Genomic DNA, 72089 nt, shown 5'->3' on the forward strand with positions numbered 1-72089 from the left:
TTTGTCATGTATGCAGGACGCCAAACAAGGATTTGTTCCAGAGTGCAATTCAGCAGAACCTGGAGAAGCATGAAGAGAATTTCTTTGGAGCTCATTTAGCTGACACTATAGATATGGCAACTGGATGTGCTGGAAAAGCTGGAAATCTACCCGAGCCGGTACCTGCTCTCACTAAATCTCAGAAAACAGACAGTTATTCAGTCTAGTTGAAGATGAGTCTGTCCCTGAACTGACAACTCTATGAAACTGTCTGCTCACATCAGTCTTTAACAATCTTGCTCATTGTAAACTTCAAGACAATGATTGCTAACATGCTCCGGACAATACCTTCTATCCATGTAATTATAGTTGAATTGCTCAGGTCCGTGCAATCTTCCCCAAAAACATGTTCCCCCTTTGAAAATGCTGTAATAACTCATTTCCTGTCAAATTTAAACTGGTAACTAGACCACTCTGATGCTAAATTAAATTGTCTCATCCAGCTGAACCGATAAAAGAAAAAAAAAGGCTGCATATTTTTAGTGTTGAACGCTTCACTGGCATTGAATCTGCTGCAGCAACCCACTTTTTCTGTAGCCATCTTAGTTTCTCACTAGTGGTCTAATCCAAAATACCTTGAAATAAATGGGCTTTAAGTCAGAGCCTTAATTCACACACACTAGTGTATTTTGTATTAGGAGTGTCTTATTTTCCTGTCTGAAGCCGAGGAATAAATTTGCCTTCACCAGTTTAAATATACTGTATAACAACACACATTTCTAACTGAAAAGCCATATTTGAAATAAAAAGTGAAACATTCTATTTCAACCTTATTGAAATGCTTCATTTAATTTTTTTTCTAAATGAAATTTTGTGAAAATAGGCACATTCCAGAAGAATGTTTCAACTTCAACAATATCGTGATTTCTGATGGTAAAAACTTTCCACTGGAAAATTTTCAACCATATCTACTGATAAGTCAGAGAAATGATGTGAAATATTGTCAGACAAGAGGGAAAGATCCTTGTATCAGATTTTCACCTTTCAATAGGCATAGTTTGTAAGTAGTTTCTTTTTTTATTCCTTTCTATACCTTTATGTAATTAAATTTGAGATGTGCCTTGAAACTGCTGTATTCAACAAAGCTTCAAGAGATGAATCCAGGAGGCACAATTAACATAAGAAAATAAGAACATAAGATCTTAATTCTGCAGACAATTTCCAGGGAAGTTTAAACAAAATTTCCCTGTACTATGTTTACAGTCCTCATGTGTTCTTTTTCCATGTACATTCTAAGAAACAATTTTACAAGCAGGAATGTTCACGGATACCCTGAATTTTAAATAAATATTGGAGATACTTGGAAAAATTGATTTCTAGTTTTCCAAAAGTGGGAATTTGCAGAAGAACAGTAATTCTCAGAGTTACATGTGGCATGTGAGTACAATCAGAACTAACAGTACCTTACATACTTGTTTTATTTTACTATCATGAGTAGTCTCATTAATTTCAGTGGACCTACTCACCAAAGTAAAGTTAAGCACCTGCATAAAGGGTTGCAGGATGAGGATATAATGCACCTGAAAATAGCAATTTCAAGTATTTCATATTGCCAGACCACAAATTATTTGCAGAACATAATTATTTAAAGCTATTCTCCAAATAATTAATACATTTAAGAGAATAATGATCTGCATATAAGCAGTATTAAAAAAAAGAGAGAGAAAAAGCTTTGAATAAAAATGTTACAAAATATTCATCCAACCCTAAAAATACCTGACTGGCATACTCTCTTGAAATTAAAGCCCTGCAATAGCACAGTGATGAGAACAATAACAAATCAACAGAATAGTACGGAATACAAGTGTCAAGTGTCTGGAATGGCTCATGAGCATGGAGTATCGCCTTCAGGGCAGACAGAGAAGAAGCAGGGCACAAACCTGGGAGGAGCATAATAATACTGCTCAGGCATGCAGGGGTGTCATCAGGAAGGCCAAAGCACAACTGGAGTTGCAGCTGGCAAGGGATGTGAAGGGTAACAAGAAGGGTTTCTACAGGTATGTGAGCAACAAGAAGGTGGTCAGGAAAAGTGTAGGCCTCTTACTGAATGGGGGAGGCAACCTAGTGACAGAGGATGTGTAAAAAGCTGAAGTACTCAATGCTTTTTTTTGCCTCGGTCTTCACAGACAAGGTCAGCTCCCAGACTGCTGCACCGGGCAACACAGTATTGGGAGGAGGTGAGCAGCCCTCAGTGGTGAAAGAAGAGGTTCAGGACTATTTAGAAAAGTTGGACGTGCACAAGTGCATGGGGCCAGATCTAATGCATCCGAGGGTGCTGAGGGAGTTGGCTGATATGATTGCAGAGCCATTGGCCATTATCTTTGAAAACTCGTGATTGTGGGAAGTCCCAGACAATTGGGAAAACACAAATGTAGTGCCCATCTTTAAAAAAGGGGAAGAAGGAGAATCTGAAGAACTACAGGCCAGTCAGCCTCACCTCAGTCCCTGTAAAAATCATGGATCAGGTCCTTAAGGAATCAATTCTGAAGCACTTGGAGGAGAGGAAGTGATCAGGAACAGTCAGCATGGATTCACCAAGGGCAAGTCATGCCTGACCAATCTGATTTCCTTCTAGGATGAGATAACTGCCTCTGTGGATATGCGGAAAGCGATGGACGTGTTATTCCTTGACTTTAGCAAAGTTTTTGATACAGTCTCCCACAGTATTCTTGCCAGCAACTTAAAGAAGTATGGGCTGGATGAATGGACGGTAAGGTGGATAAATCGTTGGGCTCAATGGATAGTGATCAATGGCTTGATGTCTAGTTGGCAGCCGGAATCAAGTGGAGTGTCCCAGGGATTGGTCCTTGGGCCAGTTTTGTTCAACATCATTATTAATGATCTGGAGGATGGCGAGGACTGCACCCTCAGCAAGTTCACAGATGACACTAAGTTGGGGGGAGAGGTAGATACACTGGAGTGTAGGATAGGGTCCAGAGTGACCTAGACAAATTGGAGGATGGGGCCAGAAGAAACCTGAGGGGTTCAACAAGGACAAGTGCAGAGTCCTGCACTTAGGAAGGAAGAATCACATGCACTGCTATAAGCTGGAGACCGACTGGCTAAGCGGAAGTGCTGCAGAAAAGGGCCTGGGAATTACAGTGAAAGAGAAGCTGGATATGAGTCGGCAGTGTGCCCTTGTTGCCAAGAAGACTAATGGCATATTGGGCTGCACTTATTTGTCCCCTTCAACTGAGTGTTGAGAGCCACTATAGTTGGTGCAGAATAGCAGTCATGAGTGAAAGAAGAAAACGCCCCTCTGGGGCAGCATTCAGAAAAAGAAAGCAAGCAAAGGAAGCTTTTCTATCTAAGCAGAAAGGATCTCTCCTGAAATACATAGACACAAATGTTCACGGTGAGCCTTCCAGCCCCACTGAGGATATGAGTGGCGAGGAGATGCCTGATCTTCCAGTTAGTCAGAGTGCAGGTGACCTGGCAGCTACTGCAGCATCCATATCTCAAATGGATGTAACCATGCACATTCCTGAAGAAAAGTGTAGATCAGAGAAGAGTGTGGTGGAGGCACAAGAAACAGCCGCTGCTGAGTTTAGTTCCTTAAGTCTAGTGATCCAGGACTGTGGACTCACGTGAGCAGTAGCCTGAGGGACTTCCTTGTACTGAATGGGCCACAGCAAGTGAAAAAATTCATGTTCCCCAAAAACAGTGAAAATAGAAGTTTCCATCCAACGCATTACTGGTGTGAAATCCCCAGTGGTGACAAAGTGGAGGGGCCATGGCTTATGCACTCAAAAACCCAGAATGTTGCATACTGTTTTTGTTGCAAACTCTACCAGTCTAATGTTCCAGCCACATTGGGTTCTACAGGAACAAAGGACTGGAAAAATCTGGCTAGAAATCTGGCATGCCATGAGAAGGCAGCAAATCACCAGAGAGCATTTCATAGGTGGAAAGAGCTTGAGATGAGACCAGGGGCGGCTCCAGACCCCAGCGCGCCAAGCAGGCGCGTGGGGCGGCATTGTCTCGGCAGGGCGGCATTTGGCTCCGGAGGACCTTCCGCAGTCATGCCTGTGGGAGGTCCACCGGAGCCCCGGGAGGAGCGGACCTGCCGCAGGCATGACTGCGGCGGGTCCTCTCTTCCCACGGCTCCGCTTGAGCTCCCGCAGGCATGACTGCGGAAGGTCCGCCGGAGCCGGGACCAGCGCACCCGCCGCAGACACTTCTTGCCCGGCCACGGGACCGGGGAAGGGCGGCGAGCGCGCTGCCCTGCTTGGGGCGGTGTAATTTCTAGAGCCGCCCCTGGATGAGACTAAGGTTAAAGGCCACCACAGAACATCAGCATCAAGAGTAGATTGCATTAGAGTCCCTTTACTGGCAAAATGTTCTGAAAAGGCTCATTGCCATTGTGAGAATGCTTGCTACCCAAAACCTAGCACTGTGTGGCACTTCAGATCAGCTGTATGTGCCAAACAGTGGAAACTTCCTTAAAATTGTGGAGCTGATGGCTGAGTTTGATGCTGTACTCCAGGAGCATCTAAGAAGAGTCATCACCCAAGAAATGTACACACACCACTACCTTGGAAAAAAACAATTCAAAATTAGATCATACAGTTACTGGCAACAAAATTCAAACAGAATATTGTGGCGGATCTGAAGTCAGCAAGGTATTACTCTGTTATTCTGGACTGCACACCTGACATCAATCATATGGACCAAATGACTTGAATGGTGCGTTTTGTAACAACAACAACAGAACCTAGTGAAAATGTCCCTGCAATGGTGACTGTCAGAACATTTTCTAGAATGTATTGACATTGATGATACTACAGGAGCTGGTGTGACAAATGTGCGTCTTAAAATGCTGGAAGATACAGGAATTGTGATAGCTGACATGAGAGGTCAGGGCTATGATAATGGAACCTTTTGGGAAAGGAGGAGCCTGTACAGGAAGAGTGGGCTCCACCTAAACCAAACAGAACCAGATTTCTGGCATGTAAAACTAAAAGGTTGTAGAGGAGTTTTTAAACTAAAAGCTGGCGGAAAGTAGCGAAGTGTGAAGGAGCTCTCAGTTTGGACAGGCACATCACTTAGAGGAGGATTTAATTAAAGGGGTACTCTTTAGCCTACTAAAGAAATTAGGATACAAGTTGATAGAGTACAGGGAGGAACTGAAGAGAAATAGTCAAACAAAAAAGAATCCCATTGAATTACATCATATAAAGGCAGAAAACTAAATATTGACAGACTTTATAAGTGCTTGTATAAATGCTAGAAGTCCAAATACTAAGATGGGTGAACTAAAGTATCTGGTATTAAATGAGGATATTGACTTAATAGGCATCACAGAAACTTGGTGGAATAATGACAATGAATGGGACACAGTAATACTATGGCACAAAATGCATGCTTGAATAAATGAAATGAATGCTTGAATAAGAAGAGTATAGCAGTAGCCACTGATGGCCCTATCTCCCACGAACTTATCAGTATTCTTTGGGACTTCACAACATCTCATGTCCAGGATGGTAACAGTGACTGTGAAATGCTGAGGGAGATCAGAGAGGCTACAAAAACAGAAAACCCAACAATAATGAGGGATTTCAATTATGCCCATATTGACTGGGGACATGTCACCTCGGGACCGGATGCAGAGATAAAGTTTCTTGACACCTTAAATGACTGCTTCTTGGAGCAGCTGGTCCTGGAACCCGCAAGAGGAGAGGCAATTCTTGATTTAGTCCTAGGTGACGCACAGGATCTGGTTCAAGAAGTGAATATAGATGAACCACTTGGTAATACTGACCATAATGTAATTAAATTTAACAGCCTTTTGGGGAGGGAAATTCTGAAGAAATCCACCACAGTAGCATTTAACTTCAAAAGGGGAACTACACAAAGCTGAGGCGGCTAATTAAATGGCTATTAAAAGGAGCAGATACAAAAGTGAAATGCCTGCAGGCTGCATATCATTAAAAACAAAACAAAACACTGTAATATATGCTTGAAATGTGTATACCGAAAATAAATAATAATAAAATAATAATAATAAACAGTAAGAGGAGCAATAAATAAATAATAATGTCACCATAGCTAAACAGAGTAAAGGAGACAGAGACAAAAAGACATCCTTTAAATTAAAAGTCAAATTCTACTGAGGAAAATGGAAAGGAGTATGAACTCTGGCAAGTCAAGTGTAAAAGTATAATTAGGCAGACTGAAAAAAATTGGAAGAGTAACTAGCAAAAGACACAAAAACTAATAGCCATCTTTCTTTTAAGTAAAAAGAATGAGGAGTACTTGTCGCACCTAAGGTATCCAAGGTGCCACAAGGACTCCTTGTTCTTTTTGCTGATACAGACTCACATGGCTGCTACTCTGAAACCTTTCAAGTGCATCAGAAAATCAATGGGGCCACTGGACAATCGAGGTACTAAAAGATAACTCATGGAAGACATGGTTGTTGCCGAGAAGTTAAAAGAATTCTTAGCATCAGTCTTCACTGCGGAGGATGTGAGGGAGATTCCCACACCTGAGCCATTATTTTTAGGTGAGAACTCTGAGGAACTGTCCCAGATTGAGGTGTCATTAGAGGAGGTTTTGGAACAAATTGATAAAACAAACAGTAATAAGTCACCAGGACCAGATGACATTCATCCAAGAGTTCTGAAGGAACTCGGATATGAAATTGCAGAACCACTAACTGTGGCATGTAACTTATCATTTAAATCAGCCTCTGTCCCAGATGACTGGAGGATAGCTAATGTGACACCCATTTTTTAAATGTGGCAATCCTAGCAAGTAAGCCTAACTTCAGTACCAAGCAAATTGATTAAAACAATAGTAAAGAACAGAATTATCAGACACATTGCTGTACATGATAGATGAACACAGGGAAGAGTCAATCCTGTTTTGTACAGGGAAATAATTCATCACCAATCAATTATTTGAGTGTGTTCGCAAACATAGACAGGGGTTATCCAGTGGTTACAGTGCATTTGGACTTTCAGAAAGCCTGCGATAAGGTCGCTCGCCAAAGTGCTCTTAAATAAGGTAAGCTGTCATGGGATAAGAGGGAAGGTCCTCTCATGGATCAGTGACTGGGTAAAAGACAGAAAACAAAAGGCTAGGATAAACGGTCCAATTTCACAGTGGAGAGAGGTAAACAACAGGGTCCCCCAATGGTACTTACTTGGACCAGTGATACTCAACATACTCATTAACGATCTGGAAAAAGGGGTAAACAGTGAGGTGGCCAAGTTTGCAGATAATACAAAATTACTCAAGACAGTAAAGTCCAAAGGTGACTGTGAAGAGTTACAATGGGATCTCACAAAACTGAGTGATTCATCAAGAAAATGGCAAATGAAATTCAAAGTTGATAAAATTGAAAAGTAACACACATTGGAAAACAATCCCAATTATACATACAAAATAATTCAGTCTAAATTAGCTGGTACCACAAAGAAAGATCTTGAAGTCATCAGGGATAGCTCTCTAAAAACTGCTCAATATGCAGCAGACATCAAAAAAACAAACAGAATATTAAGAAGCATTAGGAAAGGAATAGATGATAAGATAGAAAATATGCCACTATATAAATCTATTGTATGCCCACACCTTCAATACTGTGTTCAGTTCTGGTCATCCCATCTCAAAAAAGATATCTTAGAATTGGGAAAAGTACAGAGAAGGGTAACCAAAATGATTAGGAGTCTGGAACAACTTCCGCATGAGGAGGGATTAAGGAGACTGGGACTGTTCAGGTTGGAAACGATATGACTGAGGGGCGACATGATGGAGGTCTATAAAATTATGACTTGTGTGGAGAAAGAACAGGGAAGTGTTATTTACCCCTTCACTGAACATATGAACCAGGGGTCACCCAATAAAATGAATAGGCAGCAGGTTCAAAACATACATAAGGAAAAATATCTTCACACTATGCACAGTCACCCTGTGGAATTTGTTGCTGGGGATGTTGTGAATTTCCAAAGAACAGTTGGTTCAAAAAAAGAATTAGATAAGTTGACAGAGGACAGGGACATCAGTGGCTATTAATCAAGGTGGTCAGGGATGCAAACCCCTGCTGTTGCTGTCCCTAAACCTCCAACTGCTAAAAGCTGGGAGTGAACATTAAGGGACAGATCACTTGATGAATTGCCCTGTTCTGTTTGCTCCCTCTGAAGCATCTGACACCTGCCATTGTTGGAAGACAGGATACTGGGCTAGCTGGACCATTGATCTGACCCACTGTGCTTCCACTTTAATTGAATTGTCTCATTAGAACTAACCCTCCGCTTGTTAAGGCAACTCCTATCTTTTCATGTACTGTGTATATATATCCGTCTACTGTATGTTCCACTCCAGGCATCTATGAAGTGGGTTTTAGCCCACCAAAGCTTATGCCCAAATAAATGTGTTAGCCTCTAAGGTGCCACAAGTACTCCTAGTTGTTTGTGCTTCTTATGATGTGTATAGGTCGGTATTTCCATTAAGATGAGTAGATCTGTTCATATTTGTCATGCTAAACAGTACAAAGTTTCTATTGAGTTCAGCCGGCTGTTGGATTGGGCCCAAACCTTTTGGGGGTGGAGTAGGGCGGGATGGGGAATATTTCCATACCAAAGAGGTTGCACAGATACAGTTACAAGAGCGTGACACACTTTTGCCATTTTCAGGGAGTGGTCCCATGATGAGTTAATGCAATAGTTCTATCTGTGGTTATTTGTTGGCCTGTGCTTTTTACAGATTCTCAGTTGGTGTAAAACAGTGTCACTCTGCTGATGTCGCTAGATCAGTGCTAATTTACACCAAGTGCTGAGGGTCTGGTACACAAGACATTTCACATTTGTTCACTATTTTCATAGAAATCACCTGTTTACATGAGGTGAGCCCTTAGCAGTTCCGTCCGAGTCAGAACTGCTACCCAGGCAGGCTGGGATCAGAGGCAGGACCTTCACCTGGTGAACTGTGTCCCAGAGACCAGAGAGACCGGTGAAAGCAACGCTGAACAAAAACCAAAAAACCCCATAAAGACTAGAACCACACACACTGATCCCCATACTGATTGGCATTAAAATATAGTAAAAAATCAAACAAATCTGAATATACTTGGTGACCAAACCAGAACGTTAACTCGTGTGGTTGTTTGTCTGGGTTCAGGGCCAGCCGCATGGCAGCCTGAATCAGGTTTCCAGTAGGCACAGAGGACGATGAGAGAAACGTTGCAGTAGAGTCTGTTGCAGGCTAAGTTCAGCAAAGTCAAAAGCAGCAGAATCTCCCTGTGATTATTCCCTTTAATAAGGTGGGAACGGTGACACTGGAACATGCTGTGAGCATGTGGGTATGTTTCACCTCCCACGTTAGGACTGTGTCACAAAGAACCTCCCTTAGGAGGTGTTATTGCTCTAGCCCTTAACCTGCAGAAAGTAATCGTGTGGAGAGCAGCCAGGCAAGCCACTGCATTTTCTGAGCCCAGGGCGGGAGCTGCCTGGCTTCCAGAACATGGCCCTTTGGTACTTGCCTATGGCAAACCCAGGGGGACACACGTACAGCCTCTGAGCTGACCTGCCAATATGTCATTACCAAGACGCTCCCAGAGGAGTTCTGCTTCCTTGTCTTCATCCTCGATTTCACATCCTGCCCCACCCACATCAAGGCTGCCAGCTACCGCTCCCCAGCATGCACCTTGGTTGTGATGTCACAACTAGAATAGCCACCATCCAAAAGCCAGCAGCTAGCACGCATGGACTGCAGAGCCCTCCTGGCCCCACCCTGCAATGAGAGTCCAGACTGCGTTGTGTCTGCCAGCCCGGTGCTTCTGCTGGGCCCCACAGAGCACTGGAAATTGTGGAAAAACAACATTGCTTGCCTCATAACCTAAGTCGTGCAGAACGCAATGCCATCCACAGCCTCAGAAACCATCCTGACATTATAATCAAAGAGGCTGATAAAGGAGGTGCTGTTGTCATCATGAACAGGTCTGACTACCAAAAGGAGGCCGCCAGACAACTCTCCAACACCAAATTCTACAGGCCACTTCCCTCAGATCCCACTGAGGAATACACTAAGGAACTGAACCATCTACTCAGGACACTCCCTACACTAACACCGGAACAAATCAACATACCCTGCCCACATATCTACACCAGCAACACCATCACAGGACCTAACCAGATCAGCCACACCATCACCGGTTCATTCACCTGCACGTTCACCAATGTAATATATGCCATCATATGCCAGCAATGCCCTTCTGCTATGTACATCGGCCAAACTGGACAGTCTCTAAGGAAAAGGATAAATGGACACAAATCAGATATTAGGAATGGCAATATACAAAAACCTGTAGGAGAACACTTCAACCTCCCTGGCCACACAATAGCAGATCTTAAGGTGGCCAGCAAAAAACTTCAGGACCAGACTTCAAAGAGAAACTGCTGAGCTCCAGTTCATCTGCAAATTTGACACCATCAGCTCAGGATTAAACAAAGACTGTGAATGGCTTGCCAATTACAGAACCAGTTTCTCCTCCCTTGGTTTTCACACCTCAACTGCTAGAACAGGGCCTCATCCTCCCTGATTGAACTAACCTCGTTATCTCTAGCTTGCTTCTTGCTTGCATATATAAACCTGCCCCTGGAAATTTCCACCACTTGCATCCGAAGAAGTGGGTATTCACCCACGAAAGCTCATGCTGCAAAACGTCTGTTAGTCTATAAGGTGCCACAGGATTCTCTGAGAGTTGCCAACACTCAGTACTTCAGAGGAAGGTACCAGAAACCCCCTCACTGGCAGTGAAATAGCTACCTGCAGGTTTTCCTCTCACCTCAGGAAATGAGCAACAGGGTTGTACCTTGAAGCAGGAGTGTGGATTATAGTTATTAATGTATATCTCGATCATTTCTTTATTTTGGGTTCCTACAATCTACCCCGGGCTATAGGCATCTCTGACATAGGTTCTAAAAATGCAATAGAATGTGCGTGTTGAGGATGCACCTATACTTACAGGTTGAATCTTGCTAGCCTTTGCTCTCCAGCCTTCAGCTCCTTGCCCTGCGGATAGTGCAGAGAGGTGGCCATTGCTGAATGAGTTGGGGATTATTGTCAGGTTTTTAAATGAGGATGGTTTTGGAACAAACAGAAATTGCTCCAAACTCCAGACCAACCTTTCCACTGTGAGAGCTGTGCTCTCATTTCTGATAGTCACAGGCTGCGGGGACTCAACACACCTCCACTCACGTGAATCTCTCCTGGAGGTTGGTCTTCTAAGCCTGAGACCAGAGGCAAAACCATGGCCACCTTAGCTCCTGCTGGGCTCATGTTACCTGAGTACCAATCTCAATAAGCTGTGCCAACACAGCATTTGCAGTCAGCCCACGTGCCATGGTAGTGGAGACAGGAGCGCATGCTGCAGCCGTCATCAGACCATAGCTGATGGAATTCATGAGAGTGACCATCTGTGCTGTAAACAAGAGCGGAAGGAGAATCTATGCTCACTACTGCATCCTGAGATGAAGCCAATAGTGAGCCCAGAAGTGCAGATCAATGACAGCAGCTGCTGTTCTAGTAGTTAACAGCCTGTTTCCAACTAGCTGCCCCAAACCAGTATCCCCAGCAATCCTGGATCTCACCTGGCTGACCCTCAGAGCCCCCAGTCAGCAATGATTTGCTGTCCCTTGGCTTCCATTAGCAGGTGCTGAGCTGGGAACCCAAGCAGCAGGCTGCCGAACAGAACGCATTGGGCATAACAAAATACAAGTCCCCGGACAAACAAGCCAATCCCTCTATGACACACGGGAGACTCTTCGTGTGCCATCTGCACACCAGGTGCTAGGCAGGCCATCCATGCACTGCCACTCATAGAAAAACATGCATCCCCCACGCTGCCCAGCAGGCACTGTCCTGCTCCTTCCTCGCCTGGCCATAATGGGCAGGTGTTCCCAGCTGGCTGCTCTGCTGCAGAAGCAAGCGATCAGGTCACCACCCAATACTCCCCCTCTCTCATGGGAGTTCACAGGGACACTGTGAACGAACTCAGGCCAAGCCCAGGTTGCTCAGACCAAGGCCTAAAACACACTGTCTTGGTGCAGCCCTCCCTTAGCACCAAGGTGCTGCCTAGGGATAAGCACCGACACACATCAGGCTTCTCTGCCCAGAGCCCTGGAAAGAAACAATGTCCTGCTTCTTCGGAGCTGCTGGGCTTTTTAGGCACTGAGGAGAATGTGATGCTCCAGTGACAAGGGCCCCATCAAACTGAGGGACAGACTGACCCTAATGTAAGAGCCTGAAAACAGCCTGTTGAATACTTGCTCTGCAAAAGTAAAGCCAGGTTTCCATTTCCCGGCTGCACTCCGGTGCCCCAGAGAAGGGAATGGGGGTCAGGCAGATCTCTGAAGAACAACCCAGGTGGCTCAGCTCCCTACAGCAAACCAGCCAGGATCCCACGCCACCCACGGGGTGAGGGAAACACGTGAACAAACGCATGCACCCACCTGGCTACTACGGCTGCAGTCCAGCAAATGAACACACCAGCAGCATGATGTCAGCATAACAAAGCTCCCAGGGCAAAATCAACCTCAACCCTGACAACCCACAGCGTGGGGAGCATCTGGTCAGTTACCTCTCCCCCGAGGTAGCTAGCTCTCAGCTAAATGCCCAAACCACTGGGCTATAGGACAGGCTGATGCAGGGTTTGCTTGTTGAAGCTGTTCCACTGAGTATAAATAATTCAATATTAATTGAGTCACAGAAGGAGGGAGAATAACTCTGTCCTTCAGGAGATAGGAGTGGCACCTGAAAAGGGGCAGAAAGTTCAAACACTTTCTTCCTAGCAAGCAGAGGAGGGAATTGAACCAGGGTCTGTTAGCAGCTGACATGAGCCATGGGGAATACCAGCCCCTCCCACAGCTGTTTTGTGTAGTTAGGTGTGTACTGAATACAACCAGTGGATCAGGCCCTGCAGGCAAGAGGGATGTTACCCTGCCTATCTTCATCTGGTCTGAGGGTTGCACAGGGGCATCGGTGTGTGTCAGATGCAGCAACGTGGGGAGCTGGGGGGCAAGGAACCTTTGCAGCAAAAATGTTAGCAGCAGCTGAGTGGGGGTTTGGTGGATTGCAGGAGCACCTACGTCCCTTTGTCCATCAAGCCCTAACTCCTTTCAATCACTCTCACCCCGGCAAGATTCAAATTGGTCATCTGCAAAATAAATAGTCCATTACCCAGCCCCTGAGCCACCCAGCCCCAGTAGCAAATACGTGTGTTGCTGTGCTTGGCTGTATAATCTCCAGTCAGCTTCTGACAGGGAGAGAGTGAGGATCACAACTATATGCCATTGGTGCAGAGGTAAAATACCTGCTAATGAAGTCACTGTGTGTGGATGCAGCTGCAGTGAATAATGTAATTCCACCAGGACATTATAAGAGGGATGTATGCTCAGGGCAGTCTCTCTTAGTTCTGGCTGAGGGATAAAGCCTTCCAGGGGGAAAGAGAAACTGTTAACTAGAGGACAATGTGGTAGCCCAAAGCCAGTCTTTGATTGATTTAACATGGGCTGGAGGAAGCTTTCCTGGAACTACTGAGAGCCGCTCTTTTCTGTTCAGCACTTGGGCTACTGGGTCCCTAGTATCCCTACCTTAGATAATGTGTCAGACTGTAGCTAGCCAGATAAATAGTTTCTATCTCTCCTGCCTGATTCATGCAGATTAATTTATGTGGACAGCCAGCTCTAGCTATTTCTAACAGAAGAAATATCTCACACACAAGGAGACATAAAATGTCCTAAACTATATTAGTGAATGTAGCCTCTCACATTCAGAATGATTCATGAGTTGTAATCCAAACTGCAGGTTAAAGATACTTTAGAGTGTCTTTTATATATTTACTGCAAAGTATAATCACCAATATAAACAGCACTTAACTAAAAATATCCTTGTTTATGCTCTTTGATAATGAATTAGAGTAGGCTGCATTATTTAAATAGAATCACTCCCATAAGTACCAGGAATACAAGCTGCCATTCTGGCACTAGTGTGTGTCATTAAACACACATTCCTTTAAAAACCCACCCATACAATTGGCTCTGGAGTCATTCTGCAGGGGAGGTTGCTGCTTGCCTGAGTTTATGAGGTGACAGCTGTTTGACTAACAGATGTCTGCGCTGGAGTGATGGGGGCGGGTGCGCTTTCATTCTGATGAAGCACACACTCCTAAAAGGAACTTATTCAGATGTTTAAATAGAATTAACCACATAATTATTTTAAAGGTTTTAAGGCTTTACTCAATGAGCCACCCACTCTATTAACGTGAAACAAGCCAATGCCAGATGAACATGTGATAACAGCATTAGTTGCTGCTTAGGAGATCTATGCTTAGGAGCATAATCAGAACATCTGTTCTCTAGGCCGGGAAGGGTGGCACAGACTTAGCTCCTGTGCGCCTCAGTGGGTGTTGCAGGAGCTCTGGATGTATCAGGATCCCACCCCTAAATACCTACTCTGTGGAAAGAGACAGAGCATCTGGAGTCAGCCTGTGTGTGTGCACGCATCCGCCTGGATTTACTGCCCAACTGTGATGCAGACAAGGCCTCAGCTGCCATAAAGAAATTTCCTGATGTTTCGCCACAATTAAGGTGAAGCTTAGAATTGTTCTGAACTATGAAAGAGATTCCCCACATGCACAGCTCTGATGACATCATCTGCTGCTGCCGTAGATCTGTGTGTGAGATGCCAGCAAGATCTAGTCATAATAAACCTGTGAAAGTGCAGACTCCTGCTTCGCAGCCACAAGTGGTGCCAGGGGCTGTTTCCCAAAGGGTAAGTCAATATCGAAAGGGAACAAGAAGTTGGTGAAGTGAAAGGCTGTACCTGCAGCTCTGCTTTAGTGTCAGCTGCTGATAAAGGTGTGAAGACAAAGGTTCCACACAGGGGCGGCTCCAGGTCCCAGCACGCCAAGCGCATGCTTGGGGCGGCATGCCGTGGGGGGCGATCTGCCGGTCGCCGGGAGGGCGGCAGGCGGCTCCGGTGGACCTCCCACCTGCGGGACCAGCGGACCCTCCACAGGCACATCTGTGGGAGGTCCACCGGAGCTGTGGGACCGGCAGAGCGCCCCCTGCAGCATGCCGCCGTGCTTGGGGCGGCGAAATGGCTAGAGCCGCCCCTGGTTCCACAGTATATAGGGATAGCAGAGTTTAAAAAACAACATGTCCTCCAGTTAACAAAGGAAAGAGTGGATAATAATGTTGAAGAAATGGAATATAAGCTGATAATTATATTGTTTCATTTAACACCGTAGGTGGAGGTTGGTTCTGATAGTACACTGAACTATACTAGACACTGGCTGTAGGGCAGAGTCCCAGTAACACAGCGCAGGGAGTCTGCCTGTTGAGTTGGGAAGTGTTAAGCCCTACTTAAAAAAAAGCTTCAAATCCCTTTGCAAGGTAAAGAGAGAGAAGCCAGAGCCGTAAAGCAAACAAAGGGATTGGGAAGTATATTTAACTTCTCAGCAGGTGAAAACTAAACTACACATTTTCTTCTGAGTGCTTTATAGGCTCAGATTCTCAGTATAATCTACAACCTAAATACACAGAAAATATACAGAAGGAAGGGTCAGGAGGTAGGTGCTAAATTTAAGATCATGGGTCAGAGTTTTCGCTGTAAATCAGCATGTTTTCATTCCCCATTCCAGTTCTATATTACCACAGGTCTATGGGGTAATATGGAGGTACTCAGAGATAAAACTTGAATTTCTTGTGACTTTCTATAGGTAGAAAACCCTTGTCTACTGGCTTCTTCAAATAGCCTTTTATGTGCCTCTTTTAAATGGACTTTTCTGCTCTGTTAGCAACATTTTAAGGGAAAGTTTTTGTTGCTTTTATTCCAAGTTGCTAGACCTCACAGACAACTCATCTCCAATTTGGCAGATCTGCAAGAATGTAATAACTTTCATTTCATAAATATTTTCACGTGAAGAATGGTGCTGTGTCCGTGAATATTTCACCATTTCTGGAAGTGAACAGCACTTTTAGGAATGTGAAAAGTGAAATTTCACCTCCGTCAAAAAAAAAATTGCCACTAGGTAAAACTTGATTTTCATAGATACATTTAATCATTCTCAGCAGAAAGAGCTTTTAGAAGCAAGATGGCGTATTTCCACTGGCAGAAATTGCCTTTCATAAGTGAAAAGAGGTTCAAAGCATTTTTGTGCCCCAAATCAGCTGAGATTTCCCTACAGCTGTGCCAGCAATGAGAATGTGTTAATTCAGTAAATGTAGGTTATGTGCATGTCCATGGAGTGAAAGGAGCAAAGCGCGTCCCTTCTCTCTGCTTTGTGGTTCTCAGCAGATTGGCATTGTTCGCAGGCTATAAATAACCTGTGGCATTGCCAACCTGCTTGGTGGATTGTAGATAAATCAGAGGGATGGTGTTTTGGTTTAGGCACAGAACTGGGCCTCGGGAGATCTGGGTTTAATACAAGTACTGACAAAGACTTCCTGTGTGACCAGAGGCCACTCACTAACCCTCAACTCCCATCAGTTAAATGGGATAATCATTCTACTGAGATTGTAGACTTGTAGGAGCTATTTTTCATTATATGTATGTCCAGCACCCAGGGCAAGGGGTTTGCAATCTTGATTGGTCCTTCTAGGTGCTACCTCAATATAAACAACGAGGAGTCCTTGTGGCACTTTAGAGACTAACAAATTTATTTAAGCATAAGCTTTTGTGGGCTAGAATCCACTTCATCAGATGCATGAAGTGAAAAATACAGGAGCAGGTATAAATACATGAAAGGATGTGGGTTGCTTTACCAAGTGTGAGGTCAGTCTAATGAGAACTTAATTTACAGCAGGATACCAAGGAAGGAAAAATCTCTTCTGAAGTGGTAAGAGAGTGGCCCATTACAGACAGTTGACAAGAAGGTGTGAGTAACAGTAGGGAGACATTAGTATTGGGGAAATTAAGTTTAGGTTTTGTAATGACCCAACCACTCCCAGTCTTTATTCAGGCCTAATCTGATGGTATCTAGTTTGCAAATTAAGTCCAGTTCCAGAAAGGGCCCACTTGCAGTGTGCTCTGAGATTGATGAGATAATGAGTTATTGAGAGGTGGTTTTAGTGCAACAGGAATTACTTTTTAGCACAGGTGCTTCTGTAATAATGGTGGGTTGAAGGTGTCTTTATTTGATAGATTATGCAAAGAGTCCTGTGGCACCTTATAGACTAACAGACGTTTTGCAGCATGAGCTTTCATGGGTGAATACCCACTGCTTGCATCCGAAGAAGTGGGTATTCACCCACGAAAGCTCATGCTGCAAAACGTCTGTTAGTCTATAAGGTGCCACAGGACTCTTTGCTGCTTCTACAGAACCAAACTAACACGGCTACCCCTCTGATACTTGATAGATTATGCAAACTGAGATACATAAAATAAACTCCTGGGTAGATCACTTATGGGAAAGGAACATTCTTGGCTTTAAAACGTAGTATCCCTTGCAGAGAGTTTCTTTGAGTTAGTTGGGAGTGAACTGAGCTTCACGTACATATCTCCAGTCTTGCATTCCTGATTTAGTCCTAAGTGGAGCAGGGGCCCTGCTCCAAGAGGTGATATAGCTGAACTGCTCAGTAATAACAACCATAAAGTAAATAAATGTAACATCCCTGCAGGGGGAAATACCAAATAAACCCACCTCAGCAGCATTTAACTTCAAAAAGGGGAACTACACAAAAATGAGGAAGCTCTTTCAATGGAAATTAAGAGGAACAGTCACAAGAGTGAAACACCTGTAAGCTGCATGGAAACTAGTTTTTAAAAAGCCATAATAGGAGCTCAAAGCAAATATACACCCCAAATAAAGTAAGTCAGAGAACCAGCCAAAAATGCCACCATGGCTAAACAGCAGAGTAAACAGGGGAGTTAAATGTAAAATGCATCCTTAAAAATTTGGAAGGCAAATCCTACCGAGTAAAATAGAAAGGAACATACATTCTGACAAGTCAAGTGTAAAAGTATAATGGGGAAGGTCCAAATAAATAAATTGAAGAGCAACTAGCAAAAGACACAAAAACTAACAGCACTTTTTTCAGAAGCAGGAACCTGTCAAACAATAAGTGGGGCCGTTGTTTGGAAGCACTCAAGGAAGACAAGGCCATTGCAGAGAAGCTAAATGAATTATTTGCATCAGACTTCACTGCAGAGGATGTGAAGGAGATTCTCCCACCTGAGCCAGTCTTTTTAGGTGACTGATCTGAGGAACTGTCCCAGATTGAGGTGTCATTAGAGGAGGTTTTATGAAATTGCAGAATTACAGTCTGGGGTATGTAACCTTGCATTTAAATCAGCCTATGTACCAGATGACTTGAGCATAGCCAATATAATGCCAATTTAAAAAAAAAAGTTTCCAGAGATGAGCCTGCTACTTACAGGCTGATAAACCTAACTTCTGCATGAGGCAAATTGGGTGAAGCTACTGTAAGGAACAAAATTATCAGACGCATAGATGAACATGATGTGCTGGGAAAGAGTCAACATGGCTTTTGTAAAGGAAAATCATGCCTCACCAAACTATCTGAGGGAGTCAATAAGTGTGGACAAGGGTGATCCAGTTGCTATAGTGTATTGGACTTTCAGAAAGCCTTTGACAAGTCCCTCACCAAAGGCTCTTAAACAAAATAGGCAGTGATGGGATCAGTGGGAAGTTATCTCATGGAACCGTAACTGGTTAAAAGAGAGGAAACAAAGGGTAGGAATAAATGGTCAATTTTCAGAGTGGAGAGGTAAATAGCAGGATCTCCCAAGGATTAGTACTGGGACTTCTGCTGTTCAACATGTTCATAAGTGATGTGGCAAAGTTTGCAGATAATACAACATTACTGAAGATCATTAAGTGCAAAGCAGACTGTAAAGAGTTACAAAGGGACCTCAGATAACTGGGTGACTGGGTAACAGGGGTGGCTCCAGGCCCCAGCACGCCAAGCGCATGCTTGGGGCGGCATGCCACGGGGGGCGCTCTGCCGGTCGCCGGGAGGGTGGCAGGCGGCTCCGGTGGACCTCCCGCAGGCGTGCCTGTGGAGGGTCCGCTGGTCCCGTGGCTTTGGTGGAGCATCCGCAGGCACGCCTGCGGGAGGTCCACCGGAGCCACGGGACCAGCGGACCCTCCGCAGGCACGTCTGCAGGAGGTCCACTGGAGCCACGGGACCGGCAACAGGCAGAGCGCCCCCCGCGGCATGCCACCGTGCTTGGGACGGTGAAATCGCTAGAGCCGCCCCTGCTGGGTAACAAAATGGCAGGTGAGAATCAATGTTGATAAATGCAAAGTAACACATATTAGAAAACATCCCAATAGTTCATACAAAATAATGGGGTCTAAACCAACTATCACCACTCATGAAAGAGATCTTGGACTCACTGTGAAGAGTTCTTTGGAAACGACCACTCAATGTGCAGCGACAGTCAAAAAAGTGAACAGGATGTTAGGAACCATTAGGAAAGTGGTAGATGATAAGACAGAAAATATCATATTGCCTCTATATAAATCCTTGGTACACACACTCAAATATTTCATGAGTTCTGACAGCCCCATCTTAAAAAAATAAATATTAGACTGGCGGAGGGAGCAGAAAAGAACAACGAAAATGATTAGGAGTATGAAATAGTTTCCTTGTTCAGAGAGATTAAAAAGACTGGGGCCTGTTCAGCTGACAAAAGAGACGACTAAGGGTGGATATGATAGAGCTCCAGAGAATCATGCATAGTGCAGAGACAGTGAATAAGGAAGTGTTATTTACTCATTCACATAACACAAGAACCAGGGGTCACCAATATAATTAATAGACTGCAGGTTTAAACCAAATATAAGGAGTTACTTCTTCACGTAACCTACAGCCAACCTCTGGAACTCGTTGCCAGGGGATGTTGTGAAGGCCAAAAGTACAACTGGGTTCAAGTAAGAATTAGAGAAGTTCATGGAGGATGGGTCCATCAATGGCTTTTAGTCAAGATGGTCAGGAGCACAACCCCACGCTCTGGGTGTCCCTAAACCTTTGAGTGCCAGAAGATGGGACTGGACGAGGGGATGGATCACTCAGTAATTGCCCTGTTCTGTTCATTCCCTGTGCAGCATCTGGCCCTGGTCATTGTCAGAAGACAGGACACTGGGCTAGATGGACCTGGGCTGGGTCGACTCTGTTCATATTGGTCAGGTGGGGATGGAAGTTGTATGGCTTCGGTGCGCTCAACATTGCCAGGAGGGGCTATTTATTACTCACGTGACTGGTCTATACACATGAGAGTTTCAATGGGATTTCAATGGGGCTATGCCACTGGTCAAAGGTACCTCATACCACTCAAGAGCAGTGATCATGATAGAGAGATTCAAGGGTACTCAGGGAAGGAGGAAAAGGAAGAATTTCTTGTACTCTGTAAGAGCCACAAGAGACTCCTACTGCTGTATCTTGATTTCACTTACAAGAGTCCAGGGTCCAGTTAGGGATTAGAGCCCCATCTCACTAGACTGACACTCTACAAACAAGTAAAACAAAGTGTCTCTTCCCCAGAGGGATCGCAATCCCCTTCCCAGAGAAGGAAACATAATAGTACAGTAAATGTTAAGAAAAGCAACTGCTCTGCATCAATTGCTTGCTTACAAGCCTTTAAAATCACAGCTGTTTCATAACATTAACCCTACACAATATCCTCTTGAAAAGTTTTACTGTCTCCAACTCGAATATGTATCAAACAGAGTTCACAAATGGAATAAGCTCTGGATCTCACAAAGCAGCATAGTGACTTTCACACTTTTTTTAATAAGAAAGAAAAACTAAAATCATTACATTCGGCAATTTCTAGGTTTTACTTTCTGCCAAGTGTGATTTGAAACAGAAAGGAGGTCCAAATTCTGCTTTCAGACAGATTCCAATCCCAAGTACCTCTGTTGGCACCTCCAGGGATGAATCAGTGAGCAAGAGAATTTGCTTTGAAGTACTTCCAATGTTACTCCATAGACACACACACAAAATGAGGGTTTGCAACAGAAAAAAACAAATCAACTCTAAATATAGCTGTTCCATCGGCACCACTATAATTTTCAGAATGGTTCAGAGTTCTGTAAAATTGCTCTTCACTTGGGGAGGTCTTCAGTTCAGGGGAAAGGCAGTTCAAGTACACAGAAATGAAGCTAAAAGAATTTGTAGTTTGCTGTTGTCGAGCAGAGATGGCTAAGGCATCTAATATAACGATCAGGGATATTAATTATCTATATATACACACAAAATCCCACATCTTCTCTGTTTTAGCCTGTTCTCTTCTTTCTCCAAACAGAAACCTAAAATTTGCCACTTAAAATGCAAGTGAGAAACAGAGCATAAAATGGACTCAGAATGATGGGATTTTAAAGGTAAAGAAGGTTTTGCCAGACTATTTAGGCAAAGAGAGCATGTTCTGAGTATTTTCTTTGGAATCAAAGTCAATACGGGTCTTGTTTCTCAACACCCATTCACAGGTCCTCTCCTGTTTATGTACATTACAAATGCTGAAAGCCCCTTTACTGTCCTTCAGTACTGACATGGCTGTTCTCGTTATGCAGCCAGGCTCAGATACTGTAGGCTACAGGAGCTAGAGGACTCTCATCCAGCTGAAAATCTCTGTAAATCCCAGTGTGAAGAGTGGCCCTATGGGAGTTGTGGGCTTTCTCCAAGTCAGGCCACAGCTGGTTGAATGCTGCAGGAACCATGCTCAAAATCCCCAGTGCAGCTGTTCAGTCTGAATGTGTTCCCAGGGCTGTCTATTTTTTATTCACAAACTGCCACCGAGGGCTGAGGTGTGGAAGTAAGTATTGGTTTTAGGTAGAGCTACAGCTGTCATCTTGGAAGGAAGTGCAAGCCAGGCACTGTATGAAGCACCAGCACTTCTTGACTCCGAGGATGTGGAGATGGAAGGCCTATACTGTGGATCTTGCTGAGGCCTTGTGTAGCTTACAGCCAGGCAAAGACACACTTTGGGGGAGAAGAAAACTTTTTCTGACCAATTTTTTTTTCATTGCTCTCTCGTGGCAACATATGATCATAGAATATTAGGATTGGAAGACACCTCAGGAGGTCATCTAGTCCAACTCCTGCTCAAAGCAGGACCAATCCCCAGCTAAATCATCCCAGCCAGGGCTTTGTCAAGCCAGGCCTTAAAAACCTCTAAGGAAGGAGATTCCACCACCTCCCTAGGGAACCCATTCCAGTGCTTCACCACCCTCCTAGTGAAATATTTTTTCCTAATATCCAACCTAAACCTCCCCCACTGCAACTTGAGACCATTACTCCTTGTTCTGTCATCTGCTACCACTGAGAACAGTCCAGATCCATTCTCTTTGGAACCCCCTTTCAAGTAGTTGAAAGCAGCTATCAAATCCCCCCTCATTCTTCTCTTCTGCAAACTAAACAATCCCAGTTCCCTCAGCCTCTCCTCATAAGTCATGTGCTCCAGCCCCCTAATCATTTTTGTTGCCCTCCGCTGGACTCTCTCCAATTTGTCCACATCCTTCTTGCAGTGTGGGGCCCAAAACTGGACACAGTACTCCAAATGAGGCCTCACCAGTGCTGAGTAGAGGGGAATGATCACATCTCTCGATCTACTGGCAATGCCCCTACTTATACAGCCCAAAATGCCGTTAGCCTTCTTGGCAACAAGGGCACACTGTTCAGGGGCGGCTCTAGCAATTTCGCCGCCCCAAGCACAGCGGCACGTGGCAGGGGGGCGCTCTGCTGGTCGCTGGTCCCGCGGCTCCGGTGGACCTCCCGCAGGCACGCCTGCGGATGCTCCACCGAAGCTGCGGGACCAGCGGACCCTCCGCAGGCACGCCTGTGGGAGGTCCACCGGAGCCGCCTGCCGCCCTCACGGTGACCAGCAGAGTGCCCCCCGCGGCATACCACCCCAAGCATGCGCTTGGCATGCTGGGGCCTGGAGCCGCCCCTGATGCTGTTGACTCATATCCAGCTTCTCCTCCACTGTAACCCCTAGGTCCTTTTCTGCAGAACTGCTTCCTAGCCATTCGGTCCATAGTCTGTAACAGTGAATGGGATTCTTCCGTCCTAAGTGCAGGACTCTGCACTTGTCCTTGTTGAACCTCATCAGGTTTCTTTTGTCCCAGTCCTCTAATTGGTCTAGGTCCCTCTGTGTCCTATCCCTACTCTCCAGTGTATCTACCACTCCTTCAAGTTTAGTGTCTTCTGCAAACTTGCTGAGAGTGCAGTCCATGCCATCCTTCAGATCATTAATGAAGATATTGAACAAAACCGGACCGCGGACCGACCCTTGAGGCACTCCACTTGAAACCGGCTGCCAACTAGACATGGAGCCGTTGATCACTAACTTCAGAGTCAATGATTGTAACTTCAGAGTCAATGATTCAGAGAAACATTTAGTATGTAGGAGCCTAGTGCATGTTTGGTGTTATCTCCACTGAGGTAGGAAAATGTCTGTAGATAAACCAAAGGGCCAAATGCTGTATGTCGAATTCCCACACACAGTGCCATGGAGGTCAAGCGAGTTGTCCATGGAAGAATTAATACCAAACTGACTAGAAACAGAAAATCAGATTGAAGGTAGAAAATATTGTCCAAGAGTCTTTCTTTGGCTACGAATAGGTTTGTTACCTGCCCAAATTCTTTAGGTCTCACTGATGAAGTTGGACGGAATTTGGAAAACAGGAACTGGGTTGATATTTTCCATGGGCACAATTCCAATGGACAGAAAAAAATCCAGATAGTTATGTAATGTCAAGTGAAAAAATAACTCTAGGAATAATAATTTTCAATACATATAAAGTGATGTCTTATATGTACTGAATTCTCATTGTTGTTGTCATTATTCTCTTTTCTTACACTATCCACCACTGAAAACTATCACTACATCTATTTACTGAAATGTAACATTAAATGCTGCAAAGAATAGGAATTGCATTTACTGAAGTTCCTACATATGAAAACTGTTATTATTCATTACTCTTTTCATTAACCCAAATTGACGGGCTAAAGTTTCATTTCCCATTGCTAATACAGAATGTTTATCTGCGTATCGCACCAGTCTCTGCTTACATGTTAGTCTCCAGTTGCCTTAGAAGATGTGACATTATCTCTCCCCATTACTTAAAAAACACACTAACATATGTCAGACCTTTCTGTGACATGCAAAAGAAAATATAATTCTAAATTATTTTGCATTTTGTACTGAAAGTTTGTGTGAGAGAAACTCAAACTAACCAATTAGAAAATAATAATTTAAAGAGGATCTCTCTCATACTTGGGGAGAAGAATATGTTAGAGAGTTTTTGTCAATATGGAAACAAGGAGAGTTATTTTTCCCTAAGATAGTCGTTGTTGAGGTCTTTAAATAGTAGAGCATGAAGTAGGAATGAATTCTCATACCTGAGCAGTGCAACAAATCACCAGTATCATTTATTTCCTCTAGTTTCAGTGGGATATTGAAGGCTCTGTAATCGCTGCAATTAAAAGTGCTAAAAACTAATTACACAAATAATTAACAGCAAACAGAGGCTAAAGAATGTGATTACAGAGGAAGTGATAGGGGAGCAGACCATGCTAGGCTTGTTGGTTCTCCTTTATAGCTCTTGCTGCTTCCTGCCTTTCCCATTTCGTCTCCTCTCTGAACGGCACTGCATCTGATGCCTTCCGCTCCCCTCCGTGTTGCTGCCATCTACAATCCACCCAGCTCCTTCCTCTGTGACTGAAGGCTCTCTCCCCTTCCTCACAGTCTCCCAATTCACTCAGTGACTTCAACTTCCATACCGATCAGACATCCGACCTTTGAGCTGCATGTTTTCTCTCCCTCTTCCTTCCACCTGTAGTACTGGTTCAACTCTCCCACTCATCAAAACAGCCGTTCACTGGACCTAGTCTTCACCAAGCACCGCTCTCTCTCTGCTCCCTGGATGGCGGAGTTCCCCCCTCCGATCATCACCTGGTCTCTTTCAGCATCACCTACAGACCCCTTCCTCCGCCCTGTCCTTTGGCCTTTCCATAACTTCCAGTCCATTGGATGAAGTCTCATCTGGCCTCTGCCCTTTCCTCCCTTTCTTCCATTGAGATGGTTCTTGATTTCCTCCATGTTTCACTCTGCTCCACTCATGAGCCTTTTGGCAGGATGGTCCATCACAAGGTCTCTGCCCTGCCAAACTTGAGCAGTGCTGGTAAGGGATAGCTCAGTGGTTTTAGCATTGGCCTGCTAAACCCAGTGTTGTGAGTTCAATCCTTGAGGGGGCCATTTAGGGAACCAGGGTAAAAATCTGTCTGAGGATTGGTCCTGCTTTGAGCAGGGGGTTGGACTAGATACCTCCTGATGTCCCTTCTAACCCTGATATTCTATGATCTGTCCACTTTCATCCCCAGCATCTGCTTCTTGTGCTTCAAAGCACCTCTGGCAGAAATCTGCTGACTGCCTCTACTACAAATCTGAGTTCCTCTCTGCCAAGTCCAGCTTTCACCCTTTGCATTTCACTGACACAGCTCTCACCAAAGTCTCTAATGACTTTTTCCTAGTTAAAGCTCCAAACCTGACCTCCATTTTCATCCTCCCTGACGTGTCCCCTGCCTTTGACACAGTCAATCACGCTTTTCTGGAAATCTTGTCCTCCCTTGGCTTTCATGACTCTCCTTTTTTCCTGGTTCTCTTCCAGCCTCTCTAATTGCTCCTTCAGCCTGTCTTGCAGAGGATCCTCTTCATCCATCCTCTCAATTTCTGTGATCGTTCTACAGGGCTCTGTCCTTGGTCCCCTTTTCTCTCTACACTTTTCTGTGGGTGATCTCATCCACAAGCACAAATTCAACCACCATGTCTATGGTGACTGAGTAACAACAATATTCATGCGTATAAGGAGAGATAACAAGTTCAAATAAGGAAAAGGAGTTGAAATCTTCAGAAAGAGAGAGAGAGAGAGAGAGAGAGTGCAAAGTGGTTAGCCCTATGATTGGCATCACTCACGTCTCCTGCTGTGAAATCCCAGATTGTCAGTCACTATCTTCCTCCTCAGCACCACCAGTGACTCGTGGCCTGGGCTCTCCCCAGGCATGCAGGCCTGGGTACAGTTTTGAAAATGTGTTGCACTGATGCCTACTGAGGTTCATACATATCGATAAAGATTTCAACTCCTTTTCCTTATTTGAACTTCCACAAGCTGGGGTGTCAAGCCTGACCTAAAAAACCTCTAAGGATGGAGATTCCACCTCCTCCCTAGAGAACCCATTCCAGTGCTTCACCACCCTCCTAGTGAAAAAGTTTTTCCTAATAACCAACCTAAACCTCCCCCACTGCAACTTGAGACAATTGCTCCTTGTTCTGTCATCTGCTACCACTGAGAACAGTCTAGATCCAACCTCTTTGGAACCCCCCTGAAGGTATTTGAAAGCAGCTATCAAATCCCCCCTCATTCTCCTCTTCTTCAGACTAAACAATCCCAGTTCCCTCAGCCTCTCCTCATAAGTCATGTGCTCCCGCCCCCTAATCATTTTTGTTGTCCTCTGTTGGACTCTTTCCAATTTTTCCACATCCTTCTTGTAGTGTGGGGCCCAAAACTGGACACAGTACTCCAGATGAGGCCTCACCAGTGCTGAATAGAGGGGAATGATCACATCCCTTGATCTGCTGGGAATGCCCCTACTTATACAGTCCAAAATGCTGCTGTCCTTCTTGGCAACAAGGGCACACTGTTGACTCATATCCAGCTTCTCGTCCAGTGTAACCCCTAGGTCCTTTTCTGCAGAACTGCTGCCTAGCCATTTGGTCCCTAGTCTGTAGCAGTGTATGGGATTCTTCCATCCTAAGTGCAGGACTCTGCACTTGTCCTTGTTGAAATCTCATCAGATTTCTTTTGGCCCAATCCTCTAATTTGTCTAGGTCCCTCTATATCCTATCCCTACCCTCTAGTGTATCTACCACTCCTTCCAGATTAGTGTCATCTGCAAACTTGCTGAGAGTTTCAGTCCACACCATCCTCCAGATCATTAATGAAGCTTTTGGAAATTAATGAAGATATTGAACAAAACCATCCCCAGGATCGACCCTTGGGGCACTCCACTTGATACCGGCTGCCAACTAGACATGGACCCATTGATCACTACCTGTTGAGCTCGATGATCTAGGCCACTTTTTATCCACCTTATAGTCCATTCATCCAGCCCATACTTCTTTAAGTTGCCGGCAAGAATACTGTGGGAGACTGTGTCAAAAGCTTTGCTAAAGTCAAGGAATAACACATCCACTGCTTTCCCCCCTAAGGTCATTTACTGGTTTGTAGTTTATTAAAAGTCTTTCTTTAGGCCTGAGGGCTTGTTTGGCTAAAACCTGTGATGGTAGGCTTTTGTGTTCTTGCCTTAATCCACACCTATACCTTATTTTGCATAAACCCATATATCTACAGCAACAGAGCAGGCTACACTGCCAACAGAATATTTGCAATAATAACTTTGTGTCACTTCTGAGTTCATGTTACTGATTGCTGTGAGGACCATCACTTGTCAGTTAAGTATGGTCTGGAGTAACAATAAAAGCCCGGGGCCTCCAACCCACATGAGGTACATTTCCTAGATGTATTTTTGTATAGTTGCTCTGCCCTTCACCATGTCTATTTCCTTTCTGCATTGAGCCCCAGAGCAGCTTGTACAATACAAATAGTGCTGAGACTGTGAACTCTGCTGTTATCAAAGAATTCTCTCTCCTTCCTTCCACCATGTAACTTCACTATAAACCTGAAAAACTGTATATTAGCATGGGCTGGAGAAAAAAAAATTGTGACAACTTTCTGTTGTTAGTGCTGTGGAGTTGTTAATGCTACTAGTGCTGCTTTTCTCGGCGCTCGGGTGTTAGCTTCATGAGCAGACAGTGCAGCGTGCTGATTCCACAGATCTTGGTGGTGTTCCTAAAGAAAGGCCACAGGCTTGGTTCAGTGGCGAAGGTGCTGGGCCAGGTTTACTGTCAGCAAAGCAAGGTGCTAGCGCCCCATAGGAGCTACAGGCACACTTACACACATGTGCACACAACTAGGTACCAGTTCATTCAGCACACCAGGATGCTGTCCCCTAACAAAGATGCCCCTCCTTCTATACATTGATACAGACAAGTTCCTTATTACACTGCAGATGTTGTTAGTTACCACCCAGATCCTTGTAGCTTCTAGTTCAAACAAAACATCCTCATCCATTATCCTGTCATTGAGGGGTCAGTGTGTTCCTGTACCATCTCTTGGGAATTTGTTTACGTAGCTACTCAAGAAATCTGGTGCCAAGTATCAGAGTGGTAGCCGTGTTAGTCTGTATCCACAAAAACAATGAGGAGTCCAGTGGCAACTTAAAGACAAACAGATTTATTTGGGCATAAGCTTTCGTGGGTAAACCCCCCACTTCTTCAGATGCATGGAGTGAAAATTACAGATACAGGCATAAATATACTGATACATGAAGAGAAGGGAGTTACCTCACAAGTGGAGAACCAGTGCTGAAGGCCAATTCCGTCAGGGTGGATGTGGTCCATTCCCAATAATTGATGAGGAGGTGTCAATACAAAGAGAGGGAAAATTGCTTATGTAATGAGCCAGCCACTTCCAGTCCCAATTCAAGCCCAAATTAATGGTGTTAACTGAGCAGAGTCTACCCTGCCCAAAGAAACAACTTCTTAGAGCTTTCCCAGAAATATGCTGGATTTCCTGACCATCTTTTTAAATTATAATACACTGCACAGTCAGTTATCGTGTAACAGAGTAATTGACAAAGGAAATGTACTTAACTAGAACTTTGGGATGAAATCATCACACTAAATCATCAGAATATTATGACACGTTCAAGTAGATGAGAAATGATCCCTTCTCATTTTGATTCACCGTACAGTACGCTGCCCTGAGACCCATCCCTGCCCTCACAATACACAAACCACCACCATTCTGAGCACCTCCGTAATGCTAAGGGATGCTGCTCCATGCTGTGAAATACTGTCTAGATCTCATCTGAACATCCCTAATACATTGAGGCCCTGGCCATGGTTGGGGTTTCTAGGAACTACAGTAAAACAAAACATAATAATTATGGAGACATTAGTTGCAATTCCATTGTTAAGGTTGATTTCTGTCTCCCCCCGCCCCCACTAAAGCAGTGATTCTGCCTCTTTGTTAGGCCTGGACACAGCTTATACTCCCCAAACATCTGCTCTGACTCTTGGAGTACACAGTGTATTTTCTGAAAATTTACAAGAAAATCCATTCATTAGTTTGAGTCAAAATTAATGGAAAACTGGGTCCTTTAAGAAATTTTGCATGCCAGTGATTTCTCTGTCCCAAATGAGCTTTTTAAAAATATAAATAACAGACTTTTAAAACTTTCCATAGACTTAAAGTTAATTGAAAACTTATTTATAGGCTATATTTGAAGAAACTAGGTTATTAATAGGGCTGGTCAAGAGTTTTCTGTCAATTGTTTTTGATGGAATATGGAGTTTTTCACAAAATGAAGTTTCCATAGAAATTTTGTTTGCTTGTTTTTTAATTTAAAAAAATGTTTAAAGTATTTGGCTAAAAATGTTGGTTTTGTTTTTTTCAGCAAAAAATAAAAATGTCCTGCGGGAATTTGTCTCCCAACTAGATCTGGTTATTAACAATTGTTATAATTAATTGTAATGATTAATTATGCTACAGAGAAAGTCATGTAAACAGATCAAATCATTGGTAGGTTACATGGCCCAACGTCACAGATTAAGAGTTCATACTGCATTTTTAGATCACTGGAACCTCGGAGTCTAAAACCTTTTCTCTACCTTGCCACTGACTACTCTTCTCCTGCGTTTCCCTCTTACACCTCTCAGTATATTTTTTTCTTCAACTTCTGGCAATCAAGACTCTCAGTGCTTATCTACACAGGAAAGTGTTACCAGTTATAATGGTATAATTAGAATAATATAGTTATACAGGCCTTACCATACCAAGTCCTTGAAGCTATTTTAATATTTTTTTTAAAAAATTCACCTTCCTACCTGTCTTGAATGTGGACCTTTATACAGCAAACTTACCATCCCAGGATTCTGTGATTCTGGGCTAAGAGCATAGGGCTGCATCAGATTTTTAAAGAAACAGATTTTAGAAAAGCTCATACAAATGTAAATAACTTTGCTGCTTTTTTTTGTTAATTACATTTCTATGCATTGCCTGGCTTTCCAGAAGCCACACCCAGCATTTATGGCTGTGTATGTGTATGGGATTAGACACAACATTTTGCTTTTTCCTGCTTCCTATTCTAGTTAAACTCTCTGTTCTACCAAGAGGCTGATACTGTCCCTTGGCTAAAACAGCAGCTGCATTATAATGATGGACTGCACAATGGGGAATATCTCTCCAAATTCTAGGAAGCCAGCCTTGCTGTTCTGACAGCTTCTTAGACAGCCTGGACCGAGAAGGAGAAAAAGGGTGGTAATTGCGTATCTGCATACCCAGGGATGATGCACCAGCAACTGAGCTGCCATGTCATTATCTCCAGAACCAGGCCAGGCCAGGTTAGCTGTATGATTTTTCCTTGCCCCCTGTCCAGTGGGTAGGACATTAGCCTGGGACCTCAGAGACCTAGTTTAAAAACCCTACACATCACAGATCCCCCATGTGAACTGATTATTTTTTTAATCAAGATTGGATGTCGTCGGGTTTTTCCCACCAAAACATCTGCCCTAGCAATTATTTGGGAGAAGTTTGATGGCCTGTGTTGTAAAGGAGCACAGATTGTGATCATCTAATGTACCTTCTGCCCTTGGAATTTATGAATCTACAAATGCTGTGCAAATACGTGTCTGCGTTCTCACGGTTTGCACCCAGAGCCTGGCTTCCTTTCCTTAAAGATGTGTCTCTTTAAATTTCCAGAGAAAATAAAATTACAACATAGACTACAATTCTGGATCTGAGGAACGAAGAAATAACAAATTCTTTTGCATGTTAATGTGACACATTACTGTTACTATTTTTGTGCCAGGTAGAAGGATATAAAGCTGTGTTAGTGAATGAGTAATATACCAGGATTTCCTAGAAAGTGTGTCTATGCTAAAAGATAGAAACATCAGTCAGTATAAAAAATGCATTCATTTCAGTAATAAAACTTTTAAGGAATAAATTATGTCAAGAAGTTTCCCATGAATAAGCTAATTTATTGGAGTGATATAAGCCAAGTTATTTCTTCTAAAGCATAGGGTAATTCTTCAATTTATCACAGTTATGAAACAATTTCTTCAATAATCTTTCATCAACAAATACATCTCTCCAATACACAGTAGCTTTTCTTAGAGTAGCATGCCCATTTACAGCATTTCAGAGGGATGTCATAACTTAGATTGTCATTCACAAGGGGCCAGATCCTCAGGTGTTGGAAAGCCGTATTTTCATTTTTATTTTCTCTAGGGGATGTTAGCGGGAATCAGTAATGACACTGCATTTCCACAGAGCATTGCAGCCTCAGAGATCCGTGCAGATATTCACTAATACCTTTGTATGACGGAGAAAGGAGTATCTGCGTTGTGCAGGGAGGGAAGCCAAGGCCTTGTCAACACTGGGCATGTGCCCTACTCATAGCTAAGTGCCTGTGTAGTTGCATAGTCCCTCCCTTCCCCCTCTATGATGAACAGGGTATAATACTATAACTAGACTTGTATGCAGTGGTGTTGTATCTGTGTCCATCCCAGGATATTAGAGACCCAAGATGGGTGAGGTTGGAGAGAGTCCGGGATATGCACCTTAACACGTCAAAACTGCCTTCACCAAGCAAGGACACCCCACTGGAGAAGTAGATCACGTCATGAAATGGCCCTTCCAAATACCCCGAGAGAACCCGCTTCAATATAGGGAAAAAAACTTCTGACCACATACCCTGAGTTGTCACCTACCACTCCGCACAGGAACCCCCATGGAGTATCAAACAACTGATAATCTGTGCTAGATGGGGACCCCATCCTGAAATAAATCTTTCCTGATCCCATTCTTCTGGCCTTCAAACAACCACCTAATATCATCAAGATCATCATCAGAACAAGCTCCCAGATCAGGACACATCAACTTAAAGCAGCACCAGACCCTGACAGGACAACAGCAAAACCTGAGGACATTTCTCCATTGCTACAATGATCAATACCCCCTGCAACACACCTTCCAAGATCCTACACATGCCTATCACAACGTGTGGTGCACCTCAGCCAGTGCACTAAACACCCCAACAACAACTGTGTGGGTGAAACCAGACAATCCCTCTGCTCCAGAATGAACTCACACAGGAAAATGATAAGAGAAAAATGCCATATCAGCTGTGTGAACACCTTTCACAAGCGATCACTTTCTGACATTTCAGTCCTCATACTCAAAGGAAGCCTGCACAACATTTTCAAAAGACAAGCCTGGGAGCTTAAATTCATATTTGCTAGACACTAAAAATCATGGACTGAGCAGAGACGCCGGATTTATGGCTTATTGCAACAATCTATAACCCACTAACAACCTCTCCCCAGCTATTCTCCACCCCTTTCCTTTCCTCCCTATGACTGGAGGGGTGTTAACAGCCTACTTCACCTTGATAGGTCCTTGAAATGTGTTAACTCCTTATGCTAAACAATCTGTTCCACCTTGCGTTTAACTGTGAAACTCTGCCTACATGTCCCAGCCCTGAAGAAGAGCTCTGTAAGTTAGAAAGCTTGTCTCTCTCGCCAACGAAAGATATTACCTCACCCATCTTGTCTCTCTAATACGTAGGCTGGCAGAATTCAGTTTTATTTTGTTATAATCTCAGCAGCTAATACTGGTTAATTTTTAACCATTTTTCCAATATTTGTTTGCCTTAAATTATCCCAGTGGCACAAAATTAGGGCGTTAAGGAATTTTATAAATTGTATTTATTTAAATGTTCACAGTTGCAGGACATTTTGGAAGGGTGTCAGACAAAGGGGGCCTCAGACAATTATTTAATGACAGCAGACATTGACATTCAAAAAGTTAAAGCTTCATAACCATTAGAGCACATTGTCAACATCATGTGTCAATCTGTACCCTGACATCAAACTCTAAGAAGTTGTCAATCAGCATTTTTTTCTTACTTTGTCTGTAAATTTGGATGATCATCGATGGAAATATTTTCAAAAGATTTGTGTGTCTGCATGACAACATTGATATTCACTGATAAAAATCTAATTCTTCCAAGCCTAATTGTAAACCAGGACTTCCATGGGTGCAGCTGCAGCGGATGTTGGCCATCAGTGGCTGGAAGCCCCATGTAGTAGGTCTGAGGCGGAAAGAGAGCAGACTGCCCAACGGTGCAGAACAGGGATGAGGTCTCTGGTGTTCCTGGCTCCCTGGTCTGTGCTCAATGCTGTGCTCCATGCTAAATCACTAACACAATGTCTCTGTGTCTGAAACAACAGTGTATAGCATCACTGGCCCAAAGCCAGCCCTGGATACAAACGCCATGCAAACTTTGCAGTTGAGTCCAGCTGTGAACTTCCCAGTTTTACAGATTGGACCCTGCTCTAGCGGGGTGTTTAGAGGGGAGCAGAGGAGCGGTTTGGGTATGTGCTATAACATTGTCCTCGATAAAGGCAGGGCCTAGTCAGGATCCATTTTCAGGGACCTTAAAATATGATCATTATTAGGGGCTAGATTGCGTGGTGTCCCACCTGCCTGCACAAGGTTGTAAGATTCCCCCTTGGCACTGAACATAGCTACCCACTCACCACTGATACCCTCTCCAGAGCTAGCTGAATGGCCAGGGTCCAGGGCGCTGAGCCAGCATGAGGTGGGTGGTAACACGTTGTTGGTCTAGGACATCATCAGATTGCTCTCCCTTCAGGCAAGGAGGGATCCAGGGAGGGATTGTGGTTCCAAGGTGTGTTGGAGGCACAGTGCCTTCAGGGACTAGTCCTGGGATGGTGCAATTTACCCCAGCCCTTGCTTGGAGCTCTGCCTGAACTCAAGCCTGTCCAGGCAAAGGGGATGTTGGGAAGGCTAAAAGTATAACTGGGTTCAAAAAAGAATTAGAGAATTAGAATTAGAGAAGTTCATGGAAGATGAGCCTATCAGTGGCTATTAACCACGATGGGGACACAAGCCCATTCTCCAGGTGTCCCTAAAACTCACACTGCCTGGGGCTGGGAATTTCTGCCAGGGGATGAATCACTCAATAATTGCCCTTGTGTTTTGTTTGAAAAAAAATTCTTAAAATTCTTCTTTTTTTTTTAATTCGCTTGCAATCATCTGGCACTGGCTGCTGTCAGAAGACAGGTTCCTGGGCTAGATGGACCATTGGTCGACCCAGTAAGACAACTTTTAGGCCAATGATGTTTGTAAGTGAATAAAGGCTGATTTTTGCTAGCACCTTTGGCACTAATGTGGATTTCATTAATTGGCCACATTACATGTGGTAGCCAGTCCCGCAGACCTTAGGTAAAAGACAAGAGGGAGGGCAACATTGATAAGAATTTAAGGAAACCTACACTAAAGACATCTTGTTCGGAAGTGTCAAAAATATCTCCAAGGTTTCCAGTACAATTTAGTTTCACTCTTTATTTAAAGATCATCTCTACTCTTCAACCATCCTGCATGTCAAACGGTCAACACCAAACATGCATGGCATGGAAATTCCACCAGTCAGCCCAGATTTAGAGCCTGATCCTGTGTCTAGTAGAGTCAGTGGGAGTCTTAACATTCTTGGCTTTGGACTGGTCTCTCGATGAATCTCACTGTTGCCTTTCAGATGCTGGACGTGTTGGGTTTAGGTGTTCAGCTCAAGCTGGTTAAATACTAATTGCCTGAGACCCAGCATAACTCATTTTGGAAATGTAGGAAGCAGCCTGATCTAGGGCCAGACTTGGTGTGACTGTGCATGGAGGGACGGGCTAGTCATTGGGAGTAACGGGGCAGACCTGGGTTGTTAATGGATTCAAATAATTTGTTCTAAAAATCTGTGCTGAGTTTGGAATGGCTGAAGTGTTAGCCCAGTGAGATGTCTGGCATTCATTTTCCCCAAATAGAGGTTTATTATAAACACATTCAACTGATTTATCATTAACTATCTTCCCCCACAGGTCCTTCCTTGGTAAATGGAGAGTTAAGGGGGGAGATCTGGAATTCTCAGGTGGAGTCAATTTGCTGTTTTTCCTGTGAAAGGGAGCATGTGTTGGAGCAAAGGCTATCAAATCAATTGGCAAAACTGATGTGTGTAGTTGTAAAGATCAGTCATTAAACTAAATGGTCTATTTAATCTTGAGAGTCTCACTTTCTAATGAGCATAAAATCATAGAGCACACTAACGAATTAACTGAAATCCTGAATTGTTAAATCAGAGGCCTTTATCTGACATGAACTTACCTACCTATAAATTGTGATGCATCAGGTCTTCTAAAAATGCCTTTAGGGCAAATGATCAACAGGGCGCTAGGAAGACTGTGGATGTGTCTCGCTGAATCACACTGCTCTGCATAGCATGGATTCCTTGATGCCTATTGTCTAGTGGTGGAGGTGAGAGATTTACACGGCTGCACACAAAGATGTATGGAAATGTTGCAGTGCAATCACATGCATGCTCAGATATTTTATAATTCTACAAAAGCAATGGGTTGAGATTGGCACTGACCCATTAACAACCTGACCATAAGCAAGTTAAGATCGTGTACTGTGCAAGCACGGTTAATAGCACAACCGTAAATAGAACCGTTTGGAGGGTTACGCAAATGATGCCCTACCCCACGACATGCAGCCATGTTCCTTAGCGCAAACGCAATGTGGTCATGTGGGAGAGAATGAAAAACACAGGGAGCCAAATTCTTTGTTGGGGTAAGTGGGAACAGTGCCATTTACTGCAATTCAGCAGCACCAGTTAGGCCAATAGAAAATTGGGCCCCAAACACTTTATATCTGATATTGCAATAGGGAACATGTTAATTTAACTTCATTTTTTTAAGCAAAAAACTAAACATTCCTGGTTGTGTAATCCTGCCCCACTTAATTACAAGAACATCCCCCTGTCCACGTACGTGGTGTCTTCCCTAGCAGCGGTGCAGCTGCACAGGTGCTGCACTGCAAGTGTAGACAAGCCCTGAGACCGTGCTGTTAGGACTTCTGCTGGTGAAATTGCTGATGCACAGCCATTGTCACTGAATTAAACACACACACACACACTATTTGCAGCTTCATCATTGGGCACATACTTCTACCTGGATGCACAAATCTACTTTCTTTCAAACGCAGCTATCCTGACAGCAGAATACTCCAATACCCATCACTGCTCCTCCAGCCAAAGGGAGCAAACTTGCTCTGGAGAGGGGAGTAGTCACTCTCTTCTGCCACAGCACTCCAGAAGCAGAGTTGAGAACCGCACTGCTATTTCTGTATTGCCAAGGACAAAGGAAAATGCATCCACTCCCTCATCCCCCTGTTCATTTGGATTTTTATGTTCTTTTGTTCCATTTCAGTGGGGTGGTACCCACTCAGGGCCAGCTTTCTGACCCACGGGGCCCGATTAGAATACTCGGCGGCAGTCCGGGGCTTTGGCGGCACTTCAGCGGTGGGGGGTCCACTCCAGGTCTTCCGTGGCACCAAAGGACCCCCCGCCGCCGAAATGCTGCCGAAGGCCCCCAGAGCGGGGCCCCCTTAGGCGCGGGCGTGGGGCCCTCTTCAGCGCAGGACCCGATTCCGGGGAATCAGTGTAAAGCCGGCCCTGTACCCACTTTAATAGATGCCGTCATCATTTTCTAATTTGCTTTGCACCCTGAATTCACTTGCCGAGTGCTACAAGGACAAAAGGCCTCTGGGCAGTAATTCGCAAGCATCCAGATGCGTGTCTGTTCCCATTGTGAGGCACTGTCACTGTGGAACGGCAGAGAGGTGAATAAACCAAAGGAGTTTGAGAGTATCAGACTCCTGCCATTTGGTTTGCTTCTGGCCGGGCAGTAAGAGCTGTGACGGTCAGCGAGAGCTAAGGGACAGGCATAACCGGCTGTATTTGCACTGCCCAAAGAGCTGTGAGTGCCCTTTCTGGTCCCAGTAGTCGAGGGGATGCTCTGCCAGAGCATTTTCACTGAAGCTGGGTATGATGTGATTGGAATAACAGAGATTTGGTGGGGTAGCTCGCATGACTGGAGCACTGTCATGGACGGATATAAACTGTTCAGGAAGGACAGGCAGGTTAGAAAAGGTGGGGGAGTTGCGTTGTATGTAAGAGAGCAGTATGACTGCTCAGAGCTCCAGTATGAAACTGCAGAAAAACCTGAGAGTCTCTAGATTAAGTTTAGAAGTGTGAGCAACAAGGGTGATGTCGTGGTGGGAGTCTGCTACAGACCACCAGACCAGGGGGATGAGGTGGACAAGGCTTTCTTCCGGCAACTAGCAGAAGTTACTAGATCGCAGGCCCTGGTTCTCATGGGAGATTTTAATCACCCTGATATCTGCTGGGAGAGCAATACAGCAGTGCACAGACAATCCAGGAAGTTTCTGGAAAGTGTAGGGGACAATTTCCTGGTGCAAGTGCTGGAGGAACCAACTAGGGGCAGAGCTCTTCTTGACCTGCTGCTCACAAACCGGGAAGAATTAGTAGAGGAAGCAAAAGTGGATGGGAACCTGGGAGGCAGTGACCATGAGATAGTTGAATTCAGGATCCTGACACAAGGAAAAAAGGAGAGCAGCAGAATACGGACCCAGGGCTTCAGAAAAGCAGACTTTGACTCCCTCAGGGAACTGATGGGCAGGATCCCCTGGGAAAATAACATGAGGGGGAAAGGAGTCCAGGAGAACTTGCTGTATTTTAAAGAATCCTTATTGAGGTTGCAGGAAAAAAACATCCTGATGCGTAGAAAGAATAGTAAATATGGCAGGCGACCCAGGTTGGCTTAACAGTGAAATCCTTGCTGATCTTAAACGCAAAAAAAAAAGCTTACAAGAAGTGGAAGATTGGACAAATGACCAGGGAAGAGTATAAAAGTATTGCTCAGGCATGCAGGAGTGAAATCAGGAAGGCCAAATCACACTTGGAGTTGTAGCTAGCAAGAGATGTTAAGAGTAACAAGAAGGGTTTCTTCAGGTATATTAGCAACAAGAAGAAAGTCAAGGAAAGTGTGGGCACCTTACTGAATGGGGGAGGCAACCTAGTGACAGAGGATGTGGAAAAAGCTAATGTACTCAATGCTTTTTTTGCCTCTGTCTTCACAAACAAGATCAGCTCCTAGACTGCTGCACTGGGCAGCACAGTATGGGGAGAAGGTGAGCAGCCCTCTGTGGAGAAAGAAGTGGTTCGGGACTATTTAGAAAAACTCAATGAGCTCTTTTTAGGTTCTCTTACTATGTTTTTTTTTTTAATTTCGGGTATACATTTAAGTTGAGCCTCTATTATGGTGTCTTTAAAAAATTTCCATGCAGCTTGCAGGGATTTCACTTTTTGCGCTGTACCTTTTAATTTCTGTTTAACTAACCTCCTCATTTTTGTGTAGTTCCCCTTTCTGACATTAAATGGTACAGTGTTGGGCCACTGTGGTGTTTTTTCCTGCCACAAAGATATTACATTTAATTATATTATGGTCACTATTACCAAGTAAGACACGAGAAATAATTCTTCCACTTTACTCTGCATTGATTAGGCCTCAGATAGAGTATTGTGTCCAGTTCTGGGTGCCACATTTCAGGAAAGATGTGGACAAATTGGAGAAAGTCCAGAGAAGAGCAACAAAAATAATTAAAGGTCTAGAAAACATGACCTATGAGGGAAGATTGAAAACATTTGGTTTGTTTAGTCTGAAGAAGAGAAGACTGAGAGGGGACATAACAGTTTTCAAGTAAATAAAAGGTATTTACAAGGAGGAGGGAGAATAATTGTTCTTCTTAACCACTGATGATAGGACAAGAAGCAATGGGCTCAAATTGCAGGAAGGGTGGTTCAGGTTGGACATTAAGAAAAACTTCCTAACTGCCAGGGTGGTTAAGCACTGGAACAAATTGCCTAGGGAGGTGGTGGAATACCCATCACTGGGGATTTTTAAGAGCAGGTTGGACAAACACCTTTCAGGGATGGTCTGGATAACACTTAGTCCTGCCATGAGTGCAGGGGACTGGACTAGATGACCTCCAGAGGTCCCTTCAGTTCTGTGATTCTATGGAGTCATTCCCATTGGCCCGTGTACTGATAGACCTGTATGTGCTACCAGAATATAGACAAGTGGTTCTCAAACTTTTGTACTGGTGACCCCTTTCACATAGAAAGCCTCTGAGTGCCACCCCTTCTTATAAATTAAAAACACTTTTTATATATTTAACGCCATTATAAATGCTGGAGGTAAAGCAGGGTTTGGGGTGGAGGCTGACAGTTTGTGACCCCCCATGTAAGAACCTTGTGACCCCCTGAGGGGTTCCGACCCCCAGTTTGAGAGTCCCTGATATAGATCAAGGTATTAACCAATGTGTATAGTGAGGAGAAGGAAGTTCAGTGCTGGGGTGTGCTGCAAGCTGATAGCACAAACTTGCTGAAATAAAGGCAGCTGAATTCCCTAGATTATTCGTAAACTGCTTCTTAGAGTGCTGAACCGCAGTACCTCCATGCAGGCACTTGTAAGAGATGCCCTCCGGTTTTTAGAAAGGACCGTGCTCACTGAGTATCCCTCGAGTAAATCTAGAGCAAAACAAGATGTAGCCTCACTCCAGAGATTAAAATATTTCCCTCTCAGTATGGATATGTAAGGACAGCCAAACGGGCTTACACTTTCAGTCTTACTCTGGACAGTTCAGGTTACCTGGGTTTTAAACCCACATGCTGTGTGCTCCATGTCTACACCCTGAAGAGGGCCTTATAGTTGAAATGTTGTCTGCAATCTTCATTTCTATTCCTGGCATGTACCCACCCAAATAACCTTTGGCTAAGTCAGGCAGGGATAAAGCAGCACAGTATCATCATTTTCTTTTCACTCCTAATCAATCCCTTCTCAGGCTCTCACAAGCAGTCTTGTGTCTTAATCTGTGCAGCAGTGGGGATGGGTCCTTTCTGAAATACCTGCCTTTCACTGGCAGCCCTTCCTCAGGTACCCATGTGCTTCTGGTCACGTGACCTACCCAGCTGACATGTCACTGCTGGCTCTATCGCAGGCCTGAAAATGTATGAATGAGACATCTTTATTTTCTATTGGAGTCCGCTGTCAGAGGTGATTTTTTTTTTCAGTAGTTTTAGCAAGCATGTTCTGATACAGGTTATTTCACAGATAAGTCCCCAAATACTTCGGTGTGCGAGAGACATTCAAACATGTTCTTGAGATCTGATCATTATTCCATGTAACTTCCAGAGACGTATGTTCCTTCCTTGCTTCTTGTCCAGGAGGAAATACGTCGAGGACACAGAGGTTCAAACAAATGAAAAGAATGACAATGACATTTTGCATGTCTCCAAAGAGTTTTGGTGTGAGTCCAGATTGAATTCTGAGTTCAGGTCTGTGTTACTTATCTCAACTGGCAAATGAGTCCCAAGTTACATTATCTAGTAATTGGCATCATCCCATAAACCAAGCTTCTTATCATTTTTGTTGTGTTTCTTGCAGCGCATCTCTCAGTCAGAGACCACCAAAGAGTCAAAATGCTGGCCCACTCATTTCCTTGGGGCTGACATGACTGAGCCTGCAAATGTGACATGTATTTGATTTACTTTCCGCTCCTGGACTTCAGAGTCAATTTTTTCTGCACAATCGTGCTCCTTTCAATGAAAGGCATTCATTAATCCCTTCACAAGCACCATTACAGCTGGGAGCCAGAGCCATCAAAAAACAGCAGCAGCCACTTTGAGCATTTGCGGTCTCACAGCCAGAGGCAGGTGTGCCGCAGATTACTTATGTAATATCAGTAGAATACAAACACCGTAGACAAGCTCTGAAATAAGTAATGCACCAACTAAGAAAAATAAAAAAAAAACAAACAAACAAAAGTGCAGATTGGTTAGAAAACAAGGCACAGCTTTGGCAAGGGCACTCAGTGCTACTGCTGAGGGTGACATCTGGTAGCTACTGACCTTTTCCAAACAGTACTTCACAACCCTGGCAAGCCACCATCTCCTTCCTTCTCCAAAAAAGCCACCAATTAAAAATGCATTACCACTGTGCTCTGATTGCAAAGCCAAAAGTGCCACACACTTATTTTGTAAACACTCAGAAAAAAGTTTACAAAGACTTTTTTCACATCACGTATATTTAAGAATTAATTGATCTCACCTGTGAAGTGTTAGCAACAAGTGCAAATCTTGGTTTAGGAATAACAAAGTCTTTCCCAGACAGAGGTTTTCTTTTCAGTTTCAAGTTGTTTCAGTGTTCAGCTTTAACGGTCCACCACTGTCTCTTCCTGGCTGGTCCAGGCTGAGTGCTTGGAGCCCCTTTCCTGTGAACACCTGGCCTAGGACATGCCCTCCCTCCCTTACAGCCTTACCACACTTCTGGGAGATGCTGCTCTGGTTCCACTATAGTTACAATTACAATTTTCTACACACATATTCAGGCAGGTCCACTGTATGGCCATCCCTATGTTCACACATTCATAACCTTAACCTGTATACTTACATCCCAGTGAGCACCAAGTTCAGGACATTACAAGCTCTCATAAAATACCTTGCTTGACATATTTTAATACACAATAACATTGTCTACAACCACGTTGATTCAATTGCTTACTTTAGGGGTTCAGGCTCCCTCTTCCCCCCTTGGGGAATCTGGACCCGGATTGTTACAGCCATCCTACGAAGGAAGGCTGAAAGAATTGGGTTTGTTTAGTTTGGAAAAGAGAAGACTGAGGGGGGACATGATAGCAGGTTTCAGGTATCTAAAAGGGTGTCATCAGGAGGTGGGAGAAAACTTGTTCACCTTAGCCTCTAAGGATAGAACAAGAAGCAATGGGCTTAAACTGCAGTAAGGGAGGTTTAGGTTGAACATTAGGAAAAAGTTCCTAACTCTCAGGGTAGTTAAACGCTGGAATAAATTGCCTAGGGAGGTTGTGGAATCTCCATCTCTGGAGATATTTAAGAATAGGTTAGATAAACGTCTATCAGGGATGGTCTAGACAGTATTTGGTCCTGCCATGAGGGCAAGGGACTGGACTCGATGACCTCTTGAGGTCCCTTCCAGTCCTAGAGTCTATGAATCTATGAATCCCATAGGTCTGTGTTTCATTTCAGTGGAGAAGTCCCTAAACCAAAAGTATTGATCCAGGTTTCCACAGATTCTAGGGGATGTTGGACCTGGATTGGGTTCTCACACATCTCCCCTATCTCTGTGGGCTGATTTAAACACCCGATCTGAAACCATGATCCCAACACTTTTGGAAAAGTGGGTTCCAGCCCACTCTTTTATGTCACCTAATAGCAGAGCTGGCTGGACATTTTCAATCATAAGTAATTTAAATGAAAAACAGAAGTGACAATTTGTCAGGGTTTTTTCTTCTTCTATTTTCCAACCAGCTCGACATAAAAGTGTAAATTATATTTCCCATGAGTCCCCTGATATTAGTCCAATTCTAATAAATATCTCCCAGCTCACAGATAAACTGGGCTGTTCTGGGGAAAGAATCCATGAACACTGAAATCAATATTGTCACTGAACCATCAAACTGCAACCTCAGCAGTGACAACTAGCTACCAGGGAAATTAACAATATTGTTTAGTTTAAAGAATCATCAGCTGCATTATGTAAAGTCAAAGAGACTGTCAGCTCAAAGGATATATTTTATAGAAAGAACATGATAAAGAAAGCAAACTAAATAGGTGACATTGGAAGTGCTGTATTTATGCTGCTGTTTAGGAATTTGCTTTCACACTATGACTCCTTTAGTACTGGATGTGTGATCTGCATTAATTAAGAATGTATGGGTCGGATTCTTTTCTTTGTCACACCAATTTAACTCAGTATAGTTTAATTAACTCTGTCCTAAATTTCAGTGCAAAATTAAATAAATTGGCAGCACACTGTAAGAAGCTATATGGTAGATCAGGAAATGTACATTTTATGTATTTTTTATGCAGTTTAAAAATAAGAATCTTTTGAAAAAACTAAAAGTAAGTTACATTGGCAACTGCATTTGAAATCTGGCAGCTTTCCAAGGCTTAAAGCTACTTATTTCTTCCTATCATTCAAGAAATATAGTATATTATGACAAAATGATCTGGACAAACTGGAGAAATGGTCTGAAGTAAATTGGATGAAATTCAATAAGGACAAATGCAAAGTGCTCCACTTAGGAAGGAACAATCAGCTGCACACATACAAAATGGGCAATGACTGCCTAGGAAGGATATTGCGGAAAGGGATCTGGGGCTCATAGTGGATGACAAGCTAATTGTGAGTCAACAGTGTAACACTGTTGCAAAAAAAGCGAACATCCTTCTGGGATGTATTAGCAGGAGTGTTGTAAGAAAGACGCGAGAAATAATTCTTCCGCTCTACTCTGGGCTGATTAGGCCTTGACTGGAGTACCTTGACTGGGTGCCACATTTCAGGAAAGATGTGGACAAACTGGAGAGAGTCCAGAGAAGAGCAACAAAAATGATGAAAGGTCTAGAAAACATGACCTGTGAGGGAAGATTGAAAAAAATGGGTTTGTTTAGTCTGGAAGAGAAAAGACCGAGGAGGAACATGATCACAGGAACTGACTTTTCCGTATTCCGGGTGGTAATTGACCCCTAGCTCTGCGCTAGGCCCTGTCCCGTATCTTCCCGCCTCTTCCCACACCCACTGCACCACTGCCCCGCCTCTTCCCACCCCGTTCTACCCTCTCCCCGAGCATGCCACACCCTTGCTCCTCTGTCCTCCTCCCCAGAGCCTCCTGCATGCCACGAAACAGCTGATCACAGCAGGCAGGCAGGCAGCGCGGGGAGGGAAGGAGAGGTGCTGATTGGTGGGACTCACTGGTGGGGGAAGAGAGGAGCTGATAGGGGGCTTCCGGTAGATGCTCAACACCCACCAATTTTTCCCCATGGGTGCTCCAGCCCCACAGCACCCACAGAGTCAGTGCCTATGTACTTGAAAACTGTTATTATGTACATGAAAAGTTGTTACAATGAGGAGGGAGAAAAAATGTTTTCCTTAACCTCTGAGGACAGGCCATGTAGCAATGGGCTTAAATTGCAGCCAGGGCAGCTTAGGTTGGACAATAGGAAAAATGTCCTAACTTTCATGGTGATTAACACTGGAATAAATTGCCGAGGGACGTTGTGGAATCTCCATCACTGGAGATTTTGAAGAGCAGACAAACATTGGTCAGGGATGGTCTAGATCAGAGGGGGGCATGGCAGGACCTTCGTGGGGGGAGGGAGAACCACCCAGCCCCTCCCTGCCCCCAGCTCTGCTCCAGTCCTGCCCCCAGCTCCCAGCCCCAAACGTTGCCCTGTTCCCAGCCTCGGTTTTGCTCCATGCCCTGCTTGAGGCCCAGCTGACGGCCCTCACCGCTGCCTGGTTGTGGCTCCACTCCTGCCTCCAGCCTCCTGCCTGGCCACCAGCCAGCCACCATGTCCTGCCTGTAGCTCCACTCCTGCCTCCTGCCTCCCGCCTGGCCACCAGCCACCCACCATGTCCTGCCTGCAGCTCCACTCCTGCCTCCAGCCTCCCGCCTGGCCACCAGCCACCCACCATGTCCTGCCTGTAGCTCCACTCCTGCCTCCCGCCTGGCCACCAGCCACCCACCATGTCCTGCCTGCAGCTCCACTCCTGCCTCCAGCCTCCTGCCTGGCCACCAGCCACCCACCCACCATGTCCTGGTTGTGGCTCCCCTCCCTCCCCAGCCTCAGCCCCTGGCTGCGGCTTGGACCCCAGCCCCACTCCCAGAGCCAGACCCACCCCTAGCTGTGGCCCCAGGCTTGGCCCCCTTACCCCGTCCTTGTCTCCCCCCAGCCACACCCGGCTTCGGGGCAGTGCGCAGACAGGGTAAGGGGAGGCATAGCCCTCAAAAGTTTGGGGACCACTGGTCTAGACGATACTTAGCCCTTCCCTGAGTGCAGGGGACTGGACTAGATGACCTCCCCCGTTCTCTTCCAGTCCTGTGATTCTATATTAAGAGACAATGCTCAAACTAGAGGCAATTGTGACAAAAATCAATCACCTCATATACATCTTATAAATAGACCGATCATTATTCAGCATCCACTGATAGCAAACCTTGCCTTGCAGCCGCAGCATCACCACCACCACCTAGGGGGTTTAACAAACGTGCAAGTACAAAAAACACTGCTCTACAGCCAAAATGCTTCTGAAATAAATGTAGTCAAACTTTACTAATTCTGGGTCACTGAGAACGAAAATGATGCTTAAAATTGTTGATTGGCTCTAGTTTTTCTGTTTAGCCAAAGTGAGCAGAGATGCCTCGTACTTGTGTGAACAGTGCAGATAACTTCTGCTATGTTTGTGGTGAAGTGACTTTTGCATCACAAAAGCGCAGTATAACCACTATGGTTAAGAAAGCCTATCACCTTTATTTTGGCTGCAAAATTGGAGATCAGGACAAGAGGTGGGCCCCACACATATGCTGCAACACTTGTGCAACAAATCTTCGCCAGTGGTTGAACAGGAAAAGGAAATCTATGCCTTTTGCAGTGCCAATGATTTGGAGAGAGCCAACAGATCATACCAGCAATTGTTACTTCTGCATGGTGCCTCCAGTTGGGAAAGGTGTGTCAAAGAAGAAAAAGTGGACGCTGCATTATCCAAACATTCCATCAGCTATACGTCCAGTACCCCATGGAGAAGGACTGACGCTTCCTGATGCACCACAATCATTCTCACTTGAGTCAGACGAGGAAGAGGAAGAGGATGAAACTTCTGGTCCAGAACCATCAATGTCACAGGACCCACATTTTCTCCCATCCTCCTCCTCTGAACCACACCTCATAACACAAGGTGAACTGAATGACCTTGTCAGGGATTTGGAACTACCAAATAAGTAAGGCAGAGCTGTTGGGCTCCAGACTACAGCAGTGGAATCTCCTGGCAGGTGATATTAGGGTTTCCATGTTCCGTGACCGTCAAAAGGATCTTGTCCCATTCTTCTTCATGGAAGGTGATCTTGTAGCCTGCAAAAACATTGATGGTGTGATGGCAGCCCTCAACATCGTTCACGATCCAGATGAGTGGAGACTGTTCATTGATTCATCGAAGATGTCTTAAAGCTGTTTTACTGCAGAATGGCAATGTTTTGCCATCAATTCCAGTTGGTCATGCAGTCCATATGAAGGAAACCTATGACAACATGAAACAACTTTTGAGGTGCATAAACTATGACCAACATCAGTGGCAGCTTTGTGGCAATTTGAAGGTTGTTGCTCTCTTGCTTGGTCTGCAGACTGGATACACAAAGTACTGCTGTTTTCTCTGCGAATGGGATAGTCGTGCAAGAGATTCCCACTACATCAAGAAAGATTGGCCACTCCGACAGTCATTGGAGCCTGGGAGGAAAAGTGTTCAGCATCCACCACTTGTTGAATCAAGGAAGATTTTGTTACCACCCTTACACATCAAGTTGGGTCTGATGAAGAACTTTGTCAAGGCCATTGACAAAACACAAGCAGCTTTCAAGTACCTCCGTGGAAAATTCCAAGGTTAAGTGAAGCTAAGATAAAGGAAGGTGTCTTTGTTGGTCCTCAGATTCATGAACTTCTTCGAGATGATGCATTTGACCATGCACTGCGTGGCTAGGAAAAGACGGCATGGAAAGCCTTCCAGTTAGTGGCAATAAATTTTCTCGGAAACAACAAGGCAGACAACTACAGGTTGTTGGTGGAAAACCTCCTCAAGGCATACAAAAGCCTTGGTTGCAACATGTCACTAAAGATACATTTTTTGCACTCTCATCTAGATTTTTTTCCACCGAACTGCGGAGCAGTGAGCGACAAGCACGGAGAGCGATTTCACCAGGACATTGCAACAATGGAGAAACGCTATCAGGGCAAATGGAGCCCATCAATGCTTGCAGACTATTGCTGGACAGTGACAAGAGATGCTCCATTTAATGAATACAAGAGACAAGCCAAGAAACGCCGAGTAGACACTGAATAGGACTAAACTACGTACATAATAGTTTTTTGCCTTTTGTTTCATAATAAATTTTAGTTATATAACCCTTTTGCTGATTTTTAAAGTGTTACATAAACAGGACAGGTGAAATATTATCATGTAAAGCAACCATAAACACATGAAAAGACCTAGGTTTACAATTTATGATTAAAACTCTACTATCTACACAATATACATAGACATCAAATGTAAAAACTTAAATATCTTAGAAACAGTAACCAATCCATTGTTTTAATTGTCATATTTGAATTCAGCACATCAAAATACATAATAAATAGGACATTTTATCTCTGAAGCAGACAACGTCTCAAAAATTGTAGACCAGTGAAAGACGGAAATTGGCTTATGTCAGAAGTTGCTGGCAGGAAAGTTAGAAGTGGGACCGTCATATGGGGAGAAGGGTTTCTTGGCATCTTGCTGAAACTGTGGGAGCTGAGGGACAAATCTGGCACTAGTGCACTTACTCCTACTCCAGAGCAGTGCCTGGCACTGGGCTTACAATTATACAGCCCCTCTGGTCTCTTGCCCACATGCACATGTGCACAAACGATGTAATCCTGCTCTTGAAGCTGTTTGGCACGACTACCAAGCCTGGAGAGCTGTGGCAGTTGAAATATATAAAACTACTGGACATATGAGTATACTCAACACTTACATATAATTTGGAAGGCAAAAGTTGTCTGAGGGAAGAATCAGAATCAAAGCTGCTATGAGAAATGACCAGTGAGTAGTACAAAATGGGATGTACGGAGCTGGCAGAGTGCTTGAAATTCACTGGGCTGCAGTTCTGAGCTCATGGCTCCTGCTCAGAATCCGGGGATCCCATGCGACTGCTCCATTTTTATGCACTGAACAGCCAGGCACGTGGGTTTCAGATCTCACAGAGAATGATAGACCAGTGTGTACTATATAACCTGTTACTGTTACTGTTTCCCCTACCAGAACTGAATACAGAGCCTCATCACAATTCAGAATGAGGCTGGTGGACAAAGAGGCAATAATCTATCCAGCTTATTGTCTTTTCCCTGACCCTGCTGGCTGGATTGATTCCAAACATTGTTGCAGGAGTTCATGTTCCAGGATCCATTTGTTGGCTTGGAATGTGCACTCTCAGTTCAGTCTCACCAGCCCCTTGTAAAGCTCTAGCCATAGTTACTTACTCCTGCAACTTTGCAAATGAATCAGTGCAAGGAGCGTGCTTTAGACATCTACCTGCAAAGCAGGATGTTAAACAATCCAGATTCCATGATTTACCTACACGTGATTTGTACTTGCAGAACTGGGGGCACAGTAAATTGGAGGAATAAATCTGGAGACGACCAGACCATTGTGATTGGCCCATCCATGGTGCCACATTGTGTTTAGGTATTGACCTGTGTCACGTGGTGGGGCTTCCAGAAGTGGTACATGGACAGGGAGCTGCCTGCCTCAGCACACCCCCTGTGTTTAGCATTGGCAGCACTGCAGTAGAGCCATACCTGTGCTAGCCATCCCACTCTTTCCCTCAGATATCATAGATTCATAGACTCGTAGGACTGGAAGGGACCTTGAAAGGTCATCTAGTCCAGTCCCTGCACTCGTGGCAGTACTAATTATCTAGACCATCCCTGACAGGTGTTTGCCTAACCTGCTCTTAAAACCCTCCTCTGACAGAGATTCCACAACCTCCCTACGTAACTTGTTCTATTGCTTAAATTCCATGATAGTTAGGATTTTTTCCCCTAATCTCCAACCTATATCTCCCTTGCTGTCATTTAATCCCATTGCTTCTTCTCCTGTTCTCAGTCTTCAAGTACTTAAAAGGTTGTTGTATAGAGGAGGCTGATAAATTGTTCTCTTTAGCCACTCTTATCATGACACTCCTTAGACCTCTCTTCTCCAGACTAAACAAACCCACTTTTTTTCAATCTTTCCTTGTAGGTCATGTTTTCTAGATATTTAATCATTGTTGTTGCTCTTCTCTGGACTTAGTCCAATTTTTCAACATCTTTCCCAAAGTGTGGTGCCCAGAACTGGACACAGTACTCCAGTTGAGGCCTAATCAGTGCTGAACAAGACCCCTACTAATACATCCCAGAATGATGTTGGGTTTTTTTGCAACAGTATATTGTTGATGATCTAGTTTGTGATCCACTTTGACCCCCTGATCTCTTTCCGCAGTACTCCTTCCTAGGCAGTCATTTCTCATTTTGTATTTGTGTGGTTGATTGTTCCTTCCTAAGTGGAGTACTTTGCATTGGTCCTTATTGAATTTCATCCTACTTTCTTCAGACCCATTTCTTCAGTTTGTCCAAATCATTTTGTATTTTAATTCTGTCCTCCAGAGTGCTTTCAACCTCTCCCAGCTTGGTATCATCCACAAACTTTGTAAATGTACTCTCTCTATGCCATTATCTAAATTATTTTTCAAGATATTGAATAGAACCAGACCCAGGAAAGTTCCCTGCATGACCGCACTTGATATGCCCTTCCAGATACACTGTCAACCGATGATAACCATTCTCTGAGTATGTTTTCCAGCCAGCTGTGCTCCCACCTTATGGTAGGTTTGTTTGGGCTATAGTTCTCTGTTTTGTTTGACAAGGTCATGTTGAGACAGTATCAAAAACCTTTACTAAAGTTGACATATATCACATCTACCTTCCCTGCATCTACAAGGCTTGCTACCCTGTCAAAGAAGGATATTAAGTTAGATTACTCAACAACAAATGACTAACGTTGACTGTTACTTATTACCTTATTTTCTTCTGGATGCTTACAAATTCATTGTTTGATTATTTGCTCCATTATGTTTCTGGGTACTAAAGTTAAGCTGATGGGTCTATCATTCCCTGGGTCTTCTGGTTCCTCTTTTTATAGATAGGTACTATATTTGCCCTTGTTCAGTCCTCTAAGAGCTCTCTCATCCTCCAGGAGTTCTCAAAGATAATTGCTAATGGCTCAGAGATCTCTTCAGCCAGTTCCTTAAGTATTCTAGGATGTATTTCATCAGGCCTTGCTGACTTGAAGACATCTAACTTGTCTAAATAATTCTTAGCTTGTTCTTTCCCTATTTTAGCTTCACATACATTTACACTGATGTTCACTGTGTTAGTCATCCAATAATGGCTAAGATTTTTGATGAAAATTGATGCAAAAAAGCATTTAACACTTCAGCTATTGCTGTGTTTTCTGTTACTGTCTTTCCCCTCTCATTGAGTAATCAGCCTGCCCTGTCCCTGGTCTTCCTCTAACTTCTCATTTATTTGAAAAAGGTTTTCCTGTTATCCTTTTTGTCTCTAGCTAGTTTAATCTTGTTTTTGCATTGGCCTTTCTAATTTTGCTCCGATATGCTTGTGTGTGTGTGTGTGTGTGTGTGTGTGTGTGGTTTAATATTAATCTGTTATAATTTGACTTAGTTTCCATTTTTGTATGACCCTTTTTTGAAGATCTCTTTGTTAAGCGAGAGTGGTGTCTCACTATATTTCCTATCTTTCAAACACATTGAGATAATTTGCTCTTAAGCCCTTAATAATGTCTTTAAAAAAAAACTGCCAACTCTCCTGAACTCTTCTTTCAATAAATTTGGTTCCAGTGGGATCTTTCCTACCAATTATCTGAGCTTGCTAAGGTCTGCCTTCTTGGAGTCCAATGTCTTTACCCTGTTGTTTTCCCTTCTACCATTCCTTAAAATCATGAACTCATCATTTCATGATCACTTTCACCCAAGCTGCCTTGCGCCTTCAAATTCTCAACCAGTTCCTCTCTATTTGTCCGAATCAAATCTAGCACAGCCTCTCCCCTAGTCATTTTCTCCACCTTCTGTAATAAAAAAAAATATCTCCAATATTTTCCAAAAACTTCTTGGGTAATCTGTGCCCCGCTTTGTTATTTTCCCAACAGATGTCTGGATAGTTGAAGTCCCCCATCACCACTAAGTCCAGTGCTTTGGATGATTTTTTAGTTGTTTAAAAAAAGCCTCATCCACCTCTTCTTAGAATCATAGAATCATAGAATATCAGGTTTGGAAGGGACCTCAGGAGGTATCTAGTCCAAACCCCTGCTCAAAGCAGGACCAAACCCAACTAAATCATCCCAGCCAGGGCTTTTTCAAGCCTGACCTTAAAAACTTCTAAGGAAGGAGAGTCCACCACCTCCCTAGGTAACCCATTCCAGTGCTTCATCACCTTCCTTGTGAAAAAGTTTTTCCTAATATCCAACCTAAACCTTCCCCACTGCAACTTGAGACCATTACTCCTTGTTCTGTCATCTGCTACCACTGAGAACAGTCTAGATCCATCCTCTTTGGAACCCCCTTTCAGGTAGTTGAAAGCAGCTATCAAATCCCCCCTCATTCTTCTCTTCTGCAGACTAAACAATCCCAGTTCCCTCAGCCTCTACTCATAAGTCATGTGCTCCAGCCCCCTAATCATTTTTGTTGCCCTCCGCTGGACTCTTTCCAATTTTTCCACATCCTTCTTGTAGTGTGGGGCCCAAAACTGGACACAGTACTCCAGATGAGGCCTCACCAATGTCGAATAGAGGGGAATGATCACTTCCCTCGATCTGCTGGCAGTGTCCCTACTTATACAGCCTAAAATGCCGTTAGCCTTCTTGGCAACAAAGGCACACTGTTGACTCATATCCAGCTTTTCGTCCACTATAACTCCTAGGTCCTTTTCTGCAGAACTGCTTCCTGGCCATTCGGTCCCTAGTCTGTAGCAGTGCATTGGATTCTTCGGTCCTAAGTGCAGGACTCTCCACTTGTCCATGTTGAACCTCATCAGGTTTCTTTTGGCCCAGTCCTCTAATTTTTCTAGCTCCCTCTGTATCCTATCCCTACCCTCCAGCGTATCTACCACTCCTTCAAGTTTAGTGTCATCTGCAAACTTGCTGAGAGTGCAGTCCACACCATCCTCCAGATCGTTAATGAAGATATTGAACAAAACTGGCCCCAGCACCGACCCTTGGGGCACTCCACTTGAATCCGTCTGCCAACTAGACATGGAGCCATTGATCACTACCTGTTGAGCCCGATGATCTAGCCAGCTTTCTATCCACCTTATAGTCCAATCATCCAGCCCATACTTCTTTAATTTGCTGGCAAGAATACTGTGGGAGACCATATCAAAGGCTTTGCTAAAATCAAGGAATAACACATCCACTGCTTTCCCCTCATCCACAGACCCAGTTATCTCTTCATAGAAGGCAATTAGGTTAGTCAGGCATGACTTGCCCTTGTTGAATCCATGCTGACTGTTCCTGATCACTTTCCTCTTTCCTTGAGGACCTGCTCCATGATTTTTCCAGGGACTGTAGTGAGGCTGACTGGCCTGTAGTTCCCCGGATCCTCCTCCTTCCGTTTTTTAAAGATGGGCACTACAGTAGCCTTTTTCCAGTTATCTGGGACCTCCTCCATTTGCCATGAGTTTTCAAAGATAATGGCCAATGGCTCTGCAATCACATCCGCCAACTCCTGTAGCACCCTCGGATTCAGCGCATCCAGCCCCATGGACTTGTGCTTGTCCAATTTTTTTAAATAGTCCCGAACCACTTCTTTCTCCACAGAGGGCTGCTCACCTTATCCCCATACTGTGCTGCCCAGTGCAGCAGTCTGGGAGTTGACCTTGTTTGTGAAGAAAGAGGCAAAAAAATCATTGAGCTTACATTAGCTTTTTCCACATCCTCTGTCACTAGGTTGCCTCCCTCATTCAGTAAGGGGCCCACACTTTCCTTGACTTTCTTCTTGTTGCTAACTGAGGAACTGTCACAGATTGAAGTATCACTAGAGGAGGTTTGGGAATTAATTGATAAACTCAACATTAACAAGGCACCGGGACCAGATGGCATTCACCCAAGAGTTCTGAAAGAACTCAAATGTGAAGTTGCGGAACTATTAACTAAGGTTTGTAACCTGTCCTTTAAATCAGCTTCGGTACCCAATGACTGGAAGTTAGCTAATGTAACGCCAATATTTAAAAAGGGCTCTAGGGGTGATCCCGGCAATTACAGACCAGTAAGTCTAACGTTGGTACCGGGCAAATTAGTCGAAACAATAGTTAAGAATAAAATTGTCACACACATAGAAAAACATAAACTGTTGAGCAATAGTCAACATGGTTTCTGTAAAGGGAAATCGTAACTTATTAATCTTTTAGAGTTCTTTGAAGGGGTCAACAAACATGTGGACAAGGGGGATCCAGTGGACATAGTGTACTTAGATTTCGAGAGAGCCTTTGACAAGGTCCCTCACCAAAGGCTCTTATGTAAATTAAGCTGTCATGGGATAAAAGGGAAGATCCTTTCATGAATTGAGAACTGGTTAAAGGACAGGGAAGAAAGGGTAGGAATTAATGGTAAATTCTCAGAATGGAGAGGGGTAACTAGTGGTGTTCCCCAAGGGTCAGTCCTAGGACCAATCCTATTCAATTTATTCATAAATGATCTGGAGAAAGGGGTAAACAGTGAGGTGGCAAAGTTTGCAGATGACACTAAACTACTCAAGATAGTTAAGACCAAAGCAGATTGTGAAGAACTTCAAAAAGATCTCACAAAACTACGTGATTGGGCAACAAAATGGCAAATGAAATTTAATGTGGATAAATGTAAAGTAATGCACATTGGAAAAAATAACCCCAACTATACATACAACATGATGGGGGCTAATTTAGCTACAACGAGTCAGGAAAAAGAGCTTGGAGTCATCGTGGATAGTTCTCTGAAGATGTCCACGCAGTGTGCAGAGGCGGTCAAAAAAGCAAACAGGATGTTAGGAATCATTAAAAAGGGGATAGAGAATAAGACTGAGAATATATTATTGCCCTTATATAAATCCATGGTACGCCCACATCTCAAATACTGTGTACAGATATGGTCTCCTCGCCTCAAAAAAGATATTCTAGCACTAGAAAAGGTTCAGAAAAGGGCAACTAAAATGATTAAGGGTTTGGAGAGGGTCCCATATGAGGAAAGATTAAAGAGGCTAGGACTCTTCAGCTTGGAAAAGAGAAGACTAGGGGGGGATATGATAGAGCTCTATAAAATCATGAGTGATGTTGAGAAAGTGGATACGGAAAAGTTATTTACTTATTCCCATAATACAAGAACTAGGGGTCACCAAATGAAATTAATAGGCAGCAGGTTTAAAACAAATAAAAGGAAGTTCTTCTTCACGCAGTGCACAGTCAACTTGTGGAACTCCTTCCCTGAGGAGGTTGTGAAGGCTAGGACTATAACAGTGTTTAAAAGGGGACTGGATAAATTCATGGTGGCTAAGTCCATAAATGGGTATTAGCCAGGCTGGGTAAGGAATGGTGTCCCTAGCCTCTGTTTGTCAGAGGATGGAGATGGATGGCAGGAGAGAGATCACTTGATCGTTGCCTGTTAGGTTCACTCCCTCTGGGGCACCTGGCACTGGCCACTGTCGGTAGACAGATGCTGGGCTAGATGGACCTTTGGTCTGACCCGGTACGGATGTTCTTATGTTCTTATGTTCTAACATACCTGAAGAAACCCTTCTTGTTACTCTTAACATCTCTTGCTAGATGCAACTCCAAGTGTGATTTTGCCTTCCCGATTTCAATCCTGCATGCCTGAGCAATATTTTTATACTCTTCCCTGGTCATTTGTCCAATCTTCCACTTCTTGTAAGCTTCTTTTTTGCGTTTAAGATCAGCAAGGATTTCACTGTTAAGCCAACCTGGTCGCCTGCCATATTTACTATTCTTCCTACACATCGGCATGGTTTTTTCCTGCAACCTCAATAAGGATTCTTTAAAATACAGCCAGCTCTCCTGGACTCCTTTCCCCTTGATGTTATTTTCCCAGGGGATCCTGCCCATCAGTTCCCTGAGGGAGTCAAAGTCTGCTTTTCTGAAGTCCAGGGTCTGTATTCTGCTGTTTTCTTTTTTTCCTTGTGTAAGGATCCTGAACTCGACCATCTCATGGTCACTGCCTCCCAAGTTTCCATCCACTTTTGCTTCCCCTACTAACTCTTCTCTGTTTGTGAGCAGCGGGTCAAGAAGAGCTCTGCCCCTAGTTGGTTCCTCCAGCACTTGCACCAGGAAATTGTCCCCTACACTTTCCAAAAACTCCCTGGATTGTCTGTGCACCGCTGTATTGCTCTCCCAGCAGATATCAGGGTGATTAAAGTCTCCCATGAGAACCAGGGCCTGCGATCTAGTAGCTTCTGCTAGTTGCCGGAAGAAAGCCTCGTCCACATCATCTCCCTGGTCTGGCGATCTATAGCACACTCCCACCACGACATCACCCTTGTTGCTCACACTTCTAAACTTAATCCAGAGACTCTCAGGTTTTTCTGCAGTTTCATACCGGAGCTCTGAGCAGTCATACTGCTCTCTTACATACAATGCAACTCCCCCACCTTTTCTGCCCTGCTTATCCTTCCTGAACAGTTTATATCCATCCATGACAGTACTCCAGTCATGCGAGTTATCCCACCAAGTCTCTGTTATTCCAATCACATCATAGATCCTTGACTGTGCCAGGACTTCCAGTTCTCCCTGCTTGTTTCCCAGGCTTCTTGCATTTGTGTATAGGCACTTAAGATAACTTGCTGATTGTCCCGCTTTCTCGGTCTGAGACAGAGTCCTCCTCAATTGTGCTCTCTTGCTCATCCTTCCTCCCGGTATCCCACTTCCCCACTTACCTCTGGGCTTTGGTCTCCTTCCCCCGGTGAACCTAGTTTAAAGCCCTCCTCACTAGGTTAGCCAGCCTGCTTGCAAAGATGCTCTTCCCTCTCTTCGTTAGGTGGAGCCCGTCTCTGCCTAGCACTCCTCCTTCTTGGAACACCATCCCATGGTCGAAGAATCCAAAGCCTTCTCTCCGACACCACCTGCATAGCCATTCGTTGACTTCCACAATTTGACTATCCCTACCCAGGCCTTTTCCCTGCACAGGGAGGATGGACGAGAACATCACTTGCGCCTCAAACACACCACTTGCGCCTGGTTAGGTGGTCTGTAGTAGATCCCTACTCTGACATCACCCTTGTTTTTACCCCTTTTATCCTTACCCAGAGACTTTCAACAAGTCTGCCTCCCACTTCTGTCTCAACCTCAGTCCAAATGTATATATATTTAATATACAAGGCAATACCCTCCTCCCTTTTCTCCCTACCTTTCCTTTCTGAATAAGATATACTCTTCTGTACCAGTATTCCAGTCACGTGAATTATCCTACCAAGTTTCTGTGATGCCAGTTATATCATAATTGTGATTATTCATTTGTATGTCTAGCTCTTCCTGTCTATTTACCATACTTCTTGCATTAGAACACAGGCATCTAAGATATTCATTAGATTTCCCCTCTATAGTCCCTCTTGTCCATGGCATGAATCCAAAGTAGGCAGGCATGATGCTCAGCTTGCTAAGTGACAGGCCATTCCTGAATGGGACCCTCAAGACTGAGTTGCTCTGCTTCCCCTGTTTCCCCTGTTTCATGTTCAAGTTCTAGAAGACAAGGAGAGAGCAGTCCTAAAAAAACCACTTCTTGTAAATATCATTAACAATTTCTGTTAATCAATTCTTTAGCATTATATGTGAAATTAAGAACCTATGCTATACTGTGTCAGACCAATGGTCCATCTAGCCCAATATCCTGTCTTCTGACAGTGTTTGGTGCCAGATGCCTCAGAGGGAACAGAACAGGGCAATCATCAAATGATCCATCCCCCATTTCCCAGTCCCAGTTTCTGGCAATCAGAGGTTTAGGGACACCCAGAGCATGGGGTTGCTTCCCTGACCATCTTGGCTAATAGCCACTGATGGACCTGTCTTCCATGAACTTATCTAATTATTTTTGTTTTGAATCCAGTTACACTTCTGGCCTTCGCAATGTCCCCTGGCAACGGGTTCCACAGGGTGACTGTGCGTTGTTTGCAGAAGTACTTCCTTATGTTTGTTTTAAACCTGCTGCCTATTGATTACATTGGGTGACCCCTGGGTCTTATGCTGTGTGAAGGGGTAAATAACACTTCCTTATTCACTTTCTCCACACCCCAGTCCTGATTTCATAAACCTCTATTATATTCCCCTTAGTTGTTTCTTTTGTGAGAGCAACAGTCACAGTCTTATTTCTCTCTCCTGATATTGTAGCTGTTCCATACCGCTAATCATTTTTGTTGCCTTTCTCTGTACTTTTTCCAATGCTAATATATATTTTTTGATCTGGAGCGATCAGAACTGCATGCCCTATTCAAGGAGTGGGCATAAAATGGATTTACATAGTGGCATTATGATATTTTATCTCTCTTTCCTAATGGTTCCTAACATTGTTTCCTTTTTTGACTGATACTGCACATTGAGCAGATGTGTTCAGAGAACTATCCAAAGAATTATGTTTCCAAATCTTTCTTGAGTGGTATCAGCTAATTTAGAACCCATTGTTGTGTATGTATAGTTGGGATGATGTTTTCCAATGTGCATTGCTTTGCATTTATCAACATTGAATTCCATCTGCCATTTTCTTGTTCAGTCACCCAGCTTGAGAAATCCCTTTGTAACCCTTAGCAGACAGCTTTGGACTTAATACAAAATTACCCAAGATAGTTGCCTTCAAACTTTGCCACCTCACTGTTTACCCGTTTTCCCAGATCATTTATGAATATGTTGAACAGCCCTGATCCTAGTGCAGATCCTTCGGGGACTCTCTTATTTACCATTGTTTTCTCTCTTTTAATGAGTTACTGATCCATGACAGGACCTTCTCTCTTTTCCCACTAACTTTGGCAAGTTCCCTCACCAACGGCTCTTAAGCAAAGGCTTTCTGGAAGATCAAGTACACTGTATCCACTGGATCACCCTTGTCCACCAATTTCAAGAATGCTAATAAATCAATGAGGCATGATTTCCCTTTACAAGATTGTTCTGTTTCCTTCTGTAAGCACCACACCAACCCTACTTAACATGTCAGGGAGCTTGTCCTGCCGATGCGCACACACTGCACAGCATACCAGAGAAGTCAGTTCATCCTGCAGTTGGTACATGCTTGTGGCTCACCCAGTAAACAAAGTTGCCGATCACAATTTCTCAGCAGAGGCTAAATAACCTTCAAAACTTGGATCCTGGAATTTTTGTTTTAAAATTAGGGCCCTCGATAACTATTTTAAAATGACAAAGAAAATTTGACTCTTTGTTCATCACTCCTTTGTTTGTGTGTTTGGTTTGTCCTCTGGTTTTAGCACATCAGTCCCGTGGTTTAGTTTTTCATTTATTTTCAGAAGTTGCTTCTCCAGTTTTACCTGGTGTATTTATAACTAAGTGACCTGTCTAAGAGTGGAAAAGCTGAGACTCCATCTCCCTTTAAACATATCCCAATTTACACCAAATGTGAATTGATCCAGAGAGGATCCCAGAGCCCCTCTGAGTTTGTTCTCACTTCCGGTCTTGTTTATGATCTGCTGATGATTTTAGAGAGAAATCACTAAAGAATCTGTCCACCTGCATTGAAATGATCAAGAGTATCTTTAAACTCAGTGCAATGGCCAGGAGTTACTTTTTAGTGTCAGAGGTATTTTGTACTTCATTTATTTTACACCTACCTTATTGCAGAGCTGGTCATCAGGTGTTTGGAAGTTCAGAACTGCCTTTCAAGTCATCCTCACATGTAGATGAAGAATAAAAGATTCCAAATTAAGGCAGAAATATTAAAAACAGAATTATTAGGCCCCTTCTATTTTGCTCTTTTAAAAAACAAATATCTAATTGATTTAGATTGTAAGCTCCGTCTCTTACCCTGTATGCACAGCACCTAGCTCAATGGGAATATGATCTCAGCTGGGGCTTGTAGGCATGAATGTAACAGAAAAAATAGTTATTTTAGGAAAAGCAGAAGCCATTCATCTGCTCTATGCTGTGGAGTGCAGAAAACATGGTTCTGTGGTAACTGGAGGACCCTTCCCCTTCCATCAATGACATTTTTGATTCCTCTCATGAATACTGGTGAAAATGGGAGTAACTTCACTGAGATCTTTACAGAGTTGCACCAGTGAAGAACTGGTTTTCATGGGCAGGGAATCAGGTCCTTTAGGCTCTTAAACTCTTCAGTTGTACTTTATATGTGTAATTTTAGCTGGATATAGCAAAGGCTGCTAATGAAGTCTGATAAGAGTCAATGGCAATAGCACCAGGACATCTTTTGCCTTTTGATCATGACAACTAACGGAGGCCATAAGCACACTCTTTCAGTGGGTGTGTGCGGTTAGTACTGCAGTGAGCTCACACACAGACTATGAGTCGGACTGAATTCTAAATAAACTAAGCAGCAAATATCACCGGGAGGGGACTGCTGGAGATTGCTTTCTGTGAAATTACTGGCTGTTCTAAAATAAACAACCAATTACAGGAGATCGTTGTAGATTTTTTATTTTCTTGAGAGAATATTTTTTGTGCATTTATTGTATTGTGCTAGGAAAATATTAAGGCAACTTCAGAAAAATAACAAAATAATCATCTTTGGCCATAACTATAATCAGACAGGTTGCTCCAGACCCCTCTCTCTGTGTCTGTACCTACACAGCGTCTGTGCATATACACATACACACCATTACAATGTGACTGTGTACTCTCAGTTCCCAAATAGCCCTAACAGACAAACTCTTGTATTTCCTGTACTACATAGAGGAAATGCGGTGGTATTAGAGGCCCATGTCAGACTAGTTGCATGTGTGACGGGTTCGGTCACAGAGACCCCCTTGGGACTGTCACCTGAAGTGCTGAGACTACCTCTGAGCCCATTTTCCCTGCCATCTTGGGACTTCAGAACCCTGCCTTGTTGAGCCAGACACACTAGCCAACTGCAAACATAGACCCAGGTCTGGTCCATGACCCCAAAGCTGCAGACTTTAACCAAAAACTGCTCAGCAGGTCACCTATCTCCAGCACCCAGACACCCAGCTCCCAATGGGATCCAAACCCCAAATTAATCCCTTTTACTCCACATAAAGCTTATGCAGGATAAACTCGTGAATTGTCTGCCCTCTCTAACACTGATAGAGAGATATGCACAGCTGTTTGCCCCCCACCCCAGGTATTAATCACTTACTTTGAGTTAATTAATAAACAAAAGTGAGTTTATTAAGTATAAAAAGTAGGATTTAAGTGGTTCCAAGTAATAACAGACAGAACAAAGTAAGTTACCAAGCAAAATCAAACATAACAGGCAAGTCTAAGCCTAATACATTAAGAAACCAATACAGGTAAATCTCACCCTGAGAGATCTTCCAATCGGCTTCTTTCACAGACCAGACTCCTTCCTAGCCTGGGCCCGATCCTGTCCCCGGTACAGACACTCTTAGTTCCAGCAGGCATCTCAGGTGAAAAGCAGGGGAGTCCACATGACTGGGACCCCCCTTGTTCTGTTCCACCCCCTTATGTAGCTTTGGCCCAAGGCAAGAATCCTTTGTCTCTCTCTGGGTCCCCACCTGCCTTCTCAATGGAAAAGCACCAGGTTAAAGACGGATTCCAGCACCAGGTAACATGGTCACATGCCCTGTGTGACTTCATCACCCACTTGCTGGCACACACCTATACAGGAAGAGTTACAAGTAAACAGAGCCATCTACAACCAATTGTCCTAGTTAATGGGAGGCATCAAGATTCCAAACCACCATTAATGGCCCACACTTTGCATAACTACAATAGGACCTCACCATTATATTTCATATGCCTAACTTTAGAGGCAAGAATTATACATATATACAAATAGGATGAGCACACTCAGTAGATTATAAGCTTTGTAATGATACCTTACAAGAGACATTTTGCATGAAGCATATTCCAGTTACATCATATTCACACTTACAAACATATTTTTATAAAACATATGGAGTGCAACATGACAGCGTGGAGGGAAACATTCTGGGAAGAAGAATGTTTTCATGTCAAGGAACTGGGCTGGGACTCCGGAGATCCAAGCTCAGTCCTTGGACATGCCACTTAGCCTGTCTGTGCCCTAGTTCCCCATCTGTACAATGGGAACAATAGCACTTCCCTGCCTCGCAGTGGGGCCAGTCGGAATAAAGCCACTGATGCGTATGAGGTGGGCACGCTGTGGTGATGGAGGGTGTTGCTGTAGATGAAGAGTGCTAGAAGAAGATACAGGAGTCTGGTTGAGGAGAGGATGGTCCATGAGCTGAGATGCTATTGAGACCAGTAACAAGTTGTAAATAAGTCACATGAGGGGAGGGAGCTGAGTAGTGACTCAGGCTCTGTTGAAGGCAAATATCAGGTTCAGTCCTGAGGGTCTTGGCTTTGCTAGTGTCTTTCTTGGGGTACAGTTGTGTGTGTGTTCTCCACATGCTTGCATTGCAGCAGTTAGTGGTGTAAGGAAGTGGGCAGTTTTGGGGACGCTCTGTGCCTGCAGATTTGCCACAGCTGGGTGGGGTGCATGTGCCAGAATCATCCACAAACAGGGTGTCACAGGAACTAGGTGTTCCTATGAGCAGTTTGAAGCAACTCCAGTGATTTCCACTGGGGACAAACAGCCTAGTAGGACACCCCTAAAGTCACTGCCTGAGAATAGGACCAATGGGAAATTGAGGGGTGGGAGGAGCAGGACTCATTCCAAGACTGAAGGAGCCCAGCCATGGAGCAGCGCACGGCCCGAAGGCTCCGCTGTAAGGATTGTTCCAGGGACTGTGTTCCGGCTTGTTGGATTTAGACTGCAAGCTCCCTCCCCCGCTGGAGAAGGCGCGGACTCCAGCTGCTGCCGGCAGTGCAAATTGCAGAATGTCATTGCAAATATTCCAGGGGAGTTTCAAGGAGACTGTGGGGCTATCACTTGTGGCCCAGATTTTAAGGAGCTGGCATGCCCTGCAGAGGGTGTGGACCCCATTCCCCGGAGACCGGGAAGGGAAAAGCCTCCTGAGAAGAGCACTAGGGAAGTGTAGGGGTGTGTGCTGAAGTATAATTTGCATTTGAATTTGTGGTAATCAAATAATCAAACTTAAGGAAAACCTCCCTGAAAGTGTTGTCTCTTCAAGAGGTGTTGATGACAATATTGAGCTAGTTCATGGATTACAAGTAAACTGTCATTCAATTTTATATAGAGAATAGGCTAATATAGATATTTGGTCCCCTTTACTATATATATGAAAGCTCTGGTCTGTACCACAGCAGAAAGGTAAACTGAGGTACAGGAAAGGGAACAAAATATCTATATTGGCCTATTCTCCAAACCCATTACCCCCACCCAGGCATGTCTGACCATGGTGGTTCTCAGAAGCTGGATTCTGTCTCAGTCCTAGCAGATGCTGCAAAACTGCTGAGAAATGGTTCACTAGTGAGCAGTTCACATGATGCACCTTGGGGAACGGGCACATTTGGATTCAAAGGTTGACATTCTGAAGCCTTAAAAATGCATCAAACATCCTTCAGTGTCAGGAAAAATGGTTCTGTGTTTCATACGTTTGCCCACAGCCATGTTCAAGTACACACAGATTTAAGGTACTATTAAAATCAAAGCACTTTATGTCTTCACACAATCGGCTCCTGAGCCAGGAAATATAGCGTGCTTGAATTCTGAGCATCATTATTAACATTCTGTAAGCTTAGTGCTTCAAGTGCGGTGGAACTCACCAGAACAGATGCTTGACATCATTTTGTACCAGGATCACAGCACCTAACCTGTTTAACTCATACCGCCACACATATAAAGGCAGTATCTGTGTGTGAGAACAGGGATAAAGCAATGCAAAATAAGAAATAATTGACTTATTCTAGGCTTTTGTCATAGTGGTGCTGTAAGGTACATTTCCTCTTATGTTAGAAAACTGGGACATGATGAGATGGTGATTGGTACCTTACATCAGGCAATAACACCAAGGAAGTCAGGGAAAACAGTCATGTAACAAGGTGGTACTCAGACAACTAAGGACATCAGAATCTATAATGGTATTTTTTCTATTCTGTGCTGTTCCAGGCACTTATACTGTGACCAGTTCTGAGGTGTCCGAGCACTTAACATATCTAAGATATTTTCATGAAAAGTGTAGGGTTTTTTTAAATTGATGTATTCATTTTTGAGAGGGATTGAGGCAAGAAAACATCTTTATTAACAAGGAGGCAGCTCAGACACAAAGTAAATGTCGTTCATTTTGACACTCTCTGTGGGTCATTTACAGAGAACTCTTGCTACACTGCACTAACTAATTCCTGTGCATTGGGTGGAGTGATTCTGAAATTTACCAAAGAATGGAAAGTCCCTAAAATGTTTTAAAAAAACCTGATTTTGGCAGTATTGATATATGCAGAGATATTATTTGATCTCACTATAAGATAGACGTACAGATCCCATGGTTTGTTCAACTCTAATAGCTGGCTACAGCTGCAGATTGCCACTGTGTTTAGCATCCTGCTTGCTGAGCCTTCTTTCTTCCTCCTTCTGTACCTCTGGCATTCCCAGTAGGTTAGTGCTCGGTGCTTAGATTTGGGATGTTTAGGAAACCTGGGACCATGGGTTCAAATTCTGGCAGGGTCATTCTCGGGTAGTAAATTGCATGGTAATCAGATTGTCTGTGTGGGGATCTATTCCCTGATCATCTCAAAAGCCTGGATCCTTTTGCATATTCATTAGCAGTCCCACAGCATCTTTCAGCAGAGAGGGGTCTGCTCCACACCCTCTGTTTGATGTGTGAAGTTGCATTGCGGACTGTCTACCATTTGGTGGGGTATGGAAGATCGTACCCTTTATAATTGTCTGAGCCTTCAGGACAAAGCATGTTGTAATTCATTGCCGTGCTGTGAGACAGTTCCATTGAGATAACACCACTCCTTTCATCTGGCTGAAAAAAATCTCAAATATTTGTTCTCCCTTGCTCCCCAGGCTCCTCCTGCCCTCTGAAGACTTCCTTGGACGACAGTCAGTTGTGAATGCTCATGGAGCCTCAGACAGCTTCCCTAAAGCAATCCAGGAAGGTTGAGATTCCCTTCCAGCCTTGTATAGCCAGTGAAGCCTGTGTGCCAGGCAAGCTATAGAAACTAGCTGGCAGATAAGATGATCTTGTCAGCCTGCATAATGACTTGAACCTTTGACTCTCAGCGCGTTGTCCCTGCTCAGGAAGTATGCATCAGTTCTTACAGGAGATAAGCCTCCATAAGCCCTGTTAATTCTCATGTCTCAACAAGAAGATGGTTATCTTGCTCTTCAGCGACAGTGTGCAGGAAGTTCTTCCACTGCCTTGTTTGCTCAGATTGTCATTCCAACCTTTGTTCCATGTTGTGCTGCTGGCAGAGTTACTTTTGTTTTCCTAGCTGATATCTGAGTGGGCTGAGTGATGCTTCGACTCACCAACAAGACACTTGTCTCCCATCACTGGGCATGCCTCGCTCTCTTTGCTACTCTAACCGATCCCCACCCTTTGCACACACACCCCCAAACTCACCAGTCAATAGTTCTACTGACACCAGAAGCGCCAATAAAGAAAGGAACAATTTTAAACCACAGTCACTCTTGTGGTGGTGGTGGAATTTTTCTGGCCATGTGCCACAGACCCTGGACCTCCCTCTTGCCACACATGGATTGGTTCTGCGCAGCCAGCCAGGTCAGCATTCATCTTTTCATGCCCAGTTGATGAAAAGCAGGTGTCAGGAGCATTCATCATAAAACAGCGTAGAAGAGCAAAGCTTGTAACAGGTGCATGGAGGGCAGGAGAGTGGTCCAGGGGTTAGAGCCCTAACCTAGGTCTTGGGAGACCCAGCTTAATTTCCCCACTTGGCCAGACTTCTCATGTGACCTTGGGCATGTGACTTAGCATCTCAGTGCGTCCGTTTCCAATCTGTGCAATGGAGTTCATAGCTCTGCCCTGCCTCACAGAGGTGCTGTGAGGGTCAATACATACAGACTCTGAGGTGCTCAGGTACCATGAAAATGGGGTCATATAAATAACTTAGATAGACTCCAATGAGAAAATGAGAAACTAAACCCCTCTCATGAGGAGACATTTGTTTAAATTAATCCCAACGCTTTTCCCAGTCCCTGCGTGCCAGGAGCCAAGTCAAACTTATTTCCTTTGCACCTCAGCTGCTGTCATGGCCCTGAGTGCTACATCCTGCATCAAACCTTATCCACCTCCAAGGCCTTGCTAGCAAACAGTAAGATGTCTGCCCTTACACGGAAGGCCCTCGTGGTCTGAAAAGCTCAGGACTTCCCCCGGTGGTTCCCCAGCTGGTAAGCCAAAGAGTCCCTCTACTGAATGATGGTATGGTTCGGATGGATTCGAAGGGGAGAAAAGCTGTCTGGGAAGAACTCTGGGATGCAGGCTGCCACAGCTTCAGGTATTCCATGTACATGCTCATTCCAGGGCACCCACTCACACTCTCTGACTGCCAGCCATCACCTCTCCTGGGCAGAGACCCATGCCCCATTCCCTCCTGACCGGGGGTTTTAAAGCTGCACAGCTCTCGGCCTTACACTCTGATACCCTCAGGAAGCCAGTCTGCACTTTGCTTTCTCTCCAAGGGCTGCGACCAGGCTATTGCCAGCTGTTACCAGTGACTGCTCAGCGCTGAGTGTAGAAGCATTACAAAGGAAACCTATAAAAACATTAGCGGCCCCTGCACACATGCTACAAGCTCACCAGAACTCACCGATCAATCGTAGGGCCCTAGTATACCAGAGTCTTCCCCACCTTTCCACAGATGTGGGGGCCCCTTTGAGCAGAAGGTCCTGCCCGCTTGCTGGGTCAGAAAGAAGGCCCTGAGGCAGTTTACCCACAACCTTTTTATGCCCAAAGCCCTTTTGTTGTCTCTTGGTCTCTGGAAACCCAGTTCCTATCCCTATGTGCAAGCTGCCCCGGGGACGGCACCTCTCTGGAGTGGTTTGTAACTATGTGATTCACTGTAATCACTCGCCACTGTACTTAGTTCCCGGTGGACTTGTAGTCACCCTCATCTCTGGAGTGTCATACAATCCCTGGCCCTCAGTGATACATAGACCATTCAGAAATGTAATACAATATGGTGCTCAATGACTCTGCATGTGGTTGCAATATCTGTCTTGCAGATCCGACCCTCCCACTAGGCTTTTAATCCAAATTCCATTTCCACCTCCCAGGTGGCACCAGGAGTATTGGCAAGAGAGCCTGTCTAGCCTGCAGAGGGATCATTCATAGGTACTCTGTTGCCAGGCACAGTCAGAGGAGGAATGACCTTGAAGTCTGAGCATGTCAGAGACTGCCAGTTAAAGATATCAGTGCAATCACTGGCAATACTAGGGAAGAGAGAATATTTAACATTCACTAGGAACATGCACTATGCAAAGCAGGTGCATGAATGGGAAAACAGGAACAGGCTGAGGAAAGTCAGATGCTGCAGTTTTCTTTTGTCACTCAATTTTCATGCTCTGTTCTAAATAAAGTGTTCCAACAAACTAATGTTTGTGAAGTGCTGAAGAGTTTGACTTCTTAGCTTGACTGTCATTTTTTTCTTCTACTTCTGTTGTTCTGCGGTTTGCAAACAAACAAAAATCCACAACAACCCAGGAGGTGGAGAAAAGTCTTCTGAACATCAGAGAAAGGTTATAAGACAATGAAAGCATTTTGTTTTTGTCTTCAAACTCTGGACAAAAGCTTTGTTTCTTTCCCAGAACTGAAACCTGACATTGAAAATATCTGTAGCAAACAGGGTCACAATAACTTTGGCAAAGTACTTACATTCAATACAAGAGGTCTTCAAAAATGCATTTCTCATTTAGCTTCAGTGTATCAGCACCGAGACTGAAGGATTATTGTTTGCTATTGGCTGCGTTAAGCTTGGTCATCAGAATCAACATAATATACTTTTTAAACATTTTAAAATATCTAATTTTTATTAGTGAACATCCCCAGAATGCTGAGGCAGTAAACTCAGCCCCAAATTGTCACCCTTATGGCTCAGTCCTGTAGCTTTTCTGCCTGCAGAATTCCCATGGAATCAATGGGATTTCAGGACATAAGGATCAATCCAAAACCCACTGAAGTCAATGAGAGTCTTTCTACTGATTTTAGGGGCCTTTGAATCTGGGCCCCTAATGTGAAATTCAGAGGTTCTCATGTAGACCTCTCACTGCTTAGACCCCATGTTATCTCTGCATGGGGAGAAAGTGTGGATATATGAGCTGAACATCTTCTGCATGGCCCAGAAAATCATTGTGTGCCAGCTCCAAGTAGGATGGCTACTAGATTTTTCCATACCCGGATCAGCACCCTGTGCTGGAGAAAGGATGTGCTGGTTTATCCAAGCACTGAGAGCTGAGCTAAGAACATAAGAACGGCCACACTGGGTCAGACCAAAAGGTCCATCTAGCCCAGTATCCTGTCTTCCGACAGTGGTCAATGCCAGGTGCCCCAGAGGGAAGGAACAGAACAGGGAATCCTCAAGTGATCCATCCCCTGTCGCCCATTCCCAGCTTCTGACAAACAGAGGCTAGGGACACTTCAGAGCATGGTATTGCATCCCTGCCTGTCCCAGCTAATAGCCATTGATGGACCTAGCCTCCATGAACTTATCTAGGTGGTTTTTTGGGGTTTATTTTTGTTATTTTTTTTTGGATCTGGTATAGTTTTGGCTTTCACTGATTGTGAGGGACGTCAACTATGAGCTTTATTGACCGTGTTGGAACAGTACCCGTCTTCTCACAACACTGACTAAGCTCCCAGAGTCTTGTCTCAGCAGAATGAATTGGGCTCAGTAAAAAAAACAAACCAATAGGTTAGCATCTCATTCTTGGTCCTACACAGGGATTTGGAGATGATGTTCCTGCAATGAGTCCATGGGGGAGGTGGGGAGAGTGTGGAACCCATGGTTCTTCTCCTCTATAGTTGAGCTTTGTGTAGGGAAGGCACGTTTCTCCCATAGTTGTGGTCACCAGGATGTTACTACATGAAAAGGATGTCCAGAAAAGACTGGCAAAACTTTAGAGAAGCACACTTCTCTTCTGGAACTGAATGCCACTGTTGTGCCTTTTATCGTTCAGCAATGCAATAGGTTTGTTACTTAGGGAAATGGTTTCAGTCTGTTTACATCTGTCTGATAAAATGTAATCATGACTCTTTAGTTACAGTTGTGCAAACCATCGTCTATTCTTTTTCTATAGCTTGTGCATTAAAAAGTATATTATGTGCAGTAACAGGTCCCTTTCCAGGTGTAGAATGGTGCTTCAGCAGGGTAACTCCCCAAGGAATAGAATTTTGCTTAGAATGTAGGATCTGACAGTGAGTGCTGATCTCTGCATTGGAGATGCTGCTATTTCATTCAGAGTTGCACATAGCACATTATTTAAGCAGCATGTTTGAGGGAATTGTTACCTTTCCTAGCAGTATAAAGATTGATGAGGGGAATGGGGTGTAATGGACTCATAGCAACTGCCTTTAGTTCTGGAAGCAGTGTGTTGTGACGGTGCTATTACCCCTAAGAAATTGTTAATGTGTCCTAGGAGCAGACACAAAGAAGGCTGCAAAGGAGCAGAGTGCCATGGTAAGGGGCAGGAGCACATCATCGGTGGCCTTGCATATATTAAAGGAAGTTCCTTGCATTTGTGCTACTTATGTATCTTTTAGGTAGTTGTCTGTGGATTTTGCTTCATGCCAATGTTGTTAGTATTTAGCACTGGTTCAAAGATGGTTATTGTTGCTGTTGATGAGGATTTTTAGTGAAACTTAAAAAAAAATAATTGATCCATAATTTCCATTTTGCAGGTTTGGGAAGGAGATGATTTTTCATTTATTAAAATTACTGTTCAACAAATAAAGATCAGTTTATTCTTTGTCCCCCAGGTCCACTAAATCCTCCCTTAGCGCCTGGGGTTTTTTTTTCTTCTCTCTCTTTCAATTTTACCTCTGAGAGACGGGTGGGCAGTGAGGGGCAGCAACAGGAATAGGCGAAACGTGAAAACCGAAATGCAGACATGTTTTCTTTTCTTTTACAGCAAATAAACCCATTTTTTCTTTTTAATGAAAAAAGCGTCATGAGGGCACACAGCGTATGCACGCGCGCGAGAGAGAGAAATTGTTCAGGTTTTTTCAACCATTCTAGTTAGTTTATTCTTAACTTAAAAACATTATTTTATGACTTTAAACAATTTTTGATTCCAGCCGGGTTGTCCTTCAGCCTTCAGTATTCTCTGACTCCCCTTACCCTGGCCTCCCACATCCCTCACTACTCTCTCTGAGCCCTTCATCATGTCTGCTCTGATTTCAGTTTGCAATCTGTTTGGAGCAGGGGTCGTGTCTCTGTAACTGGTCTGTGAGGCACCTACCAAGGAAGCAAGGAGGAGTGTGGCTCAGCTGCAATGCACTCAGCTGCTCACAGTTCCTGGGTACCATGGACAGCCAGGGTGTAAATTAGAGCCAACGCGAGGCTGCTCCTAATTTAGCAGGGGATAAGTAGGTGCCCAGCTGTACTGGGAATACAGATGACAAACATGGTTCAGCAATGGAGGAGGATGTTGAATAGGGCCCTGCATCCCTTTTCTCAGCCTACCTTATTTGGCTTAGTGTCTCATTTGAATTTCCTCATGCAAATGATCTTGCAGAAATGAAGCTGTTACATGGAGGGAAACTTCTATAGGCTCCCCTTATTAGAGGTCAGGAACTGATTTCAAGAGAACTGAGTGAATCCCAGGTCTGAGATGACTAGTAAATGCCTTACACACAAGGGGTTTCAGTGAATTTTTTAGGGTGCACAACCTGCCAATGGCCACATGTACCACAAATACCCTTTTAATTTCCATGCAATCTAAATAAAAGGTTTACTTTTCAAATGTATGTGAGATTTCATGGCCATCTGACTGCCCTCCTCCATCTCCTGGATTGATGCCAGTGCATTGCCCATTACTGTTGCTTTGACAGCTAGCTTGAAGCCACTCTGAGAAACAAACAAAATTGACTACTATGGACGCAGTAGTAAATACCAACACACGAGTGCAAAGTAGGAATGGAATAAATGAGCATTGAAATATAGAGCAGCATGTCCCATTGTACAGCTGATCCCATTTTCAAAATCCATATTTTTAATTTTAAAGCAATGTTAAGAAATGAACACCCCTCAGAGCCATTGTGATGTCCTGCTCTGCCAAGAGTTTGGAACATATTTTTTGTAAATGATATTATTATATTTTTTCTCCATTATTTTTACTGACTCCTAAATAATTTAATATTTTAAAATGAGGACGAGGGGGATGTGTACAGAGAACAACATAAAATGCAATATGGGGAAATGAGACACGAGAAAAAAAATGGATTTTGTTCTGAATATAGCACTTGATTCTCAGACTTCTTTTCCATGGCATCTGTACTGTTAAAATGATATATTTCTTTTCCCGATCTTGTGAACTGCTAATGAACAATGTGTATATGTCAGATGTGGTTCACTAATCAGTGCCATTTGTCTTGTGAAGGATTTGGGCGTTGCTCTTGCTGAGCCAGCTCAGCCCTGGGGTAATTGTCTCGGAAGCGCTCACAGAATCCAGGGAAGCAGTTTCCAGCAGGGTTAGTTGTTTTATTTCAAGCCTTTTTTTAACAAACTGAATCAAAAACTTCACAGACTCCTCCCTCGGAGCCCACAAAGGCTGAGTAGTCCCTTCCCTGAGTCTGTCCCCCACACCAGAAGTTCAGCAACCCTGACTTTCCTGGCTCTGACCTTAGAGCCTCCGTGTCACAGCCAGGAGAAGGGTGGTCAGACCTGGTGGCCACAGTGGGAGTTGGTCCGAGGCGAGCCGGGGGTGAACCCAGAGTCAGGCATCAGGAGACAGGCTGGGTCAGGTTACCAGGTGATTGGGGTCGGGCACCAGGTTACAGGCAGTGATTGAATAGTGAAGTCGAGGACAAACCAGGGTCAGAAGCCAGAGTCTAGGGTCTATCGCAAGCAGGCGGGGTCTGGAGTGTTGTTGCTCAGACAGCTCCCCTTCCTGGCTTCCTGGCTTATAGACTGGTATCGGCCAGTCAGAGGGCTGTGAGGGGCTGCCACTCTGGTCCTGTCGGATGAGACTTCCTGCTGAGCCCAGCCTTACAAGGTCGTCCCATGGGAGCCCAGCCTAAGCCAAAGTCTTTGTCCCTCATACAAGACCTATTGTCCTCTCATCACGTCTGGGACATTCTCCCATGTCAAGCCCTCCAAAGGCCCCTGGATCTCCACTTGGAGACTGGGAGCAGCTAGGGACATGCCACACGCATTGTCAGTGTCAAATCCTGAGCGTGGTGTGGTTTGGCTTTGTGTGACAGGTCATAACTTCACAACAACAGGCCATTTAAATAGCACAAACAACATTTTAAAAAGCTTAAATCAGCTCAGTAGTTTTCTTTTCCATGCCAGGAACCCACTCCTACACTCTGTACCCCGAAGCCCCCCTGCCATCTAGCAATATGGGCAGGACAGGATAGTCATGTCCCCTTGACAGCTAGTAATACCCCTCTGTTGGTCAAAACAACTGCACGAGTGAGAGCCCCTAAGACTCAGAACCATGAAGTTGTGCATCTTGTTAGCCTGCATATTATTATTGGGAATCGAACTCTTCTCTTCTCTTCCCTTCTCCTCAGTGTCATACACTGGACCCATCCCCATGCTATGGGAGTGCCAGTTATTCGTTACTCTCACTTTTTCCGTCTTGTCTCTACCCAGCTTGTGAGCTCTTCATGGCAGGGACTGTGTCTTCTTCCATGTTTGCAGTGATCTCCACACAGAGCCCCACTAAGTCACTGGTTCCAGAGCCCAGGGTTGTTCCCACACCCTGGTCTATAATCTCCAGGTGCTGTCCTCAAGTTATCACAGCCCCTTGCTATCCTCCATTCCCCTCACATGGCCCTGTGGGATGGGACAGCAATTTGCCTGCACTATTTACATATTTGAGTTACAGAATCAGAAACGAAACCTGATCTCTAAATTCAGCAGGGCCCATTTTAGCAGAATAACTGTACAAAAGGCAGGACAGATTACAGTGGCTCCTACATAAAACCACACAAATTGTGCCAAAATACATCATTCAACCCCCCACTCTAATTTACCACTTAGAGCATTATATGGCCTCCTTATAAAAAAGGTAATGTGTATGAATATGTG

Source organism: Mauremys reevesii, linkage group 4, assembly GCF_016161935.1.
Source record: "Mauremys reevesii isolate NIE-2019 linkage group 4, ASM1616193v1, whole genome shotgun sequence".
NCBI lineage: Eukaryota > Metazoa > Chordata > Testudines > Geoemydidae > Mauremys > Mauremys reevesii.